Raw genomic sequence first — 69,726 nt, 5'->3', positions numbered from 1 at the left:
GAGGGAGAAGATAGCATTGGGGAAGTAGGACACTAATCCATCCAGGGGGCGAGAATTGTTTATGTCTCCAAAGAAATGGGAGTGTGAGTGCAAACTCCACCACGGCGTGCCAAACCTCAAGGGCAACATAGCCACATGGAGCAACTCATGAACAGAGAGGGCTACAGGGCCAGCCCAATAAGAGCCCAACCGACCCCTCCCTAGAAATCAGTGCTACAGGGACAGCACTAACCCCACAGGTTGGGGAGAGGGACTGGCCTGCCATGCCCACAGGAGCAAAACAAGAGTGAAAAAGAGCGAGGAACTGGACCCCATACTGGCACACCAAGCCCTGAGGACGATGTCCTTGCATGGAGCTGCTAAGGCACAGTGAGGACGGTAGGGCCGACAGCCCCTTGAACCATGATGTCCCCTCACGGGAGCATACTGCAACAGAGGACAACACAGGGGACACACAGCAAGGAGTGAGTCCGTCTGACCCCCTCCCCCTCCACACTCACACAGTGGGGCAATCCAAGAAGGGAGCATAACAGACCAGCAATGGGAGGAAAGCAAAATGACAAATCCCCTAAAGATCTCCCCAAATAGACTTCAGGCTAGGAGCAGCAGTTCCCGGAACCCCCCAGGACCAGTGGAGAGACAGTCATAAAGGTCAGCAGACAGACCTGAAGTTATCTATGCTTTTTCATTTTGGGGGGGCTAGTTTTTTCCTCTTTTTATTCAATCTTTTGTCCCTGTTATTGTTGTTTTGCCTACCTATATAAGATAGGCCTGGGAAGCAAGCCAGAGGAGACAGCAACAGACCTACGGTTCTGGAGGGACTTGGGGGGAGGAAGCGGCAGGGGGAAAGGAGAGGTGAGCAAACAATACCATAGATGGAGAACAACTAGGAAATTAAAATCAACAATGAGGAGGATGTAGAGATCCTGGGGATGTTGGAGCAACAGCAATCTAGCTGAGAGGAATTACTGAGAGGCAGAAGAAAAAAAAAAGAGGCAGAAGAAGGGCGAGCATGATGGTGGAGCAGGAGGAAGGTAAAAGGAAACAGCAAAGATTTAGGAAACAAAGCTATGGATAGAGGTATAAATAGGTGTATATATATATATAAATATTAATTCATAAAAATAGATGTGTTGGCCTATATACATATATTTATATGGCAATATATTGAAGAAGTGGACGAACTTTGGGCCTCTGCTCAAGCCCTCCCTCAATGCAAGAACACTTTGTTCTAACAACCTGGCATTCTGTGATGCTCACCCTCCCAACACAATCACTGAACACAAAATGGGTGCATAAGCAAAGGTGGTGAACAAAGCAAATGGTGCCCAGCTATCAAAAGATATAGCGTTTGAGGTCTTAAAGGCTTGAAATTAAACAAGTGTCCATCTAGCAGAGAAACAAGAAGCCCACATGGATGAAGCACAGCAGCCTGTGTGATCACGAGATATTGACGGGACCAGGTAACAGGCATCAGAAGACCCTAAGCAAAACAAAAACCCCCAAACATTGTTGAGCATGAGGGGGGTCAGAGCAGAGTCCCCAAACCCATCTATAGAGAGTGGGACATCCCCTCACAGAAGGATCACAAGGAAGGGATGAGTCAACCAGGGCACAGTACAGCACCGATAAAGCAAACATTATTCCTCTGGTTCTTTGAGGCTTCCTCACTCCCAGCTATCATGACCCCAGCTCTGTCTTACAAATTCAGCTAGACTGGAGCATGTACACTGGTACAGATAAATGGTCAGGACACACAGATCCACGACCGATAAACTCCTCAGGAACAGAAATGGGAGTAGCAATACCAGGAGGCTAGGCGGAAGGTGGGGTGAGGGGAGGAGGAAGGGGGAACCAATCCCAGTGATTGATGTATAACACCCCCTCACACCTGGACGAATAACAGACATGTGGGTGAAGGGAAACAGGGTAGGGTATAAGATATGAAAATAATAATTTATAATTTTCCAAGGGGTCACAAGGGTGGAAGGAAGGGGGAGGGAGGGAAAAAAGAGGAGCTGACACCAAGGGCTCAAATAGAAAGTAAATGTTCAGAAAATGATGATGGCAACATATAAATATGCTTGATGCAATTGAGGTATGGATTGTTATAAGAGCTGTAAGAGCCCACAATGAAAGGATCTTAAAAACACACACACAACATAGAAGAGTCCACGCTTGCTGCTCTCACCGTCCACCCCTTCCTATTTAGTTTCCACTCACGCTGTCCTATGGAGGTGAAGTCCTCCATGACCTTCCGTTTGTACGTCCCAAAGGCTTCAACTTTCAAATAGACTATTATGTGAATGGACCTTTCTGCACCATGGTATAATCCTGGCACTCTCTCTTACACTCTTCATTAATCTCCCCTGGAAGCTCTCTCCTTCGGTTTCTCCTTAATGTACGCATCTCATTCTTCTAGCTCATTAGCTTTTTGTTACTTTACTTCCTTCCTGAGATCTTTAAAAAATTTTTTTAAATCCAACTGACCCTTATAGATTGAAGTCCTCACAGTTGTGTCCTATCCTCCACGACTTTTCCCATCACGTACCATATATGTACTACTTGCGAGAGTTGAACAACTCTCATGGTCTGGGCTGCCCCTAATGTGCGCAGAAAGATGGGGCTGTCTGCTTCCTGGAAAGATTCAGCGTCTCCACAGCCCTCTATAGAAATGCTGAGTCGGAACTAACTCAAAGCAGTGGCTGTTTTCTGTCATGTGTGGAGAATTAGTCCAGATTGCCGGCTTCAGCCCAGCTCACCCGCTTCCTCTGGCCCATAGCTAACTGAACGTACTGACCCTCCGTCTCGTAACACTGACCGTCTCTCTCCCATCCGGCCGTGAGCTCCTTGGGGGAGAACCCTTTCAATTGTCGTGAGGGCTCCTTCTTCACCAGCGTTCCTGACACACAGGCTCCTGGCCTGGCCCCGCTGGGTTGCGTCCCAGGCCAAGATGCTGGCAGCAGAGGCCCCCTGCCACTTCAGGTTGCTGTTCTGATCTCTCAAGGACCCCAGTGCTGTCACTGCCTCTTTCTAGCAGGGAACTGCAAGTGCCTTCATCCCTTTGAACTGGGCATCAGGGCTGGCCATAGCCCTGTTCCTCCCACGCAGTCTTCCCTTGAGACCTTCTCTGGGTTCTAAGCCCCCAGGGGGTTCTTACCTTGAAGAAGAAAGATGACCAGCGTGAGGCTGGCCAGACGCTTCCCCTGGTCCATGTCAGTCCTGTAGCAAGCAGTGCTCTGGCGGGCACAGCAGCTAGCTGGCTCCACCCAGCACCCCGCACCCTGTGGGGACCCTGCTCCAAGACACCAGAGCCTCCTCCTTCCGCCCTGAGCCGGGGAGGCAGGGCCTGGGCCAGGCTGCAGGTGCAAATGTCTCTTGCTTTTTCGTGAAGGCTGCTCTGGGTGCTCCTGGAGTGGAGGTTGGGGGGCGGTGGGAGGGGCGGGGAGAAAATACTACCCTGGCAAAGATTCTGCTTTGGCAGAGCCACCTTGGGTGCCAGGTGGGAGATGATCCTGGGCGCCTTACTTCATGGGCACTGCCTTTAGATGAGACTCTGCTTGGAAAGCCACCCCAGCTCTGGTCTGCATTCGGTCCTTTCCCGCTATTCTTGCAGGATGAGCTTCCCAAAGTGGAGCTCCCTGGGGAGAGCAAGGGGACAGAGTTTTGAGAAGGCCACTAGCATGGCCCCAGGGGCTCCTGCATCCCCGAGTCAGTCAGTCCTTCAGTCAAAAGTACTCGTGGGGGGTGGTGTTTTGTGCCAGGCAGAAGCTAGGCGATAGGATACAGCCAGAGCAAGACAGGCACTGTCGCTGCCCTCAGGTGAACTAGAGTTAGGCTTGTCTTCTGGGCAGGTTCCATCCTGAATGGGAGGCTGTTAGAGTGAACTCCCGCTCACGGAGCCCCTAGGATGTGTTGGGCATGATGTACACATTTCGTTTGACTCCTCTGAGAAGGTTGAGGGATGTAGCCTCTGAGAAGCTCTGTGGCAGGACCGACCTCACCAAAAAAGAAAGAGATAGGGAAATAGAAACCCCACCAATCCGGGTGCTGTCAACGACCCCTGGTGTGTCAGAGAGAATCGTGCTTCATGGGGTTTCCCAGGGCTGAGGTTTGGGAAGCAGGTCACCAAGCCTTTCTTCCGAGGCACCTCTGGGTGGATTGGAAATGCCAGCCTTTGGGTTGGCAGCCGAGCAACACCTCCAGTCTCTGCGGGTAAGTAGTGAGACAGGACACAGATCTCTGGCTGGAGGACTCTGCCACCCGATCTCCCCGTGGGATGAAGAAGATGCTTTGTCTGGGGTCCCAGACTGTTCACTGAGGGGCCTGGAGGAAAGGTCCGTCTGGGAGGAGCCTCGCGGTATGGCTGCTGCAATGGGGCCTACAGCTTCTCTCAAGCGGCTCTTGAGAGATGGAACAGCTTAGTAACCGGAACTTGGCTTTTCGTCAGTTCTTGTTTGTCATCAGCAACTTAGGTAAGGAGATCGGAAACTGCTTTCCATTTTCTAGAAACCAGGCAAACTCTGTCCTACTCTCTGCTCCGCTTTCCATCCCACCTTCAAACTCGCTCCTCAGAGCAAGAGCCATGTACACTTGTTTCCTTCCTACCCCCCACCCATCTGCCCAACCTCTACCCCCTAGCCTGGCAAAAGGCAGAGAAATGTGTTTGCCTCCTAGTTCCTCCCCCACCCTTGACTTTTTCCGGTGCTGTGAGGCACTGGGGGAGGGTGGCTCTCACCCTTGCTGGGGACTCTGAGCTGGTCTACTAGGTGGATTGGGCTCAGACATGGAGCACAGCAGGTTTCTGATTGGCCTGATACTGGCTGCCCTTCTCCCTCAAGGTAAGGTTGCTGGAGGTGGGTGGGCATCTTGAGAAGAAACTTGAGGAGGACATTACCGCTGAGAGCGTCTCCTGTGAGGTCCACTTGCACACCCATCACGAAGCTAGCATTCTTCAGGCCTTGGGGTGAAGAGGAGAGCAAGGTTGGGGCCTAACATACACAGCAGCTGGGCCACACACATCTGATCAGCTCTAGCCGGGGCTGCTTCTTGGCCTTGAATGGCCTTAGAAGCCTTAGGTCAAGACTTGTAGGAAATGGCGGCGTCTGTGTGTGCCTGAGCTTAAGGCTGGTCATGGGAGCAGAGTTCCATGCAGGATACCTTCTAGGACATGTAGTCTCTGGGATCATTTGGCCACTATTACACCACCACCCAGAGCAGCGCCTTCAGAGAAAAACGAACGGGTGGTTGAGGAGGAGGAAGGGTATTTCTGGGAGGTTACTACATGTAGAGGCTGTTTGCCTGGGGGCAATTTTGGTTTTAAAAATGAAAGTTCCACATCTGAAGAACCCCCTCATCCCAGGCACAGGTGATCGATCGGTCACCCTAATAGTCAGATGCACCAGGACCCTGGCATCTGCCCCTGGAGCCATGAGACATCTGGTGTACACGTATCTCCTTGATTTTGAGTCTCAAGAAGCTGCTATTGGAAAGTTTCTCTAAGAGGCTACTCTTATATCTTAGTTGGTAACAGAAGATGAAGCTCGGGGAGAAGGTAAATTCTACTTTTCCCATGCATTGATGACACGGTTCCAGGGGGCTCGGGGGATGGTTGGCCGCAGACTGTCAGAGCAAGTCAATGGATCCAGACAGATGCTGTGCTTACTTCCAACACCTCCGCTTCACTAACTTGACTTGCGGGGTGACATCCAGAGACTGGAACGCCAAGAATGGATTTGATATAAATTTTCCCATTATTCCAGCTGAGGTGGAATACTTAAAAATAGTTATGTGGAATTTTCCCTGAGTTCCCTCTTGTCTATTGGATTTGTAATCCATGTCAGATTCTCCCCCACTTCCAACCATCGCAGGCCCTGGCAAAGGTTTTAGTGGTGAGCCCATGCCCTTGGTAATTGTTGTTGGGGCTGGGGAAGGGGTGAGGAGAGCCAGTGAGAAGGTGAAATTGGAGTATTGCAGGTGGTTGGAAAATAGGACCAGAAGTTTTCGGAGAGGAAAAAAACGGGAACATCACCAACTGAGGAATGCTCTCTTGCCTTTCCCTATCTCTTGGGTGCTTCAGCCGTCTACAATTCCCCCAGTTGGTGGTCTAGGAGGGCTGTCCAATCAATATCTACCCTTTGCATGTCTGTCTGTATTTTAAAAATTGTTTTATTAGGACTCATACAACTCTTATCACAATCCATGCATCCATCTATTGTGTAAAGCACATTTGTACATTCATTGCCTTCATCATTCTCAAAACATTTGCTCTCCACCCAAGCCCCTGGCCTGACTGTATTTTTGTGGGCTTGCTTCTCCAGTTCCTGGGGAGCATTCCAGGAAGGCTCCTTCTCCTGGGACATTTCCTTTCCTAGAAACTCTATGCTGATGTGTGTAAAGTACGAGCCTCAGCAGAACAAGGGGCTGGTACAGGACAAAGAACTGGCACCTGTGGTCCTACTCCCCGCCTCCTCCCTTTCCTTAGCATGTCCCGTCAAGATACCGGTGGAGGAACATGAGGACAGAGTGATTTTGAACTGCAACTACATCAACTGGATAGAGGGAACAAAAGGAAAATTCTTCTCGGACCATAAAAGTTTGGACTTGGGACAGCGCATCCTGGACCCACAGGGACGGTATCAGTGTGGTGGCGCCGGTGATGAAGCCAACCAAAATATCACTGTGCAAGTATACTACCGAAGTATGTGCTTCCACAGCCTTTGAGGTGGACTGGATAGGACCGTGGGCTATGAGAACTTTCTGGCTGGCGGGGGTTCTTGTGGACCAATCTCTTCTCTGAACAAGCTGGGACCACTCTCTTGCAATGCGATCAGCCCAGATTTTGGTGGACCCAGAATGGGAGGGGAAGCTTAGATAAGGGAGAAAGATCTGTAGGGGGTCTGGTACTTGGCTGAGAGAATGGTTTGGCCCATCTCTTTGTTTGCAGTCCCACCACGTCGAGACCACTTCTTGGCTTTCCTCAAGGATTCCTTGGGATGGAATGTAGATCTAGCCAGGGCACCAGCAGCCCTCTCTTCCAGGATCTGTCTGAAGTATAGGTCTTGGCATGGGAGCTCCTGGAGCTTCTCTCCGGTGAAGTTGTCTCCTGGATCCTGAAGGCCCTCTCTACTCTTCTCTTTTCCTGCCAGTGTGTCAGAACTGCGTGGAGCTGGACTCAGCGTCCCTGGCTGGCATTCTCATCACCGACATCATTGCGACTCTACTCCTTGCTTTGGGGGTCTACTGCTTTGCTGGACACGAGACTGGAAGGCCTTCCCAGGGTAAGTGGAAGGATGTGTGTGTGTGTGTGTGTGTGTGTGTGTGTGTGATATGGCAATGGTCTCAAGCATCTACTAGGGAAGGAAGCTGGCGGTGAGGGTCAGTCTCGCCAGAGAGTTACTTACTTCCGTATCCTCTAAGGATTCTGACACTGGTCGTTGAGAGAACTTGTGCTTGCAAACTCCAGAGGTTCTTCAGTGCTGTGGCCAACTGCACTACCCACTAGCAGGATCTCTGGGGTCTCACTCACCTGTTCTAGACCAGTGGTTCTCAACCTTCCTAATGCCACGACCCTTTAATACAGTTCCTCCCGTTGTGGTGACCCCCCCCCCCCCATAAAATTACTTTCGTTGCTACTTCATCACTGTAATTTTGCTACTGTTATAAATTGGGCACCCCCTGTGAAAGGGTCGTTCAACCCCAAAGGGGTTGCGGCCCACAGGTTGAGAACCGCTGCCCTAGACCCTTGATGACTCCCTTTCTCTGGCTCTTCTAGCTGCTGACACACAAGTTCTGTTGAGGAACGACCAAGTCTATCAGGTAAGCCCCAAAGAAGAGACAAAACTGGGAAGAAGATGATGGAGGGAGGATGGAGAGATAGATACTAGGTGTTAGTCTATTTGTGGAGGTTCGTGGTGGGGAATTCATCATGGGAGTCGGGAAAGAGCAGTGACGAGCTCTCCCCTCGGGCGCCTGCTGGCATCATTCCTGCGAGAGTTCTGAGCCTGCCTCACTGTCTCCTTTCCCATCGTCTAGCCCCTCAGAAATCGGGATGATGCTCAGTACAGTCATCTTGGAGGAAACTGGCCCCGGAACAAGTGAACCCGTCTCTGGGGCTTGTAAGAGCATCACTTACCAACGGTACCTCCTCTCCTTGCTCAGTCAATAAAAATGTCTGCTTTCACTCGAAAAGGTTCCTGGGATTTTCAAAGCTCTTGGGCAAGAAATGGGAGTTGGCTTACCTTGGGTTCTGCCTGTCCTATCCACCCACCTGTGTCTATCCATCTTTCCTTTCTCCCCCTTTGCTGCCTTGCATGAACAAAATGTAGTGGGCAGACGCGGACTCTTCTGACCCAGTGGGTTCCCTGGACGGAGGACCCAGGTTGTGCCGCCTCACATGCCTCCCACTGTTTTGGAACTCAGTCCTTCCAGGGTGTCAGCAGTCTCACCACCGCTGAGGGCCAGGAATGGGGGTTTCCATGACATCATGAGCGGGGGTGGCAGAGACATTAAGTGGACTTGGGATTCACCTCTTGTCAAGACTTGAAGGTGCGTGGGACAAAGTCTCGCTGCTGCTGAGGGGCTGGCCTTGAATTTGTGATCCCTGTTGAGAGCCGATCACGAGCTAGGAGGAGTCTCTGTGAAGCCCCTTCTGCGCCCCTGGCAGAACTGGCTACCGTCGAACGAGGCCAACTCATCTGACACAGGGCTTTCAGTGGCTAATTTTAGAAACAGAAAGTAGACCACCAAGTCTTTTTTTTTTTTTAAGTCTTTTTTCTTCTGCGAGGCCTCTAAGTAGACCCAAACCTCTAACCTTCAGTTAGCAGTCAAGGACATGAACCGTTTATTCCACTCAGGGACTCCTTTCCCTGGATTGAAGGTACTACCCTACCCTGTCTTTCCCCGGGATCTGCTCCTACCCTGACTGCCTGCTTCACAATAAACTTGGACAGAAATGCGTCATCCATTAAAATGCATTATCCCCTCCATTCGGTGAGAAAGTGGGAGCTTGAGGTAGGGTGGGGACTTCCAAACCAAACTCAATGTCATGAGTTAATTCCGACTCATATCGAACTGCCCCTGTGGGTTTCTGAGACCGTTAGCTTCTTAGGGGAGTAGAAAGCTTGCATCAGAAATGCATCATCCATTGAAATGTATTACCTCCCTCCACTCAGTGGGAAAGTGGGGGTTTGAGGTTGAGGGGGGGACTTCCAAACCCAATTCTCTGCAACTGAGTCCATTCCAAACTTTTAGTGACCATCCAGGACAGGGCAAAACTGCCCCTATGGGTTTCTGAGACCGTTTCCTCTTTACAGGAGTGGACGTCCTCTTCTCGCTCTAAGGGAGGTTTGAAAGAAACTGCTGCCCTGTGGTTCGCAGTCCCATAGGTGACCACCACGCCACCTGGGTTAGACAGGTACCGGCTCCCGGGAACTCTCAATCTGAAACAATGGGAGTCCTGGGGACTTTCAAGAAACTGCCACTCTAAGTTTCCGCTCAGCAGGCACCTCTGGTACAGGGAATTTAGAGAACCTTCGCTTTAGAGAAAGAACTGAAGCCTTAACTGTCTTGTGTTCTTTATGCTCTCATTCCTGGCTTCCTGTAGCTGGGCATCCCTTCTGTTCTCCGGACACAGAAGTCAGGTAAAGGACTCCAGGACAGTTTAAAGACAGTGTCTGGGAACCTCCCAAAGGAGAAGAGCATGAACCATCACGTGACCAGAGACCTGGGCCCTTCTGCCCACCATCTCCTCAAGATCCCAAACCCTGATTTTGTTAGAGACAGAATGAACTTCCAATTTGCACATGCGTCATCCCACGATGATAGTTTATTTCTACCTGTGATCAACCTACCTGTGTAGCCCTTGTAAGCCTGGATCCAATTCTCACCTTGGCTTCCATTACTGTGGGCATCCTTGCCCGGGCCTGTATTCTACCGGTGCATGCATGTGCAGGGTGCAGGGTGCAGGGACATGCGCCGTGTACCGGGTAGTCCTCTGAGAGCCGCATTTCCCCACGGACTCTCAGCCCTGGCTACTCACTGGGATCTCCTGGGAGCTTTAAGGATGCTCATGCAAGGTGCCACCTCCAGAATTCCCTCTTTCATTTGGTCTGGGGGTAGAGACTGGCCATTTTAAACTGCCTAAGAGCAGTCTAGGTGAAGCCAAGGGTGAGAACTGCTCCCGCCATTTCCACCGGAGCCCTTCCTGAACCTTGTATTCTTTCTGCTCTTTTGCTTTATTTTTGAGAAGCAGCTTTATTGATGTTTAATTGATATAAATGGCATCTGTTTTGCCCTCCACCGGAGCCCTTCCTGAACCTTGTATTCTTTCTGCTCTTTTGCTTTATTTTTGAGAAGCAGCTTTATTGATGTTTAATTGATATAAATGGCATCTGTTTTGCCCTCCACCGGAGCCCTTCCTGAACCTTGTATTCTTTCTGCTCTTTTGTTGTGTGTGTGTTTTAAAAACAACCTTATTGACATTTGACAGATATGAATGGCATATATATATATATATATATATATATATATATATATATATATATATATATATATATAGTGATTTGACAAGGTTGGACCTATGTACACACTTGTGAAGTATCCCCCCAATCAAGAGGATAAACATATCTAACATCTCTCCCTCCCGCCCGCCCCTCGTCCTCACCCCACCACTTTACAGGCCGCCGCTGAATTTTACAGACATGACAGAACAGACTCGGTATTATTTTTGGGGAGGGGAGAGGTCTGGGCTCTTTCACTCAGCATAATTACCCTGCGGTTCAACCGTCTTGTGGCAGTGCCAACAGTTCTGTTCTTTTTTATTGTCCCATGATGCTCCATTGTGCGGGCAAACCACATTTGCTATCCCTTCACTTGTTGATAGCCTTCCGCGGTGGCCTCCTGCCGGGGCCATTATGAGTAAGGCTGCTATGTACGCTCATCCCCTGCTCACCATGTGGGCATGCGCTTTCATTTCTCCTGGATGGGTACTCGGAAACTGGGCACATGATAGGCATACATTTAACTTTTAGAGCTTCAGCTATTTAGAGCCTTACAGGCTCTTTGCACCCCCATATTGTGGAGGGGGGAAACAAAGTTCATGGTGGCATCTGATCGCTGCTAACTTCACAAGGGGGGAGGAAAATCAACATCACTAGCCAACCCCGGCCACTTCTTATGGGGCTGAGGTCAGACATGCCCCATCCTGTCCTCCCACTTTCCTGTCAATTCTGACATCAGCACGCCTTCCTTTTCAGCTGGGCTCTACAAGGCATGCATGGCAATGGCCCCACACAGCTCACGGTTACAGGGTTTACTAGGGAAGTCGACAGGTTACCATTTAGGATCAGAGATGCTCAGGATGTAGTTCTCTGGTCAGACAGCCTCTTCTCAGGCATGCTTACAGGCAGGCCTCTCTCTGGTCTTTGAACTCTCTACCCTGCGTGGGCAATGTTACAGAGCTCCCAAAGGGTACATACTCTGCTAATAAATGCCCCAAGGGCATTCCACTCCAGCATAAGCCTCAGCCTGAAGGTGCTCTATTTTAGCTCTGTGAGGCAACAAACTGAGTTCCCCAACTCTGTAACCGGACCTTCGCCCAAGGCATGTGGCTTCATTCATTCCATGGTCCAGGAAGTCCACTGCTCAGCTTTTGCACCACTCCTGTGGTATCACAACTTTCTGTCCCTGAGTTGGGAGGTGAACTGGCAGGGATCTTGGGGTCCAAAGGACAAACTTCCCTCCTGGCTTTTGATGATAATGAAGCCTCTCATTAAACACCCAGCAGGGTGGCAGAACTGACCAATCCCTCACCAGATCCCCAAGGCTTTCCAATCACAATCAACCATGCGACAGTCATTCACACTGGATGATGTCATCCTAGCAACATCGTCCCAAACCCATCAGGAAAAGGTCATTTGGTGGGCGTTACAAAGACTACAGCTAGAAGAGTCGTATTAGATAATCCCCTGTGTGGCACACATGATTTTTAAAGTTAGCTTCTAAGTTGCTTAAAAAAACCCACCCAAACCTGCTGAGCGTTTGAGCATGGTTTTATTCAATTTATAGATCAATTTAGAGAGAATGGTCATCTTAACAATATTGAGGTTTTAAAATTTTTTTTGATTTTTAATTGTTCATGATGGCATTTACAATAGATTTTGTGTAGGGGGCTTGTAGCCTGCATATTTGCTAAGCTCCCTTACTTATTCTAGTGGCTTTTTGGGGTAGATTTAATTGTGTATTCTACATAGACGATCGTATTGCCTGCCAGTAAAGATAATTTAGCTTTCCCCTTCCAGTCTGGATGTGTTTTCCTTCTTTCTAAAAAAACAATTTTATTGGGAGCTCGTACAACTCTTACCACAATCCATCAATCCATCCATTGTTCAAGCACATTTGTACATTTGTTGTCATCACCATTCTCAAAACATTGCTTTCTTCTCTCTCTCTCTCTCTCTCTCTCTCTCTCTCTCTCTCTCTCTCTCTCTCTCTCTCTCTCTCTCCATTATCACATGAAGGAGAGCTGGAAAAGCAAATTGGCCGATTATCGGTCTTAGGATGAAGGCGTTTAGTTGTGCATCGTTAAGTACAACGTCGGTTGTAGGTTTGCCTTGAGTGCCTATAACAAGCCGAGGAGCCATCCTTCTCCTTCAGCTGGCGGAGAATTTCTAGAAAACGTAGCTAGTACCTATTGTCAAGTATTTCTTTTGCATCATTCAGAAGGATGAACAAGGAAATAGATGAAGTCCATCTCATGGTAAGGAATCTAAGAGAGTTCTAAGCAGCGTTCTGGGGCACCCCAGTGTGGTAACTCTTTGTCCACTCTGAGAAGGAATGTGAAGACTCCCAGGGGTGGTGGAATGATGGTTATATTTTTTATAGACTTCTGAAAGTCAGCCAGGTGAGAAGTGGAGGCCAGGAAGGGCAGGACAGGCAGGAAGAAAACCAGCAAAGCCAAAGATGTGGCGAGAACCCGCCTGGAGGGGGAGAGCAGATGTCAAGAGGTTCAGTTAGACTAGGGGAAGACGTTTACGGTGGAGCGTGTCAGCAATGAGTCCGCAGAGACGGCAGGGGCCCACGGAGGAGGACCCGGGTGCAAGGCTACGGAGTGTGGCTTTGCTCTGTGGGAGCCCCGTGTGCAGGTTATGATGTGGGCATTCTTAACCCTGGCAGGAATGAGGAGAATGGGAACGAGGAGGGCAGGGCCAAGCCTGGAGCTCGCAGCCCCAGTCAGAAGACATCTCAGCAAAGTAATGTTGCCAGGGTCACATCTAGGACAGTCCCAGCTGAAACGAAGTCAACAAGAAGAGCTGTTTGAGGGGAAACGGCGAACAGGCCTTGGGGACCAACCTGATTTGCAACACGAGGTTCCAGGAGGTACTGCCAAGTGGCTGGCCTGGTCATGCCACTGAGGTGGGGGAGGTGAAGATTGCTTGAGGGAGTGGAGGCGGGGGTGGAACAGCAGTTTTGAACTTCTTGAATTCGTGATGTCTGTGGGCTTCCCCATGGGTACACTCAAAATATGTGTAAAGCTGAAGAGGGTAGCTGGTCATATGTGGGACTAGTGACATGGGAGCCCAAAGGATGTATGAGGAATAGCATGAAGAGAGACTAGGCCTCGAGAAACACTCGTGTGTAAGGGGCAGGTAGAAGAGGTAGAGGTAGCGTGAGGCGGAACCATGGTCAAGGCTGGACTAAAATGAAGTCCCGGAAGCCAAGTGAATATCAGACTTTCACATGTGTCTGCAAGGCGTGCTCTGTACGGATCATGATGAGCCTCTTGGAATTCGTCAGAGGTCACAATAACCTCAGTGGGCCTTTCTGGAGTGTTGGGTGAGGGAGCAGAAATGAGGGAGCTGAGGTATTTCTTATCACCTTCTCTTAAGGGAGATGTGACTGAGAGGGCTGGAGAATGAAAGAAAAGCCTCCGGCAGGACAGTAGGGACATGCAGGCTCAAGGGAGAGCGCTTCCCATAGGAAGGCTATGAGGTGGGAGGAAAAGAGCCAGCTCAAAAGGATAGTGAGGTAGTTAGTTTATTGTGCCAACCTGGCCGTAAAACACGTGGGGTTAATTGAAGGGCAGAGGGATAAATGGCTCAGTGAGCCTTGCCTTTAGAGTTCTCAGGTCTCTTGCTTTCTGATAGTTGGACCAGGGTGCAGCTGCCTTAGCCATTTCCCTTCTTTAGCTAGCAAGGCTCACTTCCTACAAGACATCCCTGAGGAGAAGCCACATGGACCTACCCCGATGCAGCCCTGGGCGCTGGAGCTGCCGTGTGGAGACTCCTGCCAGCGCTGAAATGCTTACACGTTCACTGACTCAGCTTTCCTCCTGCAGTCAGCTTCATTGCATCTGTCTGGAGGAGGACTTTGTGGATTGGTGTTGGACATATGGGTTAATGTTGGACTTGTGGGCTTGGGCAGCACTGGGTTGGGACGTTTTCTTGATGTGCACTTACCCTTTATATAAATATCTCTCTTATACACGAGTTTCTATGGTTTTATTTCTGTAAAGTAACCAGACTAACACAGATAAGTTGAGTCCTCTGGGGAGAGAGAAGTGATACCAAACACTTGAGCAGAGGAAAGGAGAGGGGATTTAGAGTTAACTCACTGCCATCGAGTCGATGTCGACTCATAGCGACCCTCTAGGACAGGGTAGAACTGCCCCTGGGAGGTTTCTGAGATCATCACTCTTAACAGGAGTAGAAAGCCCCATCTTTCTCCTGCAGAGAGCGGTGGCTTCAAACTGCTGACCTTGCCATAGTGCCACACATAACCATGACACCACCAGGACTCTGGGAGTCTCGATTCAGGTGTCAGAGAACTATTTCATCCCTGACACCAGGAGGGCAGATGAGGAGGCAGCAGGAGGAGGGTAGGTGGCAGATGGGCTGCAGGCCTCAAGGGTGACCTCCTCTTTCTCTGCGAAGCTGGGGTTGACACCTTCTGCTCAGAGGGAGTGGAGGTAGGGATTGGGTAAGGGTGCGAGGGTTGTCTTGAAGGTACGGCGGAGCTGCTTAGGGGAAAGGAGAGGGAGTTTGGAAAAGATGGCCAAGCTGTCTACTTTGAAGTGGCCAGGTACAGCCCAAACCACAACGTTTCTAGGATGCAGCGGGGGGACCAACGAGGCCTGACTGTGAGTCCTGAAGGAAGGAAGGAAGGTCCGTCAGTCACCGGGAGTCAGTTCTCTTGCCTCGTCAGGGTCAGGGGGAGGCTGGGTCCTCAGGAGCTACCAGCCATATCGTCATAGAGGTTGTGCGTGTGTGGTGCACCGGGAGGACCCCCGTGTAGTGCAGACAGTAAGCGTGCTTGGCTGCTCACTGGAAAGTTGAAGGGTGGAATGCATAGGCATCTCAGAAAGTAATAAACAGAATGCAGAGGATCTGCTTCTGCCAAGTCAGATATTAGAGACCCCACGGAGCCTGAGTCTCTTCAACCTTTCTTTTTGGACCCACAGAAGTCAGCCTCTCCTCCTCTTCCAACTCCCTCCAGCCCCGGCCCCCAGGCCCTGAACACCTGTGACACGGTTTGTAACTGCCTAACCACATCACTGGCCCTGCTGCTGCTGCTTAGCGGCGGGCACAGCCCGGCCGCTCACATGGCTGCAGGCGCACCAGACAGAAACGGTTTAGTTGTAGCCCCTAACTCAGCAGCCCTCTTTGGGACACAGAGGTGGCGACATGTTTCCCTACAGACTGCAGCATTGGAAGCCCTGTGAGCAGGGAAGCCCTCTGAGAGACAGGGACACTGTGAGTCCGGATAAACTCAGGGGCAGCGCCCTTAAGCATCCAGCACAGGAGACCTTGAAGGTTCAGGCCATGGTGGCATTCCTGCCTGCCATGCAATAGACCCATGCTGGCTTCCCGATCCGTGCCTCTCATGTGCAGTGGGGCTTCCGTTTTGCTACCATGTTAAACAGGGAACCGACAGCATTCTTTCTGATCGTGGTTAACACAGAGTAGCCGCCCAGAGCACTGGATTCTGCCAGCGGCAGCGAAATCCACGGCTAATTGTACAACGTAACTCCTCCCAGGCTCAGCGTCTCTCCGTGAAACGAGACTGACAGCATGCCAGGTTGGCGTAAGGATGAAATGACAGATGTGAAGAGCCAAGCACGATTTCTGGCGCAAAGTCATGGCTAGCTCAGTCATGGCTAGCTAGTATTGCTTTGATCACACTGAGCCTCGCCTCCTCTGGGCACCACTGCCGACCCTAACTCAGCCCTCCCCACTGGGGCCAGGATATGGATTTTAGACATAAAGACAAGTGTGCCCCCCACACATCTCCAAGCCACCGTCCACACCCAGAAGCAAATAAGCCAAAGGAACGGGGACGGAAACAGATGGATGACCAGTGAGGGACAGGCACCCTCCTGGGGACTGGCAGAGAGTTGTGGACACAGTCCAAAGCCAAGTGCGGAGAGTGTGGGGCTTGCTCATGACGGCTTGCTCATGATGAAGAGTCATTCAGGTCGTGGTCATATACATAAATAGTTAGGTGGTCTGTGCGGAGAGAGGAGAGCCTTCTGGGACTGAGATGGAACCTCACAGCTCTGGCGCCCCTTCATCATGAGCTGAGGTGCACTGTGGGAGTTTGCGACCGAGGTCTCCCCCATCAGCTCCCCGCCTGGGCTCCTGCCGCCCCACCTCGCGCACACGCTCATGAGAGCGTAGACCACATCCTGTGTGCAGAACCGCAGCCTGCCTCTGATTTAGGCTGCTGTCTCCTGGGTGAAGAGAGCAATACTTGCAGAAGCGCACCTCCTTCCTCGGTTTCCCCTCCTCCCCCCAGCTCAAGCTTATCACTCTTCCCGGCAGCTCGTGGAAGCCCGTGTCCCATCCCGCACCCCATTCCCCTCCACTTCCACTTCTGTGGGCTCCCCTACCTGTCAGGGTTTTCTGAGCCGACCACTCCCGTCAGCCACTCCCTGCTGCCTCTGATGTTTCTCTTTGAGAAGTGAGTCAAACATTTGTTCTCAGGTGCCCTCTCCAAAGGAGAGCTTTAGATCTTACACCCTGAGATCTTCAGATCTTGCACATTGCCCCCTGCCCCCACCTCCATAGGCTCAGACGCAAGAATTTACCTAAAGGTGCAGGGGAGGGTGGTAGGAAGAGCTGAGGTGGCTTAGGAAGGAAGGCAGTCTCTGAAGATCTCCCCAAAGAGATAGACAACAGCTCTTTCAGACATAAACACTTTATTACTATGTTTTTTTTCCCAGCAGACAAGGAGCTAGATAGAGCGTTCCTGGGGTGGATACAAGGGACTGTCCAGGTCCCTGGAGGGGAGGCAGAGGGGAGAAAACCCAGGGCTGGCTTTGGGCCAGACTCTGTGAATGGGGCCATCCATCTCCAGAGAGTCCCACAGTGGACCTGGAAAATAAATAGAAAGGCAGATGGAACAGTTAGGGATGGAACAAGTGTTACAGGGGAAAGGAGGGGACTGGAGGGCGAAGGAACAGACGTAGGACTGGGGTGGGAAGGAGTGAGAAGAGGGATGCTCTTGGCAGGAGGGTCTTCCAGGTGCAAGGACAACATCATAGGTCTGGACACCAACAGAGACGGCCGGCAGGAGAGCGAGGCGGGGAAAAGTTTGTAGGGTGTGAGTTCACCACAAGGCAGATGAACAATTATCTTGTGGGGTTCTGAGATCTGTCCAGGGAACAGGGCGCCCAGAGAGGAGCCAGACCTGGGTGGTGAGAGGCAAGGGGCCATCAGGAGTCCTTAGACGTTTCTCTGGTTCAGGCCGGCGTACACATCTCGCTGGCCTTTCCGGATGGGCTGGGGTGAAAGAGAACGCGGTCAGAGAGGCAGGAGGAAGTCGATCTTGTGCTGGAAGGGTCTCTAAAGGAGTACCTTCAGTGGAATGGAGAGTTGTCCCCCTCCCAGGAGCCTCAGCTCTCCCAGCTCAAACTCGGGACTCCAAAGACCCGCCTTGCAGGGCTTTTGTCAGGGGAAGTGAATTCATGCAGGAGAGGTGAACACCCCACGCGTGGCGAGTGCCAATCACTATTTGTTGAAGTTATCCAGGAGTGATATTCATGATGCTTAGCAGCCGCGAGCGCAATCCAGTGGCCCTCTGCCGTACCAAGCACTAATCCTTCAGGCTTTGAATCCAGAGGCAGCCCAGTGGGATCTGGAGGAGGGGCTGTGTTGGCTGGAGGGGTGTGTGAGTGTGTGTACGCGCGTATGTGTCGTGCGTGTGCTTGTGTTTGTATATGGGATGTGTGGCAAGCTTGGGACTAATTACTAATGACATTTTGAGATTTTAATCACTGGTGCAAGTGTTCTGGTGCTTGGCGATAGACTCATCAGTCCCGAGTTTAGAATTATATATTAGAGTTTATCTGTATGGCATTCTCTAAGGCTACACCTACCCAACTAGTGATTAAGTCAGTGAAAGAGGAGCGTACCTGCCCCTCCGCCACTGTACTCTCCTTTCCCATAGGCGTAGAAGCTGTGTAGCCTGCAGAATGGCCTCCCCTACCATGAGGAGGCACAGGCGAGCACATGGTGGCTGTTAGGGAAGCCCTGTGTGAAGGGTTTTGAAGACTTGGGCAGGAAAGATGAATGGTCCTATCTGTTCCCTTCTCCCCTGGGAGGATCTCCCTATACCAGCTTGTTGGCCCCTCAGTACCTCATAGTCCGGGTTGGGGACAGGCGGTGGCCTCTCCTTGTTTGGTCCTGTGGAGAAGGGGAAAAGGACTTGTTTTCGAGAAGGAACACCCATTACAGGGGAATAATAAGTGTCCTAAAATGGAAAAAAATGTAAAATTGATGGCGAGGAGGATGTAGCTTTTCTTGTTGTGTTTGATCAATTGAATTGTATCTGAGAGGAATTACTGAGAGGTGAACAATGGATAGACATGATAGTGGGGCAGGAGGAAAGAAAAAAGAAAAGGAAGAAAGAAGAAAAAATATAAATATATATGCAAATATATAAATATACATGTACTTGTTTATGTCTATATGTTTATATGCAAATGCAACAGGGAAGCAGATAGACTCCAACCTCTACTTAAATCTTACCCCAGTACAAGAACGATTTTTTTCTAATAATGTAGCATTGTTTGATATTCACCTTCCTGACACGATCGCTGAAGACAAAATGGGTGCGTAAGCAAATGTGGTGAAGAGAGCGGATGGTGCCTGGTTACAGTGTCTGGGGTCTTAAAGGCTTGCAGTTAAACAAGTGGCCATTTGCGATCATGAGGTGTCAAGAGGAAGAGGTATTAGAAATTCAACCCACCTGTAAGATCATTGGACAGTCCTTCTCAGAAAGGCCACACGGAAGGGATGATAAATGCAGGGTGCCGTATAGCACCGATGAGCCACATACTATCCTTCGTTCTTTAATATTCCCTCCCCTTACTATTATGGCTTTTATTTTTTTACCTCATTAATCATGTTATATTTGTGTATGTTCATTTGTAGATTTAAGATCGTTGGGTACATGAAAGCCAAGCTAGATAACCCTTCAGCAATAGGAACAGGGGTAACGGTCCCTTAGGGTATGGGAAGAGGGGAGGGGGTGGGACTAGGGAGCTGACAGCATTGATGACTGCATCACCCCACTCGATGGAATAACAACAGAACTGTATGTGAATGGATATATTGGATTGTGTAAGACATGGTAAAAAACAAAATCCAAACAAAAAACCTATTATAGGGGAAAAAAAAAACAAGGGTTCCTGAGGGGTAGGGTGGGGGAGGGAAGGGACAAAGGGGAGCTGATATCAGGAGTTTAAGAGGAAAGGATGTTTTGAATCTGATTGAGGTAGCAATTGTACAATACCGCTCGATGTGGCTGAATGATGGGATGTTACGCAATAAAGCGATTACAAACAAGAAGAAGCCTCTTCTTACAGCCATGGCTGCCATGGGAGACCCGGCTCAAGGGTGGCAAGCCCTTCACTCGCTCCTTTGCTTCACCCTTTTTCCCGCCCCAGTCCCCCTTCCCTCTTTCTCACTTCATCCCAACTTCTAGAGACCCCATACTCTTCTCTCATCCTCTTGTGACCTTCAGATCAAGGTCAGCTCCTCGATTCTGTCCACCAGGGAAGGGAATGGAAAAGGCAATGTCTCAAGGGGGTGGAATCAGAGGACTGGAACACTGACAAGCATTGGAGAAAGCTCAGTGCTAATTGATTTCTTGACGAAGCTCCACGGTGATGGGCTTCTGCGGCACAGTGGTGGGTTGAGAAGGAGAGATGTGACCGGGGACACAACCCCCTAACCAGCATGTTCTGTAGAAGCCCCTCTGGCCACGTTGGATGCCGCCCTTAGTGAGAGTGTCCTCAGACCCAGCTCCAAATTCTTACCCTTGGGCCTGCCGCCAGCGCCCGCTGTTCCTCGCACCACAGGCTTGGCCTTGGCTTTTCTATTCTTGCTCCAGTAGTAAACAACCACCAGCAGGCCCAGCGTGAAACAGATATCAGCTACGATGATGGCGGCCACCACCATGAGGTTCACCTCCATGCAGTTCTCACACACTGTGGCAGGGTTAGGGAGAGACCAGGAGACAGTGTTGAGCCAGGAAAACCCGCGAGAGAACCAGGCATGAAGGAGGGCCAGTGACCCGGGCGATGCTCATTCTCAACACTCGCTTGCTCGCCGGGCCAGAGCCGTCGGCTCGATGTTTGTAACATGAACGATGGGCCAGCTGTGGTGGCTTTGGGGTGAGCCGCTGGTTGGAGCCCGCCAGTTCTGCGTTCAAGTCTGAGCTGGACTACGCACTGACTAGGCGTGAAGCCCCGTTCCCTCAGCTATAAAATGGGGATGCCTTGCTGTGCACGGCTGCTGAGAGAATTACAGGAGACGATGCCTGGCGAGGGCTTGCCACAGTGCCTGCCGTTTAATAAGCCCTCAATAAACGTTCATTTTCATGCACGCAAGCTGCCCTGGTGGTGCAGCGTGTCGGCGCTTGGCTGCTAAACTAAAGACGGAATCCGTGAAAAGTCGCATGAGTCAGAAGTGACTAGACAGGCGTGAGGGTTGTTTGTTTTGTGTCTCAGTATTGTACCACGATTGCTCCTTAGCAGATGGAATCTCACTGCAGCGGCTTTGCATCGCCTGCTCCCCTGCCTCCTCTGGGTACAGCAGCAGGCAGACTCACATGGCTGTCCTGTAATTCTGGGCGTGAACCAAAGTCAGTCAGTCACCCAGTCCTGTTTCTTGGGAGGCTGCTGCTTGAAGTCTGACGCTGACTTGGGTTACCCAGACAGCCTCACGCTGGCGTCTGATCTGTATTTCACAAGCACTGATACTGCATGGGGCTAGAGAAGCCCAGGATTGAGCGTAGGAGGAAGCATGAGGATGCGGGGGAACTGTGGGGTGGGTTAGAGGAGATAATTGGGAATACCCTTTCACAAGCTCCTCCCCAGTCTAGTCATCCTTGCCCCAGAGCCCCCATTACCTCTTGCTCTCAGGTAGAGATAATGCTTCCTGTCTGGTTGGTTTTTGTAGCAGCTGTAATAGCCACTGTCCTTGCCTTCTGAGAAATCCTTCAGCTCCAGGTTTTTATTTTCGCCTTGCATAAGCACACCGTTTTTCTCCCACTTTAGGACAGAGTCGTCTTCAGGGCAGGTCAGCACTACTGTGGTCCCTGAGATGGAGACTTTAAATTCTGGGGAGCAGGTGAGAAGAGGAGATGGGGCATCAGAGGGAGGAAGCAGGGAGATTTTAGAGAAAGCAAACTTGTGACGAAAGAACCCACCACATGCAGGAAATGATGTGTCCCAGTCCAGGTCATTGCGTAGAGTGGAAAAGAGGGGGTATGTGAGAGAAGGGGCACTAGAGCACCTTTTAAAGGTGTCGCTACCTATAACCCCCTCCCAGGGGGACAGACAACAGAAAAGTGGGTGAAGGGAGACATCAGTCAGTGTAAGCCATGAAAAAATAACAATAATTTATAAATTATCACGAGTTCATGAGGGAGAGAAGGTGGGGGAGGGAGGGAAAATGAGGAGCTGATACCAAGAGATCAAGTAGAAAGAAAACATTTTGAGAATGATGATGGCAACAAATTACAAATGTGCTTGACACAATGGATGCATGTATGGATTGTGATAAAAGCGGTCAGAGCCCCCAATAAAATGATTTTTTTTAAAAAGGTGCCATCAGGGTTTAAAATGGTGGGGGCAGGGAGTGAAATATAAAAGTCCTTATGTGGAAGCTTATCAAAATAGAGGTTAGGAGTGGAATGTTGGGAGGCTTCATCTCTCTGAATCTGTCTCTCCGTCTCCACTGCTGATACTTATTCTCAAGAGAGTTCACATGAGAGATTGATAGACTCACTCCTTAAAAGTGCAGCTGAAAATGAAAGGAGACATAACTGGTAGGAGAATCACCTTAGTTTAAGTTCACATTCTGCAGGTCAACATTTGTTGGTGGAAATGGATACTGCCTCAAGAGTGTCCCAACCTTCAGTCAGCCTCAACCCTCAGAGGTAAGGCCTCACCCATGAGCACGTGCAGAGACATAACTCGACAGCCAATGGACCATGCAGACCGCAGCCCAATGCGTAACCACTACACACCCGGGCTCGAGAGCTAACCGTTAAAGAGTTGTCAATCAAGAACTGTCATTGTCTGACTTGCAAACAAGTTGTTGAAGCATTTACGTTTAGAAATACTAGATTCATGGGAAATCACAAACACAGCAATCCCCAAACAAGTAAATATCCTGCTTGGCATATTTGTTTGAAAAAGAAATGTGAGGAAAATTGCGAGCTTATCTCTCATTGGCACCAAGGTCCATTCCGGAGCTTACGGATGCCATCCCCCCACCAGGGCCTGCACACCTCTGCACGCAAACAGGTGTGCTTACAACGACCCGTCATACACCCAGAAATACGAAGTCAAAATGGTTAAGGACATAAGCTGGAGAACTTGATACATCTGCACTTATTTCTGCGATGGAACTATTTATTTTCTAAGTCTCAGTTTCATTTTCTGTCATTAACAGAAGCAATTCAAGTACACGGTGTGGGCCCTACATAGACCGGAACAATGCCCGGTCAGGGTTGATGCTTAGTGTCTGTAGTCTAGGCTTTCAAAGGGTCCCTGGTGGTACCGGGTCACAGGACTCATTCATTGTGCTGCGATTGCAAGGCCAGAAGTTCATGTTCACCAGCTGCTCGGCGGGAGAAAGATGAGGCGTCCTACTCCCATAAAGATCTACAGTCTCGATAACCCCTCAGGAACAGTAGTGGGAGTAGTGGTATCGTGAGTGCAGGGGGATGGCTGGGGATAAAGGGGGGACCTATCACAAGGTTGGAGATGTAGCCTCCCCCCCAAGGGGACAATTAACAGAAATGTGGGTGATGGGAGACAATGGATGAAATAATAATAATGTATTATTGATCAAGGATTCACCAGGGCAGAGGGGGAGGGAGAGGGGGGAAAAAGAGTTGCTGATACCAAGGGCTCATGTAGAAAATGTTTTGGAAATGATGATGGCAAAACATGTACAAATGTGCTTGATACGATTGATGTATGGATTGTGATAAGGGCTGTAAGAGCCCCCAGTAAAATGAATTAAAAAACAAAAAACAAAAAATTGTGAGCATATACAAAAAGGAAAAAAGATTTATAGTCAAAGAAACACTCCAGGGAAGTCCCACCCTGCCTTACAGGGAACTATGCATCAGAATTGACTTGATGGCAGTGAGTCTGGTGTAGTCTCTCCCTCTCTCCCTGTCTCTCTCTCTATATATACATATATATGCAGGCCTCAAAAGGTTTGTGTAAAATATCCGTCACCTTCTCATGCTGCTTCCCCCACAAACTTTGGGAGACCTCCTTGTGTTAGTTAATATTCTAACGGTCTTTAATAAATTATACAACAAAGACTTTTTTTCTTGGTGTCTTAGGGTTTAGGCCTATTCCTGAGTCTATCTGGGGCACTGAATAAGAAAATTATATTGGATAGACCATACCACGTCAGCTCTGGTTTCTTAGATACGGCGTTCCCACTCCATCTTAGCTGTTAAGTTATACTAACTTATGAATTTGTCATCCTGCTTTTAAATGTGAGAAGGATTCATATCCACAAATTAACATGAGACCAAAAGGGTAAGAAATATTTTAAAAAGAATTAGGTATTAAGGTGACTTCCAAGGGAAGCTGTTTATGGACTCATGGTGGTCTGTAAAAGATTGCAAAGTTTGGAAACCCAAAGGAGAAGGCTTGCTCTGTCCTATAGTGTTACTAGGAGGTAGACTTGATTAGCTGGCAGTGGGTCTTTCTTTTGGGCATGGGAGGCTGTGACGTATACCCAGAGTCGTTGGACCCAGCAAAGCCAGAGCACCGCTGGAGCAGAGTGGGAAAGAGACGAGGAGACGGAAAAGGCACACATATGGGAAGGTGCGAGGGCAATTGAGAGTGCCCCAAAGGTAAGACTTCATAGTGATTTTCATCAATATTTCGAACATCTAGATTTTTACACTTCACATTATGCAGTAAGCATTTCAGCACGTATTTTATATGTGGAAGTCAATAAATAATTCATGGTAAATGTTTCAGAGGTTGACTCCAAGCTTCTTCTTTTTTTTTAAAATTAGGGGCTCATACAACTCTTATCACAATCCATACATATACATACATCAATTATATAATGCACATCTGTACATTCTTTGCCCTAATCATTTTCTTTCTTTTTTTTCATTTTCTTTTTTTTTTACATTTTATTAGGGGCTCATACAACTCTTATCACAAGACTCCAAGCTTCTTTATAAAAAACATTTTTTTTAAAACTTCTCTTTTAAGAGATTTTGTGCACAGGTAACATTTGAATCTCTATTTGTTGTACCAAACTCACTACCAGTCAGTTGAGGATGGCCCTCAGCCACTCTGCAGGACAGAGTGGAACTTCTCCTGTGGGTTTCTGAGGCTGTAAGTCTTTATGAGAGCAGAGAGTCTCATCTTTCAGAGTGGCTCGTGGGCTCGAATGGCTGACCTATGGGTGTCAGTCAAGCACAGCCCACTACCTCACCAGCTCTCTTTATTTATTATATCCTAACCTTTATTTCCAGCCCCTTTTGAATGATAACAAATTGGAACTGCTTGCTAGCTGTCTCCTAGGAAAAGTGCAATGACGCTTGGGGAAAATGCAGGATCATGTCAAATATAGCTTCAGATGCAAGGACACCACGTGGAGTGTCACTCGACCTAAATGTTCAGTCTGGCACAAAGTACCTTAAAGAAAGCAGCGTGCACGTCCTCTGCCTCAGGCTAGCGAAGAGCGCATGAGAATATCCTGAGTTTTTATGGGCGAGCCGAGTGAAGAGTGCTGCATGGTATATGTTCTCTTTCTCAAGGACTGGAGCCGAGAGGGGAAGACTGGCGTCCTTTTCTGGAACCAGCAAGCCCCACACACCCAGAAACAAGTCCAACATTTGAGGTACCATTCTCCCTACTATCTTCGTAACCACTCTGCGAACTAGACACTATTAAGTAAAAATGTCCAAGATATCCAGCCAGTAAAGAATTAAGCCCAAGTGCAAACAGTTCAGAGTTAGATCCCTAACCTCACGCTATTCAGTCTGCTCTCGTCTGCCCTAAAAGATCAGCTCATTCTACAAAACGTATCACTGGATTCACTTCCCCTAGGGATCCCAGCCAGCTACCCTCTGTAGAGTGGACCAGTCTGCTCTTTATACTTTAATCGACTGTGTGTTCCCCTGTATTGTGAAATTTTTGTTTCTCATATAAGACCACCAGCTTCTGGAGGGGAGAGAATTAGGCAGTGTATCCATGTGTTCATTGATGTGTTCATTCAAAAATCTTCATTGAGCACCTAGTGTGTGCCCGGCACTGAGCCTGGTGCTAAGATGCTCTCTCTCCTTCACAGCACGATCCTTTACACAAAAACGTGTGGTGGCTTCAGGCTGTGCCCGGATGTCTACTCTCCTCTCATCGTGTGCTCAGGGATACATGTCAGACCTACCACAGTCACGTTTAGCTATAATCAGACACGTCAGCCGGCAACAAATGCAGCCGCATCTCATGGAGACCCCCCTGAAAGACAGTGGTGATTTCCCTCTCATAGCTCTTGTTTTGAATCACTCCGATTGTGTTCTCCGACCATTTCGCTCCACATTGCAAAAGAGACAGTATCAAGTGAAAAGCCTCTTACCACTTTCTTTGTCCTCTGAAAAGGAAATGACAAGAAACCGTTAGCAACCGACTTATCATCTACTAGGATCAGACCCTATCCTTTAGAAAACAACAGGTCTCCAGGCCCCCCAGTGCTGGACATGAAAAGCCCGTTGGGCTCTGGAGTCTATATTGAGTTGGCGTCCATTTACAAAAATCGACTGCCACAGGCATGGCAATAGAACGCAGACTGGTCCAGTGGTTGCCTTTGAACATGGAGTTGATTCAATCAGGCCGAGGGCGCTGATGGAATAGTGAGGCTTTCAATACTGAGTCACCCCTGACACTGTTCCGATGACCCAGCCCACCGCACCCACATGGCATGCGCACACACTTGCACACACACGGAGAGCAGCCAGGCATGTGATGTGGGCTGCGCCCCAGTGCTGCCCCAGAGGTGGCTCGTCACGCGTGCCCCAAGACACCCATTCCAGTCACACACCCTCTCTCCACACAATCTCACGTCACACACAAAATGCAAACGAACAAAAGCTGTTGGCCTTTTTTTTAAACTTAGTTGTCTCCCCATGGGTCCTCTTTGAAAAGTTAAGGCTCGCTATTTCTTACAACATCTCTGGTGAATTCCTTTTCCTGACTGAAAATCTCCCCCACCTTATGAGGACAAGACAAAGGAGAAGATGGTAGGATCCCATTACCCATTTCTGCGGGCACTCTGCGGGAGACCTAGAGAAAGCCCCCCTTCAGACACACAAAGAACACTGCTTTCATAACAAGGATGCAAAGAGAATCTCACCTGACTGTCCCCAAGCACCACCTAGAAAAGATATAAGAAGAAAAAAAGAGTTAATAAATGTTGTGAGTGCTGGCCACTTCAAACAGAAGATGAGTCATGTCTCCGACTGACCCTGGTGACTCGCTCCCATCCTGCCCATGGCTGGGTCACAGTCCTTCCCACCCCCAGAGAAATGACATTCCAGGGCCTCGGCTAATTCTGAATGGAAACCCAGCAAGGAAACATTTAGCATTAAATGCAACCACGCAATGGCTTTGGACAAACAAGAGTTTAAAAAGTTGGGTCTTTTTTTTTTTGGCAAGTAGAGAAATGGCAAAATAATTTTATAATCAAGCTTTCGTTTCAAAAATCGATCTCTGAGCATGGAGGAAAAAGATGCTCTGGTTTGGGCTCAATGTGGGGATTCTTGTTCCATCTCTGGCTCCTGCTTGGCTCTTGGTTCATTTGTTCCATTTGTGTTTTCTGCTTGGGGCAGAAGTGGAAAGAGTTGATGCCCCAATTACTCATCAGCTAGAGTCCAGGCCTAGCAAAACTCGACCACACGCTCATGAAGCTCTGAAAAGTCTCCTTTTAAGGGAGGCAGCAATAAGTCAGATTTGTTATCACGACCTGTTTGCGTGGTGCAGATGGAACCTATAGATGGCTTTCCATTGCCCTGTAGCTCCCTCGGACCCATCGCTTCTATGCTGGGGAAGAGAGCAGACAAGGCTCATTCCCACGATGCCAAATTTCTAGGGGACAGTCGGAGGCTCACATCTTTGATAAAGACCAAACCAAACTCACCACCGTCGGTGGATACCGACTCACAGTGACTGCACGGGCAGGGTAGAACTGCCTCCATGCCTTTCTGAGATGGCAACACTTTTTTTTTTTAATTTAAATCAATCATTTTATTGAGGGGGGGTGTCTTACAAATCTAATACCAACACATCATTCAACTTTATTATGCACACTTGTACATAGGTTGCCATCAATATTTCCAAAACATTTTCTTTCTACTTGAGCATTTGGTATCAGCTCCTCTTTTTCCCGCTCCCTCCTTTCCCCTCCCACCCTCATGAATCCTTGATCAATTCTATGTGATTGTTGTGTCTTACACTGTCTGTTGTCTCCCTTCACCCATTTCTGTTATTTGCCCCCTTGGGGGGTGGGCAATATATCCAACCTTGTGATGGGTTTCCCCTTTCTCCCCCTCCCCTCCTCACCCAATATCCCCTTACCCTCATTGATTTTGCTACTCCCACTACTGTTCCTGAGGGTTTTATCTGTCCTGAATTCCATGTGTCGAGAGCTCTTATCTGTACCAATGTGTACACACTGGTCTAGCCAGATTTGTAAGGTAGAACTGGGTCGTGGTAGTCGGTGAGGGGTGGGTGGGGGTGGGATAGGGTGGGGTGGGGAGAAAGCACTCAGGAACTAGAGGAATGGTGTGCGTTTTGCCTGTGCTATGCCGCACCTGGTTTGAACCATCCCTTCCTTGTAACCCTTCCATGGGGGTTGTCCAATTGTCTACAGATGGACTTTGGGTCTCCACTCCAACCCCCCTCTTTCACATAGGCATAATTGTTTGTTTTGGATCTTTTGATACCTGATATCTGATCCCGTCAACATCTCATGATCACACAGGCCGGTGTGCTTCTTCCATGTGGATTTTGTTGCTTCTGAGCTAGATGGCTGCTTGTTTAACTTCAAGCCTTTAAGACCCAGGTACTATATCTTTTGATAGCCGGGCACCATCCGCTCTTTTCACTACATTTGTTTATGCACCCATTTTGCCTTCCGCGATCATGTAGGAAAGGTGAATATCAAAGAGTGCCAGGTTATTAGAACAAAGTGGTCTTGTGTTTAGGGAGGCCTTGAGTAGAGGCCTCTGCTATCTTAATACTTAACGCATAAATATATGTACATTGGTCTCTATCACTTTCATTATAAATTAATATATTTACCACATATACTTGTGTATAATCTGAGTTTTTCAGCACATTAAAAATAATTTTATTGGGGACTCATACAACTGTTATCACATCCATACATACATCCATTGTGTCAAGGACATTTGTACATTTGTTGCCATCATTGTTTTTAAATCATTTTCTTTCTAATGGAGCCCGTGGTATCAGCTCCTCAATTTCCTCCTCCCACCCCCTTCCTCTCTCCCTCACAAACCCTTGATAATTTATAAATTATTATTTTTTCATGTCTTGCACTGTCCGATGTTTCCCTTTACCCCCTTGTCTGTTGTCCATCCCCCTGGGAGGGGGTTATAGATAGGTTATTGTGATTGGTTCCCCCTTTCTCCCCACATCTTCCCCTTCCCCTCCTGGTATGGCTACTCTCAATATTGGTCCTGAGGAGTTTATCTGTCCTGTATTCCCTGTGTTTCCTGCTCTTATCTATACCCATGTACATGCTCTGGTTCTAGCCAGATTTGTAAGGTAGAATTGGGGTCATGATAGTGGGAGGAGGAAGCATTAAAGAACTAGAAGAAAGCTCTATGTTTCATCAGTGATATACTGCACCCTGACTGGCCTGTCCTCTCCCACGACCCTTCTGTAAGGGACTGTCCAATTGTTTACAGATTGACTTTGAGTCTCCACTCTGCATTCTCCCCCCTCATTCACATTTTGATTTTTTGCTCTGGGTCTTTGATGCCTGATACCTGATCCCATCAACACCTCCTGATCACACAGGCTGGTGTGCTTCTTCCATGTGGGCTTTGTTGTTTCTCAGCTAGATGGCCGCTTGTTTATCTTCAAGCATTTAAGACCCCAGACATTTTCAACACATTTTCTATGCAGCTTTTGTGGTAAAATTAGGTGCCTTGGCAGATATTCGGGGTGGCTTATACTCGAATTTATACAGTATATATATACATGCCTATAGCAATACCTCAATAAATGCCCTTTGCCTCTTACTACTTTCCTCTATTTCCTTTCACCTTCCTCCTGTCCCGCTGTCACGCTCACCCTCCATTTGGCTCTCAGTAGTTCTTCTTGGATGCCCTGCACATGCTCAAACCCTACCAGCCATTACACTCACTCCTTGCCATCAATCTCAGGTCTCTGGTGTTCCCTTATCCCTGAGTTTGCTGGCTCCCCCTCCCTGCCCCCTCCTTTTCCATGTCCCCCCTGGGACTCCCGGTCTTGTTTTCTCCTCGGGATGGTTTGTCCTGCCTATCTTATACAGACAGACAGAGGGCAAAAGAAAACAACAACAACAACAACAACAAAATGATGGGTATCTCCAGGTTTGTCTGTGCCCCTTTTGAGTGTTTTCCAGTCGGGTCTGATGAAGTGCCAAGCCCTGACTCCTGGAGACCGCAGCCCTCCACAGGAGTAGAAGGTCTGGCTGTTATCCCGAGGAGCGCTGGTGGTTTCGAACTGCTGACTTTGCAGTTAGTAGCCCAACTCGAAATCATATTAATATGCCACCAGGGATCATGTTTTCGATAGCCCCTCTTTTTAAAAGAAAATGAGTAGTTTGTATTGTAGGCCTCTAAGACATGGCCTGACCACTCCCTTCACTGTGCGCCTAGCTGCTCAACAGGTGTTCCTTAGACCAGCGGCAGAGCGTTCCTGGGGAGCTTGCTGGAAATGCAACAGCTCACTCGTCAGAGCCGCTGGGGCAGAAGCGGCACTGAACAAGCTCCCAGGTGATTGGTGTGTGCAGTCAAGGTTGGGACTCTCTAGTCTAAACAGGCTTCTGAAGCTGAAGCAGGAAGTGGAGACATCATGGCGGTGGCTCTGCGATAAGAGCCCCAGCGCCTATTGTATTTTCCTGGTTCTTGGAAGCAAACCCACCAAGAGCTGCTTTGCCCCAGTGGCCGTTTTTACGTACTCAGGTCTTGTAGACAGACAGACAGACAGACAGACAGACAGACAGACAGACAGACAGACAGACCTGGCTCTCCAGACCAGCGTCAGCATGTTCCAGCTGTAGGGTTTTGCACCAACAATCCAACATTTTTGAATATCAGTTTCTTTGTCTATACTATAGGGGGCATAATGCCTATTTTTCAAGGTGGAGGTAATGGTTAACGTAGCTAACACATGCAAAGTATTTTTCTTTAGGCATGGTGGGTTTAAAAATTTTTTTGTATTATTGCTCCCAATGAGAGATATACATGAGCTTTATTATTTATCAACTTATGTTTCACTTTGCTGGTCAATAGCTCTTGCTCAATTGTAAAAGACGAAACACTAAGAGAGGTTTTATTGGGTCAGAGGTCCTCAATTTGCCATACGCTATACACAGTTAGGGCTCAACTACTTCTCCTGCACCTTGTCTCCCCTGAACCAGGAGCAGGGGTCAGCTCTTTTGCTCTCTTGTGTTAGTCCCTAGGGGTTTGGTAAGCTCACTGATGAAGCGAGCTTGCTTGGAAGGCAGAGAGGCCCCTTCTGTTTCAATAGACACGATCATACCAACTTCTTTTCTTTGGCTGAGCCCCACACTACCTGTCGGGCACCTGGCGAACAGAAATGGTCCTTACAGTTTCTGGTGAGTGAGGCTCTTGGATGCACTGGGCAGCCCAGGTGAGGTGGTGAGCCCGCCGCTGGTCTGGAGAAACACCACTCCTCTCTGTCCCAGCTACTCACCTGACAAGAGGCCAAGCCCCAGGATGACCCAGGCAGCGCCAGACTGCATCCTGCTCTCGCGGAACCTAAGATGGCGGTGGTGCGTAGGTTTATTACTTCTGAAAAACAAACCAGAGGGCTTCTTCAAATCATCTACCGGAGGTGGAACTCCTGGGACCACCGCCCCCAAAGCCAGGATGAAAAGGGAGGCCATATGTGACGGAGACTCACCATTTTCCGCAGCAGGCACCCAAGGCTGGGAGGGGAGACAGGCTTCTGAACCCCACACAGGAAGTGTAGAGGGGCCTCTAGGCCTGCAGGGCTCCACGTCACTGGGAAATGTTCAAAGACGAGGCAGCCACCTGGGTTAGTTGAGGAGAGAATTGGGCCCTACATCTTCCCAGAAGCATGAAAGAAGAATCAGACAAAACCCGAAGGTGTTTGTGGAGAACACCTGCGACCCCACTGTCCAGGCTTTGCAGAATGTATGTCCAAACCGGGGTTTGTATCAAATACCACCCCCAACCTGCCCGAAATGAGCTGTGCCAGGCAGAGAAAGCAGCATGAAGCTTGCTTCCTGGTGGAGCCGGCACAGATCAGCGGGGTACAGCAGGGTGTGTGTGTGTGTGTGTGTGTGTGTGTGTGTGTGTGTGAGAGAGAGAGAGAGAGAGAGAGACAGGGGTGAAGGTTTACAGAGCCCATCATTTTTCCATTCAACAATCCATACACATTTGTTTCATCTCATGGATTGTAATCCCCACCATGTAGCACCATTTATCCTACTTCCTCCTGTGTTTTCTGTTTCCGTCCCTCCTTTCTCCTTCTGAACTTTGTCCTTGGGTAAATGCTGCCCCTTTGCTCTTAAATGATTGATTATTCTAAGGTGTGCATATTTCCCAAATGCACCGGTTCCTTTCATAGACCTGTCCATTGTTTGGCTGGAAATTGAGTGATGGGGTGAGTTCCTTCCAAGACCTAAACGTATCTGTCTCGGGCTGACCCAGTAAGCCTAATCTTTTTTTGCAATGACTTTGAATTCTGTTCCATATTTTTCTTTTTTTGTTCCATATTTTTCTTGCACATTTTTCAGGACCTTCCAACATGAGGATGCAATTATCTTACTAACAAAAGCAACGACTTGAAAATACGCTTTGGTTCAAAACTCCCAAATGTTGTTTTACTTATAATATTTATAAGGGTATTAAACAAACTTACTATACGCAGTATCAGAAAGAGTACAGTAATAATCTCAAAACCTACGGGTGTGAGTACTAAGCCTTTCTATCTTTTCAGTCATACATTAATCAGCTGCTCATATCTGCCAGTTACTGTCCTCAGGGCCTCACCGACTTACTTAATTTAGAACTCAGAACAAGTCCACAAGGTCAGTATTATTTTAAGCCCCATTTTATACTGGAGCAAAGTGAGGCTCAGACAGGCTAGAGAGCCTGTCTTACGTTATCAAACTTAGATTCTAGAAAGCATTCTGACGAAACTCTGTGATTTAGTAAATATTTATTTAACGTATTGGGTGCGGGCGGTAGAGTCCCAGCAAGACAGACTTACAGACTTCATAGAGAAATAAGGGACATGTGGTTATTAAATAGCTCGTTCTATGAGAATCATGATAAGAAAGAGGAAATGCAACTGATAAGAGGGTGATCAAAGGAGGGGCTAGCCACAAGCTGTCCTCAGCTAGTTGTACAGCCACGACTTGACTTTGTGTTGCTGTGAAGCCGGAAGATGCGATGTTGGTGTGTCAACAGGGTCACTCAAGGCCGACTGGTTCCAGTAGAGCTTCCTGATTAGCTGACGAAGAAGACGCCCCTGGGGATCTACAACTAGGCCTTGAAACCCTCAAGGTGCTGGCTTTAGGCTAAGAAGCTTCGAGGCTGGCCTCCGAAGGGACTACTATCTTCCTGCATGCATTTGCAGCAAGGTAAATGCATGCGTAGAAACATCCTCCGCCAAACTGATTCTTGAATGTATTTCCATCAAGGGTCCCACCTCTCTTCACCTTGTGAGTTTATCTATGGAGACTATCATGACTGGAATTATTGCAGGATTAAGTGTGTAATAGTGTATTTACTTATGTTGTATTTATTTTAATTATTTTTTGTAATAAAAATCATTTTATTTGGGCTCATTTATTTGTAATTAAAAATAATTTTATTGGGGGCTGGTACAATTCTTATCACAATCCATAAATACATCCATTGTGTCGAGCTCATATGTACATTTGTTGCCATCATCATTCTCAAAACATTTGCCTTCCATTTGAGCCCTTAATATCAGCTGCTCATTTTCCCCCTCCCTCCCTACTCCCTCCTACCTCATGAACCCTTCATAATTCATATTTTGTCATATGTTACACTGTCCAATGTCTCCCTCTGCCCTCTTTTCTGCTGTCCATCCCCCAGGGAGGAGGCCATATGTAGATTCCTGTAATCAGTTCCCCCTTTCTACCCCACATTTCCTCCACCCTCCAGGGATCGCCACTCTCACCACTGGTTCTGGAGGAGTCATTTGCCCTGGATTCCCTGTGTTTCCAGTTGCTTTCTGTACGTATGTACATCCTCTGGTCTAGCCAGATTTGTAAGGTAGAATTGGGATCATGATAGTGGGGAGGAAGAAGCATTTAAGAACTAGAGCAAAGTTATATGTTTCTTCGTTGCTACCCTGCACCCTGAGTGGCTCATCTCCTCCCCACAACCCTTCAGTAAGAGGGTGTCCAGTTGGCTACCATTGGGCTTTGAGTCTCCACTCTGCACTCACCCACATTTTCAATGATATGATTTTTTGGTTCCTTGATGCTTGATACCTGGTCCCTTCGACAACTCGTGGTCACACAGGCTGGTGTGTTTCTTCCATGTGGGCTTTATTGCTTCTGAACTAGATGGCCACTTGTTTATCTTTGAGCCTCCAAGACCCCAGATGCTATATCTGTTGATAGCCGGGAACTATCAGCTTTCTTCACCACATTTGCTTATGCAAACGTTTGTCTTCATTGATCGTATGAGGAAGGTGGGCACCCACTGATATGATTTTTAGTTCTTTGATGTCTGATAACTGGTCCCTTCTACACCTCGTGGTCAGACAGTCTGGTGTGCTTCTTCCATGTGGGCTTTTATTCTCAGCTACATGGCTGCTTGTTTATCTTCAAGCCTTTAAGACCCAAGACGCCACATCCTTTGATAGCTGGGCACCATCAGCCCTCCTCACCACATTTGCTTATGCACACATTTTTCTTCAGCAATCGTGTCGGGAAGGTGTGCATCCTGGAATGCCAATTTAATAGAACAACCTGTTCTTGCATTGAGTAAGTGCTTGAGTGGAGGCCCAATGTCCATCTGCTGCCTTAGTACTAAACCTATATGCACATAGATCTGTTTCCCCACACTCTTATACAAATATATTTATATATGTACATACCAGTCTTTTGACCCCTGTAAATACTCCTTGTCACCTAGTTCTTTCCTCTGTTTCCTTACATTTTCCTCTTGTCCCACTATCATGCTCAGCCTTCATTTGGGTATTTGTAATTTTTTTATAGGGAACTGGATGAAAGTTTACAGAGCAGATCAACGTTTCAACAATCAACAATCCATACTTTTGTTTCATCTCATTGATTGCAATCCCCACAATATGATATCATTTGTCCCACTTATTATTCTCTGTGTTTGCTGTTCCCATTCTTCCTTCTTGTCTTTGTCTTTGGGCAAACGCTGCCCTTTCATTTCAAATGATTGCTCATTCTACGTGTGTGTACCTCCCTAATGTTGCTTTCCCTTTTGTAGACATGTTTATTGGTTGGCTGAAAGTTGCACCATGGGATTGAGCTCGTTTTCCACCATGAAGGGTCATTAAGGGTGTGTTAGACTGGGCTGACTCCAGAAACGAATCCAGTGACACTCATATACATGTGTAAGAGAAAGCTTTATATTAAGAAGAAATTATCTCTCAAACAAACATCCCAGCCAAGTCTGGATCCAATCCATACATACAATGCTAGTCTACAAGTCTCTCTTCAGACTCATGCAGCCACATGCAATGAGGCAGAATACAGGAACACCACTGGTTGGTGGGTGCAAAGTCTTGTGGATCCAATGGTGGTGGTGGCATCACAGGGCTCTGGCAGCTCCCAGCATGGCTCTTCAACAGGAAGGTGAAGGCAGAGTGGGAAGGGAGGTTCCCACGACCCTCCTTATGAGAAGGTCACGCCCACAAGGAGGCCTCATCAGGCTGTGACCTGATTGACAGGCTAGACTCCACCCCTGTACTTTATTTATCAAGTTCACATGAAATTATCATAAAGGGTCATACATAATCTTGGGAATTCCACCAGTCTCTAGCTTTAAAAGGTGAGCTTTAAACCAATCATTTTGGGTTTGGTTCCACATTTTTCTCCCTTGGTATAAAAGATATTCTTATGGGATCCTTTCCAGAGCAGTTGGTCGTGACACAGACACCATCTGGTTCTGGCGGTTTCAGGGTTGCAGAGTGAGGTTTGTGTGCCCTGTTAGTTCACTGGACTAATTGTTTTCACATGTCTTCCTACTTTCATCATTCTTCTTTCTTCCAGATGGGCCGAGACCAATCATTTCACCTTAGATGGTTACTCACAAGGCTTTAAGATGCCACACTGCTCACCAACGTAGAGTCTAGAATATTGTCTTTATGAACTTGGTGTTCCCTGAGACTAAGGTCCTGATCCCCCAGGATCATTCTCTCAAGGTGTCTGATTATGTCTAAGAAGTTTTTGTAACTTTGCACCACAGTCATGGATGTATTTGCAGCAAAGGTAGATACACATATACAAATATCCCCTGTCTGTGTAGTAGTTTTTAAGATAGGGAAGTGAGAAACTTCCTACTTTGTTCTTTTTCAGTTGTGTTTTGCTTTTTTGGACTCTCTCCTTTCCATATAAAGTTGGGGTTAGTTTTTTCATCCCTTTAAACAATAATGTTGGACTCTGGATAAGCTGTAGATTGTCTTGGGTAGTGTTGACATTTACACACACACACACACACACACAGAAAGTATTTCTATCCATGAGTCTGGTTTATTCGTCCACTCATGTAGCTCTCTTTTGATTTCTTGTAGTAGTATTTTATAGTTTTCTTTTTATAAGTCTTTTGTTCTCTGCTTAGATTTATCCCTGGAATTTAATATTTGGATGGGTTATAAATGACATTGTTTTCTTGATTGCCTTCTCAAAGCTCTTTTTGTCAGTCAGAAGAAACCCAAAAGATTTTTGTCTGTTGATTGTGCACTTGCCACTTTCCCAAATCTTTCAGTTTGTTCCAATAATTTTCTTGTCAAGTATTTGGTATTTTCTCTGTATAGACTCAAATCATGTGCAAACAGAGAGAGTTTTATTTCTTCATTGCCAACTTGAATGTCCTTAATTTTCTTTACTCGCCCAGTGGCTCTGGCTAAGACCTCCATCACAATACTGAATAACAAGAATGAAAATAAACAATACAAAAATCCCTCATTGCCACCGAGTCCATTCTGATCACAATGACCCTATAAGGTAGAGTTGAACTGTGCCTACAGGGTTTCCTCGAGTATAACTCTTTATGGGAGTTGAAAGCGTCATCTTTCTCCTAAGTAGTGACTGGTGGCTTGAATTGCTGACCTTAGGGTTAGCAGCCCAATGCATAAACCCACTATGCTACCAGGGCTCCTTCAACTCAAAACTCAAACTTTATGCTATTGAGTGGATTCTGACACATAGTGACCCTTACAGGACAATGTGGGTTTCTGAGACTAAATCTTTATGGGAGTAGAAAATCTTATCTTTCTCCCTTGGAGTGGTGGGTGGTTTCAAACTGTTGACCTTGGGGCTAGAAGCCCAATTTGAAACCCGATGTGCCACCGGGGCTCCTCAATGTGAAGGACAGAACTCCCTAATACCCACAGCGGGGATGTCTATTCATCCTTCAAACCAAGAGAACAATCTGAGAACCAGATAGATTGCTCCAGAAGGCCACCTCCCCCAAGCCTAGCCTTCAAAACAGGTTATCTCGACCTGTTGCTTAGAGAATCAGATTCTAAAAAAATAATTTACTGGTATATAATTAACATATATAATTCCATTATATCAAGAAGTCCAACCATCACCACAATCAATTTTAGAACATTTTCTTCCTTCTTGCACTCATTGTTATTAGCTCCCCGTTTCCCCCAACCTCCCTTGACATACCATCCGGGAACCAAGGAATCTAGCACTGTCTCTATAGATTTACCTATCCTGTATATTCTTCATATACAGAAAAATATGAAACAGCAACAAAACCCCAACAACAATAACAAAAGAAACCAGAGAAAAACTTCAATTGGAAAGAAATAAAAAATATTAAAAATTAGAACAAATTTAGAATGGGTCAAAGGGCGATCAAATGGTAAGATGTTAAGTTTTACTAGTTACTTCTTCAATAATCCACTTTCCAGTGCGCTCCGCATGATAGCGAGGCTGCTCGCATCCCTGGTCGATGGTCAGAGAGCATGGATTCACCAGAGGCTTACTCCACATGTACTTCCCCTTTATTCCTTTTTAAATTTTTTAAATGAAAACAACTTTAAAATGGGTCAAAAGGGAGATCAAATGATGTGCTAAATTTTAACCTAACTCTATGTGCCACAATCTATATTACAACGCTCTTGGTCTGAGAAGGAGGCTATTCACTCTCAACTATGGTCAGAGGGAATTAATTCACCGGAGTCTTAATGCATGTGAGGACCCTGCAGGTGGATTCTGGGCGTCCACTGTCACCCGTGGCTTTCTGCAAACCAGGTGTTCACAATCTGAGCTCTGATACCACTCCCTCATTTGGATTTTATTATTTACAGTCTTTGAATCACATAGGTTGCATGCTTTTTCCATGTGAACTTTAGTTTGGGGCTAGAAACCCATTTATATATCTATGGTTTCTATATGTCTTTGGTTCATTTTAGAGGTGTCATTATAGTTTATGTTCGAGAGCATTAAAAATCATCACCCTAGGGCATAAGGTTAATTCTTCAATACAATGGGATACCTTTTGAGATACATATATAATAGATATATTTGCCAATATAATGATTTTTTACATGTATAATTCAGCGACATCGATTGCATTTTTGTTGTTGTGCAAAGGTAATTACTATCTTTTCCCAAATTATTTTACCCTCATTAACCATTAACTATAGTCAACCATTTCAAGAGGTATCCTTACTTGTTCAATCTGTGTGCTGAGCAAATCATCAGGAAGCTGGATTATATGAAGGAGACTGTGGTATCAGGGTTGGAGGAAGGCTTATTAACAAACTGTGATCTGCAGATGACACAACTGTGCTTGTCGAAAGTGAGGGGGAATTGAAGCACTCGCTGGTGAAGATCAAGGAATGTAGCCTTCAGTATGGATGACAACTTAATGTAAAGAAGACCCAAATCCTCACAACTAGACCAATAGGCAATATCATGATAAATGGAGAAAGGTTGAAGTTGTCAAGGATTTTGTCTTGCTTGGATCCAAATCAATGCTCGTGGAAGCAGCAGTCAAGAGATTAAAAGACATATTGCACTAGGTCAATCTGCTGCACAAGACCTCTTTAGAGCATTGAAGAGCAAGGATGTTACTTTGAGGACTAAGGTGGCCCTGACCCACGCCATGGTATTCTCTAATGCTTCATACGCATGTGGAAGTTGGACGTGAATAAGGAAGACTGAAAAAGCATCAATGCACTTGAACGTGGTGCTGGAGAGGAACACCGAAAGCACCATGGACTGCTGAAAGGTCAAAGTGATCTGTGTTGGAAGAAGTAAGGCCAGAGTGCTCCTTGGAGGCAAGGATGACAAAGCTTTGTCTTAACACACTTTGGATATTGTGTTAGTCTGGGTAGACTAGAGAAACAAATTCATAGAGACTCAAACGTGAATAAGAAAGAGGTTTATATTCAAGAGCAATTGAATATTGAGAAAATGTTCTAGCCCAGATCAAGTCCATAAGTCCAATATTAGCCTATATATCCAATACCCAGTCATAAAATCCTCTTCAGACTCACGAAATAGATGCAATGATGCTGAATGCAGGAGGATCTCAGGCCAGTGGGTTCAAAGTCTGAGGAGACAATCATATTCTTTGACATGAAGAATCTTCGTTCCAGTTGGAACCTCGTGAAGTCTGCATCCATAAGCAAAGTCAAATCAGGACAGGCCATCCATAAAGTCAGCAGCAATATGCACCAGTTCACAGGCTCAAATAGCGTCTCTTCATCTGGTTGGGTTCTGGTCAACTCAAAGTGGGCTGCCTCGCTTAGACTCACCAGGGTGTCCATTGGTCACCTCACCTTTAGACCATGGGCTCATCACAAATTCTCAACAAGCCTAGCCCCCTTGTGCTAGGTCATGAACTTCATTTCAGACCAGTCAACCTATTCTCATCTTCTCCTCTAGTTCCTGTGAACCAGGTCCATGGGTGTCAGTGGCAGACTCAACCATCTGTTTATTTTATTTATTTATTTTAGAAATCCTTTTACTGGGGGCTCATACAACTCTTATAACAACCCATACATGCGTCCATGGTGTCGAGCACAGTTCTACATTTGTTGCCATCGTTCTCAAAATGTTTGCTTTCTACTTGAGCCCGTGGTATCAGCTCCTTATTTTTCCCTCCCTCCCCCAACCCCTCCCTCACGAACCCTTGATAATTTATAAATTATTTTTTCATGTCTTACACTGTTCGATGTCTCCCTTCACCCACTTTTCTGTTGTCCATCCCCCAGGGAGTGGGTTATATGTAGATCCTTGTAATCAATTCCCCCTTTCTACCCCACCTTCTCTTCACCCTCCCGGTATTGCCACTCTCACCACTGGTCCTGAAGGGTTTATCTGCCCAGGATTCCCTGTGTTTCCAGTTCCTATCTGTACCAGTATATATCCTCTGGTCTAGCCAGATTTGTAAGGTAGAATTGGGATCATGATGGGTGGGGGAGGCATTTAAGAACTAGAGGAATGGTGTATGTTTCATCGTTGTTACACTGCAACCTGACTGGCTCGTCTCCTCTCTGTGACCCTTCTGTAAGGGGATGTCCGGTTGCCTACAGATGGGCTTTGGGTCCCCACTTTGCACTCCCCCTCATTCACAATGATCTGATTTTTTGTTCTTTGATGTCTGATACCTGATCCCTTTGACACCTTGTGATCACACAGGCTGGTGTGCTTCTTCCATGTGGGTTTTGTTGCTTCTCAGCTAGTTTGGCTGCTAGGTCGCTTGTTTACCTTCAAGACTTTAAGACCCCAGACACTATATCTTTTGATATCTGGGCACCATCAGCTTTCTTCACATTTGCTTATGTACCCACTTTGTCTTTAGCGATCTCGTCGGGAAGGTGAGCTTCATGGAATGCCAGTTTAATAGAACAATGTGTTCTTGCATTGAGGGAGTACTTCAGTGGAGGCCCAACGTCCACCTGCTACCTTAATACTAAACCTATAAATATATGCACATAGATCTATTTCCCCACCATCATATATAAATATATTCACATATACACATGCCTGTATTTAGACCTCTATAAATGCCCTTTGCCTCCTAGTTCTTTCCTCTATTTCCTTTTACTTTCCTCTTGTTCCATTATCATGCTCAACATTCATTTGGATTTCAGTAATTCCTCTTGGTTACATTGCCCTTGGTCAAGCCCTACCAGGTGTCCTACACCCTCCTCACCACTGATTTTGGATCACTTGTTGTTCCCTTGTGCATGGGTTTGTTAACACCACTTCCTTTCCCCCACCCACCCCTCTCCCATGTCCCCCGGTACCTTCGGTTCTGTTGTTTTCTCTTCCAGATTGTTTTTCCAACCTGTCTTATCTACATAGACCTGCAGAGATAATGATATGCACAAAACAAGACAGAGCAAAACAAAGCAACAAAAGAAAAGAAAACAACAACAACAACAAACCAATGACAGAAAGAAGAAAAGTTTGTAAACAGTTCAAGGTCTGTTTCTGACCTTTAGGAATGTTTTCTGGTCATCTAATGTGCCCTGCCCTGGCCCCAAAGTCTATTTTTGGTATTCTCTCAGGACTTCCTTGCTCTGCTCCCCTTGCTATTCTGTTGCATGCTTAGTGCTTTGCCTCGGTCAGCTCGGGCACAATTCCCACACTGTGTCTGCAGTGTTGTCCCCTCTAGGGCTGTGGGTCAGTGAGGGATATCATGTCTCATAATGGGGCAGGCCCTATCGTCCTCTCTGTACATTGGCTGCTCTGAGTGAGGATATCATCTTTAAGGCTTGGTGGGCCAGGATGTGCTCCACTCTCTTCCTCCCCCTTCATTTGCCCCTGTGTGCTCAGACATGCCCCTCTCCCTGAGCTGTAGCTTCAGTGCTGTCCTCTGAAGTAAATTTTTCTGGGGGAAGGGGCACCTGTCCATGTAGTTGGGATTGTGGCTGGCCCCTCAGGCCTCTCTACTGGTTCCATGCTTCATGCCGGCATGTTTCATTCACATATTGGAGTACCGGGTTGAAGTCTGGTCCCTCTTTCCCTGCAGAGATATAAACAATACCCTCCACTTGGGTGGGTTAGTGCCCTGTTCCTCCGCTACCCATTTCTTCCCCCGCTCCTTTTTTTCAACTGTCTCTTTATTGCTACATTTCTCCCACTTCCACTCAGCAAGGCTGACTTGGCCACTGCCACTGCTGTGTGTCCCATCTGCTAGCAGCAGAAACCTGCATTAAATCCAAGACATGAGACCATTTCTTGGGGAGATCAACTGACAACCTGGTGGCAGGTTGATTACATAGGAGACCACTTCCATCATGGAGGGGGCAGCATTTTGTCCTTACTGGAAGAGACACCTGCTCTGGATATGGATTTGTCTTCCCTGCACATGATGCTTCTGCCAAAACTACTATTCGTGGACTTACAGAAGGCCTCATCCTCCGGCATGGCATCCCACATAGCATTGCTTCAGATCAAGGAACTCACTTCACAGCAAATGCAGTGCGGCAATGGGCCCATTCCCATGGAATCCACTGGTCGTATCATGTTCCTCATCATCCTGAAGCTGCCGGCTTGGTAGAACGATGGAATGGGCTCCTAAAGACACAATTACTGTGCCAGCTAGGTGGCAACAACTTGCGGGGCTGGGGCAATGTTCTCCAGGAGGCTGTATACACTCTAAACCAGTGGCCAATATATGGTTCTGTGTCTCCAACAGCCAGAATTCATGGGTCCAGGAACCAAGGGGTGGAAGCTGGAGTGGCACCACTCACTATTACTCCTAGTGATCCCCTTGCAGCATTTTTGCTTCCTGTCCCAGTAACCCTGTGTTCCTCAGGCCTGGAGGTCCTGGTCCCAAAGAAAGGAACTCTCCCACCTGGAAACACAGCACGGATTCCACTGAACTGGCAGCTGAGAATGCCCCCTGGGCACTTTGAGTTTCTCATGCTTTTGGATCAACAGGTCAGGAAGGGTGTCTCTGTACTGAGTGGTGTGATTGATCCTGATTACCAAGGAGAAATTGGACTGGTACTACATAATGGAGGTAAAGAAGAATGTGTATGGAATCCAGGAGATTCCATAGGCCGACTCTTAGTGTTACCATGCCCTGTGATTAAAGTAAATGGTAAGTTGCAGCAACCCAATCCTGACAGGACTTATAATGACACAGACCCCTCAGGAATGCAGGTTTGGGTCACCCCACCAGGCAAAAAACCACAGCCAGCTGAGGTGCTTTCTGAGGGCAAAGGTAATACAGAATGGGTAGTAGAAGAAGGTAGGTCTACCTATCAGTTATGACCACGTGATCAATTGCAAAAGTGAGGTTTGTGATTGTCAGTTTATTTTCTTTATAAGCACTTATTGAATATATTTTTTCTGTTCTTGCATGATGTACCAGATACAATTGATTAGATTCAGTGTGTTTTCATTTATATGTATAACAGATGTTTGATGTTAGGTGTTAGTGTGATTTCATTAATGTCTGGAAATTATATATGGCTAAAGAATTATGTACAGGTGCCAAATTGTCAGGGGTGGACTGTGATAGGTTGGTTTATTGTACCAAGCTGACCAATAAGAACATGTGGGATTAATAAGGTTGCAGTTTGATTGGAGGGCAAAGAGATAAATGGCTCGGCAAGTCCCACCTCTCTCTCTCTTGTTTTCTGGTGATCGGACCAGGTGCAGCTGCTAGTTCTCTGCCTCAACTCCTGAGCCACACTACCTGTGGGACTGCCAACCTATGGATCGTGTCGCTAGAGCTTGAGGTTCCTTTGAGAACTGCTTCATGATGCTGCTGGTGTGTACATCGTTTGAGCTTGGGACTGTCAGACCTTGTCGTCTTCTTAACTTCTGATGACCAGTCCTGCTGTTTGATGCCTGTGGTCAGACTGTGTGCATTGCTCTGTGAAAGACTCAGCTGTCTGCTTCCTTGACCTTGGACCCAGCGGCCCTCGTGAGTGGAAGAACTTCCAGTATATTAACTGTTCCACGGCACTGAGTTGAACTGGGCCCTCTGTACTGCTGTGTGGACTAATTAGCTTCTATATTCCTTTGTGTTGTATTATCTATCCATATATAAATATAAAATCATAAGTGTCCTGGTTTTGTTTCTTTCGAGAACCCTGTCTAACACAGAGATATTGTCAGGAGAGACCAGTCCCTGGAGAAGGATTTTGTGTTTGGTAAAGAAGAAGGGCAACGAAGGAGGGGAATGAGATGGATCGATGCAGTGACTGCATCAGTGAGCTCAGGCTTAGGGACCATGGTGAAGGTGGCGCAGGCCTGTGCGGTGTTTCGTTCTGTTGTGCGTAGGGTCGCTATAGGCAGGAGCGGATTCGATGGCACCTCGCCACAACAAAAGAAATTATCACCGCAATGTTGTAAGCTCACCTACAGAGGGGCTCATGGGGCAAGGAACTAAGGCAGGTCTCCAGACAGCACCCAACAAGAACTGAGGTTGTGTGTCCCACACATGAAACTGAAGATTGCCAAGGACTATGGCAATGAGCTTCTGAAACTTCTGATACGACTTCAGTCCTTACCAACACCTTGCTTCTGCTTTTGGATAGACCTTGGGGCAGAGGCATTTACTGAGCTGCATCTGAACTCCCAACCCACAGAAGGGAGATGGTAAATGTTTGTTGCTTTATACTATTCAATTTTGGGATCATCTATTACACCACAACAGATAACTAATGAAACCAAGCTCCTTCTCCTCCTCCAAAAATACCATGGTGTGGGTCAGGCATACTTTGGCTTCAAAGTGACATCTTAACTGTTTTACACTTTAAAGAGATCATTTGTGGTCCATTTGTCTGATTGTCGTACCTTGTTTGGGTTCCAGACTGCTGCTTCTGGAGGCATCGGTCGTGGTTCCAATTGAGATGACATCCTTGACGGCTTCCATCCTGTCTTCATTTCTCCTGGACTATTCTGAAATGAGGATCAGTCAACACCCATCATTTCCCCCCACGAATCAAGACAACGGTCTAAGGAAAGACAGAAGAACTGAAGAAAAATAAGTTCTTTAGCACAGCTACTCAAGAAGACCTAATTTAAGAGTCAGATGACTAATTATCCGTTTTGAATGCAGACTATTGGAATGTGTAGTTAATTCTAAACGATGTAGTTATTTCCCTTAACAATGAACAGTTGCTCATAAAATTCTGAACAGAATAATCTTCCTTCAAATTACATGATTGTTCCTGGAAAATCCAAGCCACGATGAAACTAGGCCAAAAAATTGTGTAAGATGGAAATAGGGTGACACCCAGTTCAGGAGCCATGAAACAGGTTTGTCAGCTCTGTAAATGTTCTAGAGGCCGTCTGAAAGTCGTGTGAGATGTAGGACAGGTTTTTGTCTGGCTGACCGGTTTGGGGTATTGTTGGAGGCCAGCATTTCCAGTTCTGGAGCACGAAATGCTTCCAACTTCTCACGCAAACAGCTTCACACATTTATAAAACAACTTATAGAAAACAGTACCATCCAAATTGAGGATCTATTCTAGAACCTTCCATCCTGAGATTCCCCAAATTAGATTCCAGACCTATCCCACAACGGACAGCAGGAGGCAGCAACGGACCGAGAAATCAGGACCCAAGCACTTGGCAGAGGCCTCTCTCCCGGTTGGCCTCTCAGCAAGCACAGCAAACCTCCGGAGCCCAGGATCCAACTGTGCTTGCTCATTGCCACGTAGTCAGTGCTGACTCAGATCGAGCCTCTGTGCGTTTCCGAGAGTGCTAATTTAGCCTAAGCCTTGAAAACTAATCCTTGTCATCCAAGACTCATCCCCAAGCTTTTCCTTAGGTCACTTTATCTGCTTTCTGATGGAACCCCCTAACTGTGCCACATTCTGCCCCACCCCATCGTTGCTCCGTCCTTTCTTTCTCTCCTAACTGAACTTACTGTCATTGTCGATTCTAACTCATTGTGACCCTCTCCTGGAGGGTGCTGGTGGCTGTAAATGTTTACAGGGGTGGGAGGGGTAGAAAAGAGAAGCTGTATCTGTCTCCCAAAGCAGCTTGGGGGTTTAAACTGCTGACCACGTGGTTATCAGCCTAATGTACCCTTACGCTATACATCGTACATAAAACAATGGATGAACTGAAGTTAGATACAAATCAAACCTAACCATTCAGACTTCCATGCAGATTCTACTTAAAGACACATTTAGGACCCACACTCACTGTACCCCTCCCTCACAAGGTCTCCAAAGAGATTGAGCTCCAGACGCCTAGCACAGTTGTGGTGGTTGAGTTCGCTCCAACTCTTGGCCACCAGACCTATTATTGGGAGAACACTGCCTGCACCTGTGCCGCCTCCATGACCTTTGGTCTGTTTCAACTGTGGTTGTGGCTGTTGTGTCAGTCCACCTCCTTGAGGGCTTCGCTCCTCTTTGATGATGTTCCTTTTCTGGGGTCTGGTCTTTCCTGATGATGGGCCCAAGTCAAGTAAGCAAGCTGAAGTCTCACCATCCTTGCTTCTAAGGAGCATTCTGCTTGTATTTCTTGTAAGGTTGACTTGTTCAGTCTTCTGGTAGCCCATGGTGCAGTCAGTAGTTTGGTCAACACCACAACTCCAATGTATTAGCTCTTTGCCTTCTTTTTTTGTTTTTTGTTATACATCTTTCGCTGGCCTATGAGGCGACCGACAGGCTATGGCTTAAGTCTTAGAACCTTTCGCTGGTTCCCTCCTTACCTGTCTCACTTTCCTGGCATCCTCATTCGGATTGTCTTACATCAGGTTCCAAATAAACTGCTACTCCTCACATCCTTTCTTTAGGTTTCTCCCCCTCTTCCCTTCTCTTTGGGGGATTTATTTTACCCTCCCTCTCATGCTCTTCTCTGCCCCCCCCCCACCCGCTCCCCATATACACTGACTCTTGTATTTGGTTTGTAGCTGTCTTCTCCAACCCAACACCTTAATTCAAGTATGGGTTATCCTTACAACTCTGACTTCACAAGGCCACGGTTTCTTCAACTTCAATGGCCTGGACTGAGGTCCCTCCACGTTACATGTTTCCAAGGACCCCACTTCAGACCTTGTCACCACCTGTTGTTTCTTCACCTCTGAAGTTGTAAATTTTCTATTTTCAGGCTCTTACCCTTTAATTTTTCTTTCTAATACCCATAAAAGATTGTACTGGATAGCCCACTGCCATTGAGTTGATTCTGACTCATGGTGACCCTGTAGGACAGAACAGAACAGCTCCTGTGGGTTTCTGAGACTGTAACTCTTTACATCAGAACCCTTCATTTTTCACCCATGGAGTGGTTGGCGGTTTTGAACTGCTGACCTCATGGTTAGCAGTCCCCAAAGTAACCCACTCCACTACCAGGCCTCCCTCTCCCCTGAATAGAGGTATCATAATTGTTTGACCAGCTCTCAACTGGTGGTCATTAGGTTGTATTATTCTAAAACACAGTACAAAAAGCATCCATGTGCGTGTGTCTTTGAGCAAACACAGGAGTGGGATAAGCCCAAAGAAGAGGGGTTGCTGGACCGAAGAATACATACAGCTAAAAATGTGATGGGTGTTTTAACTTTTTCATAACCCAATTTAAAAAAAATCATTTTATTGGAGACTCTTACAGCTCTGTAACATTCCATACATCAATTGTATCAAGCGTATTTGTACATATGTTGCCATCATTGTTTCCAAAACATTTTCTACTTGAGCCTTAGGTATAAGCTTCTTTTTTTTCCCCTCCCTCCCTGACCCTCGAACCTTGGGATGGGTTTTCTCTCACTTCCCCCTCCCCGACCATCCCCCTACCCTCATGCTACAGCTACTCCCACTTCTGTTCCTGAGGGTTTTATCAGTCCTGAATTCCATGTGTCGAGAGCTCTTATCTGTACCAATGTGTGTTCTCCGGTCTATCCGGATTTGTAAGGTAGAACTGGCTCAGGGTAGTGGGGAGGGGAAGGGAGGGGGGGAGGGAGAGGGGGCGGGGAGAAAGCATTCAGGAACTAGAAGAATGATGTGTGATTCATCGGTGCTAGACTGCACCCTGGTCGGAGCATCCCTTCTTTATAATCCTTCTGTGGAGGGACTATCCAATTGTCTACAGATGGGCTCTGGGTCTCCACTCCAACCCCCTCGTTCACCACACGACACAGTTGTTTGTGTTTGGACCTTTTGGTGAGTATCAAAGGGTGCCAGCTTATCAGAACAAAGTGTTCTTGTGTTAAGGGTTGTCTTGAGCAGAGGTCATGACCCAATTTTGTGCTTTGCATTTATTTTTAATCATTTTATTGGGGGCTCATACAATTCTTATCACAATCCATACATTGTGTCAAGCACATTTGTACATTTGCTGCCATCATCATTCTCAAAACATTTTCTTTCTACTTGAGCCCTTGGTATCAGCTCCTTTCCCCCCATTCCTCCCTACTCCCCCTCCCTCATAAACTCTTGATAATTTATAAATTATTTTGTCATATCTTACACTGTCCAATGACTCCCTTCACCCACTTTTCTGTTGTTCATCCCCCAGGGAGGAGGTTATATGTAGATCCTTGTAATCAGTTCCCCCTTTTTACCCCACCTTCCCTCTACCCTCCAGGTATTATCCCTCTCAGCACTGGTCCTGAAAGGATCATCTGTCCTGGATTCCCTGTGTTTCCAGTTCCCATCTGTACCAGTGTTCATCCCCTGGTCTCACCAGATTTGTAGGGTAGAATTGGGATCATGCTAGTGGGGGGAGGAAGCATTTAGGAACTAGAGGAAAGTTGTATGTTTCATCGTTGATACCCTGCATCCTGACTGGCTCGCCTCCTCCCCACAACCCTTCTGTAAGGGGAAGTCCAGTTGGCTACAGATGGGCTTTAGGTCTCTACTCTGGACTCACCCTAATTTACAATTACATGATTAAAAAAATTCTTTGATGCCTGATACCTGATCCTTTGATACCTCGTGGTCACACAGGCTGGTGTGCTTCTTCCATGTGGGCTTTGTTGCTTCTGAGCTAGATGGCTGCTTGTTCACCTGCAAGTCTTTAAGACTCCAGATGCTGTATCTTTTGATAGCCGGGCACCATCAGCTTTCTTCACCACATTTGTTTATGTACACATTTGTCTTCAGTGATCATGTCAGGAAGGTGTGCATCATGCACCGCCAATTTAATAGAACAAAGTGTTCTTGCATTGAGGAAGTACTTGAGTGGAGGTCCAATGGCCATCTGCTGCCTTATGTTTTCAACACTAGAAGGTATGCTCTGAAATCAAGGAGAAAATCATTGTTAGGTAGTAATGGATTTTGATATAGTTATGTGGCACACACACATCACAAATGAATTCTGTTGGAAGGATTGGTGCAGTGAGGCCCATTTCTTCAAATTTATGCAGTTATACAAGTCCCTGACAGGCAGAAACACTACAGCTTCCCAAGAGACTGAAAAGCTAAAAATGTTGGTGAGTGATATCTATGTCTTATGGGTCATGAAAGGCCTTTCTTAGAAGTTCCACAAATAAGCCAGTAAATGCTATTATTTCATCACTGCTGTGCCAAGGCTGCCAGGGCCCTGCTGGTGTTGGGGCTATGTACTGGACTGCAATCCACGAGGCCGGGCATTCTTCTGCTGTCAACGGTTCCAGTCCCGGACACTCCCAGGCGCAGCTCTACCCTGGGCTGTAGGGTTGGTATCAGTTGGCACGGACTGGATGGCAATGAGTTTGGTTTTGGGTTTTGTTAAGACTGGGCATGTTTCTTTTTTAAATCTCTCTTAAAAGACTAATTTGTATTTTTAGACTTCATTGGCATTTTTATTATGTTAGATAAGACTACAAGGCGTCTAATGAAAACCACCAGTCTTCTGCATTGCCTCACTTTGGCCATCTGGAGCTAATTTTTGAAGTGAGTTAGAGATTCAATGTCTTTTTTCCCCCCATACGGCAAATCACATTTTCCAGCTTCCTGTTTTGAATAATTTCTCCTTTCCCCCACTGACATGTCATTTTCTATCATATACCAAAATTTATATATGCAAAGGACTAATTCATTTGGCTTTGGTTCTGGGATGTGGTTTCATCAGTTAGTCTGACTAACTCTGATCCATATCCCATCATCATAAAGAGTGTAGCTTTAACAGTGTAGCCCTCAGCAGTCAGCCTTGAAGCTAGTAGCCCAGCAGTTCACCATCTGCACCACCAGGGCTCTTTGGAGGTCTCAGTAGAACCGGAAGAATCATTGGAATTGTCTCATTGGTATATTGGAGGAAAAATAAGATTCAATCAAATCAAGGGAGGGATTCTGGCTAGAAAGTTTAAACATAAACGTAACTCTTCAGAACAAAGACTCGGAATATGGAAATAGAAGGGACTTCTAGAAGCTGATGCCATTGGGTGCCATCCAGTCCATTCCGACTCCGTGTGGCCCTGTGTCCCCCAGGGTGAGGCACTGCCAAGTCCTGGGCCAGCCTCACAGTTCTGCTGCTTTTGAGCCTCTCCCATGCAACCACTGTGCCAATCTGTCTGTGGGATGTCTTTCCCCTTTCCTCGGATAAAGAGTAATCATACATCAAAAATACCCTAGGTGGGACAATATTTCCAAATCAGAAACAGAGCAGGATGTTCACCGCCCGACTTTAATTCAGCGTTGTATTGGAGGCTTCATCCAGTGCAGGATAATAAGAAAAACAATTCAGAAGCCTAGGACAAAAGTAGGCAGTAAAGAGTAGTTATTGTTCGCAGTGACGTGACTTTTCACACTACCAGGATGAAAGAATACACACAAATAATTGCAGATAGTAGAACAATTGAACAAGGAAGCTGAAAATAAAACCATAGAGCACAATTAACATTTCTATATACCAACAACAATCAACTGAAGGCAAACTGAAAAGAAGGTATTATTTACTATATTAGAGGATGCCCAGTACCTAAAGATAAAGCTAATATATCCTACATACATACAGCTGCAGTCAAGAGAGCAAATGACAATTTGCACTGGGTAAATCTGCTACACAAGACCTCTCTAGAGTGTTGGCAAACAAGGATGTTACTTTGGGGACTAAGGTGTACCTGACCCAAGTCATGGTATTGTCAACGGTCTGATATGCATGTGAAAATTGGACACTGAATAAGGAAAACTGAAGCAGAATCAATGCATCTGAGCTGTGGTGCTGGAGGAGACTATTGGAAGTACCATGGACTGCCCAAAAGAACAGACAGAGCTGTCACGAAGCAAGCACAGCCAGTGTTCCTTAGAAGCACAGGTGACGAAACTTTCTCTTACGTACTTTGGACATGTTGCCAGGAGAGACCAGTCCTGGGAGAAGGACATCATGTTTGGTAACATAGAGGAGTAGCAGGAAAGAGGAAGTTCCCTCAATGACATGGACTGACACAAGGGCTGCAACAATGGGCTCAGGTGTAGGAACAGCTGTGAGGAGGGTACAGGAGCAGGCAGTGCTTTGTTCTGTCATGCATAGACTCACTATGGGTTGGCACCTCACAACAACAACATGACCTAGATAGGGAAATGATAAATGTTTATTTAGAAACATTTTAAAGTTTTATAGCTCCTGTAAGATTTATAGCTCAGAAACCCTAGAGAGCAGTTCCACACTGTCCTAGCGGGTCGCTATGGGTTGGAACCCAGCTGACGGCCGTGTTTGGTTTTGGGGTTTATTGAGCTGTTCTATCTTTTCTTGTTCAGTCTGTTTATGTGGTAAATTATATCTGTAGATTTTCTAATATTAGACCATGGTTCTCTAAATGGAATAAAAACCACATTGTACTAATTTGTTATCTTTTAAAACTTTATTTAATTTTTTTAACACAAAAGACCCACCACCATGGAGTCAGTTCATCTCATAGTGGCTCCATGTAAGGTCTGTGAGACTGGATCTTTACTGAAGCAGACAGCCGCATCTTTAAAAAATTAATAAATGATTTCATTGGGGCCTCTTACAGCTCTTATAACAATCCGTACTTCATTTGCATCAAACACATTTGTACATATGTTGCCATCATCCTTTTCAAAACACGTTCTTTCTGCTTGAGCCCTTGGTATTAGTTCCTCTTTTTTCCCTCCCTCCCGGCCCTCCCACTGATAAATTATACATTATTTTTCTTTTCATATCTTACACCGTCTGCTGTCTCCCTTCACCCACATTTCTGTACCCCCTTTGGGAGCAGTTAATATGTGGATCATTGTAGTCAATTCCCTGTTTCTTCCCCTTCCCCCACACCACCTTTCCCCAACCCTCATGGTATCACTACTCCCATTACTGTTCCTGAGGGGTTGCTCTGTCCTGGATTCATGTGTCGAGAGCTCTTATCTGTACCAGTGTACATGCTCTGGTCAAGCCAGATTTTTAAGGCAGAACTGGGGTCATGATAGTTTGTGTGTGTGGTGGGGGTAGGGGTGGGGGTGGGGGGAGAGAGAGGAAGCATTAAAGAACTAGAGGAATGTTGTATGTTTCATTGGTGCTATGCTGCATCCTGGCTGATTTGTTTTTCCTTGTGACCCTTCTGTGAGGGGTTGTCCAATTGTCTACAGATGGCTTTGAATCTCCTCTCTGAACCTCATTATTTGTACACACACACACACACACACACACACACACACACACACATATATATAGTCTTCTGATGCCTGATACCTGATCCCGTCTACAACTCATGATCACACAGGCTGGTTTGCTTCTTTCATGTGGGCTTGTTGCTTTTGTTAGATGGCTGCTTGTTTAACTTCAAGACTCCAGGCCTATAAGACCCCAGATGCTATATTTTTTAATAGCCGGGCACTATCAGCTTTCTTCACTACATTTGCTTATGCATCCTTTTTGTCTTCAGCAATTGTGTGGGGAAGGTGAGCAACACGGAGTGCCAGGTTATTAGAACAAAGTGTTCTTGCATTGAGGGAGTACTTGAGTTGAAACCCAATGCCTGCCTGCTACTTTAATACATAACATTTAGATATATGTACCTAAACCTAGATCTCTATCATTATATATTAATATAGTTACATATGCGCATGCCTATATTTATACTTCTATAAATGTCTTTTGCTTCCTCGTTTTTTCCCCTCTAGTTCTTTTCACTCTCCTTCTGTCCCACTATCATGTCTGACCTTTATTTGACTCTCAGTATTTTCTCTTGGCTACAATGTACTTGATCAAGTCCCACCAGGCATTCTACGCCCTCTTTACCATTGATTTTAGATCTCTTATTGTTCCCTTGTCCCTGGGTTTGTTGGCTCCCCCTCCCTTCCTCTCATATCCTCCTCTCCCATGTCTCCTTGGAGCTGTCAGCTCCATTATTTTCTCCTCAGGATTAGTTATCCTGCCTATCTTATATGGACAGACATGAGAAGAAGAAGAAAGAAGAGGAGGAGGAGGAAAAGGAGGAGAGGAGGAGGAGGCCTATAAATAGTTCCAGATCTGTCTGCTGATCTTTCTGGTTGTTTTCCATTCAGATCTGGTGAAGTGGCACGCCCTGCCCACCGATTCTGAAGTCTATTTCTGGAACTTCTCAGGGACTTCATTGTGTTCCCTTCGTGTTTTGCTCTGGTTGTGTGTGTGTGTGTGTGTGTGTGTGTGTGTGTGTGTGTGGTGTGTCAGACCGGGCATAATACCCTCACTGTGTTCCAGTGCTGTCCGCCTTAGCACTGTGGGTCAGTGAGGGGTCATCGTGTCTCGTGAAGGGGCCAACCCCTTGGTCCTTTCTGTGCATTGGACAGCCTCATCTTTAAGATGGGTGGTTGGCCTTGAGATTAGCAGTCTCATGCCAAATTGAGAGTGCCACCAGGGCATCTTAAGGAAAAGGTCCCACTGAGATTCGAACAAACCTAGCACCTTCTATTTACCACACAGGTTCTTTAGGCAAGAAGCCACTGAGTCCCTGGCATTAAAAAAACAAAAACAGCAATGATGAAACATACGACTTTCCTCTAGTTCTTAAATGCTTCTTCCCCCCAACTATCATGACCCCAATTCTACCTTACAAATCCAGCTGGATTAGAGGATGTACACTGGTACAGATAGGAACTGGAAACACAGGGAATCCAAGAGAGATGGATCCCTCAGGACCAATGGTGAGAGTGGTGATCCCGGGAGGGTGGAGGGAAGGAGGGGTAGGAAGGGGAAACCGATTACAAGGATCTACCTATAACCTCCTACCTTGAAGATGGACAACAGAAAAGTGGGTGAAGGGAGATATCAGATAGTATAATAAATGACAAAATAATAATGACTTGTAAATTATCCAGGATTCATGAGGGAGGGAGAAATGGAGAGGGAGGGGAAAAAAATGAGGAGCTGATGCCAGGGGCTCGAGCAGATGTTTTGAGAATGATGATGGCAACAAAGGTGCAAATGTGCCTGACACAATGGATGTATGTATGGATTGTGATAAATGTTGAATGAGCCCCCAATAAAATGATAAAAAAGTAAAACAAAAACAATTGGATTCCTTTTACGAATATTTTTTCTTTTTTTTTACATTTTATTAGGGGCTCATACAACTCTTATCACAATCCACACATATACATACATCAATTGTATAACGCACATCCGTACTATTTTGATAGTATTTTTGAGTACAATAGGCTTGAATTTCCATTTCCAATAGGTGGCGCTGTGGGTGTGTTTCAAACCTACCAGCGAGCAGCAGAGGAGGCGTCAGGCTGCCTGCTCTGGTGAAGGCCGAGACTCAGAAACCTTACCTGGGTTGCTACGAGCTACCATGAGTCAGAAGCAACTTGATGGCAGTGGGTTAGCATGCTTTTTTCAACTTCAACATGACATATTTATTTATTTATCTAATTATTTATTTATAACACTTTTAAGAAGTCTTTTGCAGCTCTTGTGCCCAATGCAATACTGACCATATATACTTGAGTATAAGCTGACCCGAATATCTACCAAGGCATCTAATTTCACCACAAAAACTGCATTAAAAATGTGCTGAAAAAACTCGGCTTAAACTTGAGTATATACATACGGTAGTTTGATTTCTTTTTTCCAACATCAGTTATATTGGCACCAAATTCACATAGCCTACAATTCAATAGTCCAGTCACATCACGAAGAATTGCACAATCACCACCACAATCCGTTTTAGAACATTTTCTTCAGTTTTCCATTTTGCTCATTCTTGTACTCATTGTTATTAGCTCTCCATTGGCTGCCAGCTCCCCCCTGCCACACCTCTTGGCATGGAGTTTTGATTTGACTTTTATATCAGGGTTATGGGGGCCTTGGTAGAAACATGACAAAGATCAGCCACAATTTAGGATTGATAGAAGATCACGAGCATTATATAGAGTCCACAGAGTCATCGCTGCAGTCTGGAAAGTATGGCTCTATGAAGAACAGCTGCCATCAGGCCTTGGTTTGGAGAATTTAAAGGGACTGTAAAAGTGATCGACAGAATACGGCGCTCAGAGGATGTCTCCACAAAGACGATGCTGTACAGACCCTATGAAATACCAGTTCAGTTAGTCCCTGCTCCCTTTTCAGGGAGTGTATCCTCTTCATCAATAGTGCTAACTGCTCGTGTTAGGTGCTTCCAAGTCAGTGCTGATATTTATCTTTATATAGCTGCTGCACATGATCTCTTGAAAGCGTTGGAAAGCAAGGATGTTATTTTGAGGACGAAGGTGAGTCTGACGCAAGCCAAGATGCTTTCAGCCATCCCACTTGCATGTGAAGTTGGACATTAAATAAAGAAGACTGAAGAAGAATCAATACATTCGAATTCTGGTGCTGGCAAAGGATATTGACAGTACCATGAGCTGCCGAAAGAAACATCAACCTGTCTTGGCAGAAGTCCAGCCAGAATGTTCCGTAGGGACAAGGATGATGAGACTTTGCCTTGTGTATTGTAGACATCTCGTCAGGAGAGACCAGTCCCTGGAAAGGACATCATGCTCAGTAAAACAGAAGGCCGGCCAAAAAGAGGACGACCCTCAAGGAGGTGGATGGACACACTGGCCGTAACAATGGGCTCAAGCAAAGAACAATTGTGAGGATGGCGAAGGATTGGGCAGTGTTTCGTTCTGCTCTGCATAAACCTTTAAATACACCATGTAACCAGCTAACTCAAAGATCACAGAACAGAATGATTCACAGACCAAGTTAGGATCCTTGAACCACTTGGTTTAATAAATCCATAAACAATTAGCATGAACCAAACAGTAGTTTAGCTTACCCAGTGAGGAACATCTCTCTGGAGACTTTTAAGATCTATCCATAAGGGACCAAACTGACCACAGCAACTGGGCAGCGTAGATGGGAATCTTGGGGCAGAGTGGGTTTGTGTTAAGTAGGAGAATCAATTCGGAGGAGGAAGTGAGAGCGGTGTAGAACTTGAAGGCTGCAATCCCTGCCACTGAGTGTACTTGTGAAAATGGTTTAATTGGCTTAAGTTTGCTGCGCATTGTCTCAAAACACAACACATTCTTGCTATTATTAATTGTGATTTTGGTGAGTTACAAAGTAATTTGGTTTCTCACTCAATAATTCATACACAGTTTATTTTGTGACATTGATTGAAATCCTAGGCAAAGTCTCTAACTCTCACCAAATGACCTGTCCCTGCTGTGTATAAAATGAGAAGCAGGAGGAGGGATCTTATTACTAGCAAGAGCTCGGAGTGGACACAAATTACTGCCCAATGTAAAAACTCTTCCCACTTGTGCTGTCTTAATTAAGTGTGCTCTATTTTAACTAATATGTAAATTCAGGTTGAAGCTGAAGAAAATTAAAACAAGTCCGCAGGAGTGAAAATACGACCTTGAGTCTAGCCCATCTGAATTTCAAGAACAGATTTGCTGCATGAAACTCAGTGTCAGAAGACCTGATGAGCTCTGGGATGACAGCAAGAACATCCTTCAAGAAGAAAGCCAAAGCTCTTTGAAGAGACAGGAAAGGAGAAGAAGATCAAGGTGGACGTCAGAAGAGACTCCGAAATTTCCTCTTAACTGTAGAGTCGCTAAGCAAATTAAGAAATGACGATGCCAAAGAGCTTAATAGAAATCTTAAAGGGCTACTAAAGAAGACAAAGTAAAATATTATAACGAAATGATCAAAGGCCTAGAGTTAGAAAACCAAACAGAAAGAAAGAAAAGAGAACATGTTCAGCTTACCTTAAACTGACAGAACTAAACACAAATTCAAGCTCTGAGTTGCAACATTGAAAGATTCTACGGGAAAAAACCTGAATGATGCAGGAAGCAGCCAAAGAAGATGGAAAGGCCCTACAGACGCACGGTGCCCAAAAGAACCAGCTGACAGTCTCCCGCGTCAGGAGGTGATGAGAATCAGTGGTGCTGGAGGAAGGCCAAGCCTGCATTGAAAACATCAGCCAAGCACGAGGGCCCAGGGACTGAGAGATACCCACCGAAATGTTTCAACAACATGAGGACGCACTGGAAGCACTCACTTGTCTATTCTAGGAAATTTGGGAGACAGGTATTTGGCCAACGGACTGGAAGAGATCCATATTTGTACCCATTCCAAATAAAGGTGGTCCAACAGAATGCTCAAATTATAGAACAACATCATTGATATCCTATGCAAGTAAAATTTTGCTGAAAGGCATCCAACAGTGGTTACAGCAGTACATTAATCTCCAGAGGTTCAGGTCAAATTCAGAAGAGGATGTGGAACAAGGGATTTCACTGCTGATGCCAGATGGATCTTGGCTGAAAGCAGAGAATACCAGAAAGGTGTTTCCTTGTGTTTTATTGACTGTGCCCAGGCATTTGGCTGTGAGGATCATAACCAGCTACAGATAGCCCAAGAAGAATGGGAATTCAGGGACACTTCATGGTGGTCATGAGGAACTTGTACATGGATCAAGAAGCAGTTGTGTGAACAGAACAAGGACATACTTTATGGCTTAAAATCAGGGATATATTCTCTCACCATACTTATTTGGTCTGTCTGCTGAGCAAGCCATCAGAGAATCTGGATTCTGTGAAGACGAATGTGGAATCAGGGTTAGAGGAAGGCTTGGTGACTACCTGTGGTATGCAGGTGGCACGGCCTTGTTTGCGGAGAGCGAGGAGGACTCCAAACACTTGCTGATGATCAAAGATTGCGGCCTTCAGCATGGATTACAACTTAATATAAAGAAGACCGACATCTTCACAACTGGAGCAGTAAGTAACAGCATGGTAAATCAAGAACAGATTGAAGTTCTTAAGGATTTCATCTTACTTGGATCCACAATCAATGCTCCTGGAAGCAGCTGTCAAGAGAGCGAATGATCTGTTGCTTCGGGCAAATCTGCTGCACGAGATCTCTTTAGAATTAAAAAGGTGGGAGGTTACTTTGAAGACTAAGGTGCTCCTGATCCAAGCCTGTGATATTTCCAATGGCCTCATATGCATGTGAAAGTCGGACAAGTTAAATAAGAAAGACCAAAGAACAGCTACATTTGAATGGGGTGCTGGAGAATAATATTGTCTTGGAGAAGTAAGGCCAGAGTGTTCCTTAGAAGCAAAGATGGTGAAGCTTCATTGTACGTACTTGGTACATGTTGTCAGGAGAGACCAGTCTCTGGAGACCAGTCCCTTTCATGTTTGGGAATGTGGAGGGGCAGACAAATAGAGGAAGGCCCTTAACAAGATGGGTTGGCACAGTGGCTGCAACAATAGACCAAGCAAAGGAACAATTGCGAGGATGTCACCGGAGCAGGCAGTGTTTCAGTTTGTTGTGCATACTGTCGCTATGGGCCAGAACCCACTGGATGGCAGCTCACAACATTTTAACCATCTGGGTTCTAATGCCCATCTCACTATGGCTTCACAGAGCTCACAGACAAAATGTATGATTAAAGGGTTTATTAAGCAAAGTGAACAAGTTATAATGTCAGTGTGACAAAGTACTGTCAGGTTTGTTAACAAATGCCCAGAGGACCAACCACTCTGGCTGTGAGCTTCAACTTGAAGGCCTTCCACTCAAGCTCTGTGGGTCAGGAAACCTAGTTCCCTGAGTTAAGTGCCCGGAGACACCTCACTCCCGTAAGCCTCAGCCCCCAGTAGGCACTCCATTCCTTTTCCGTGGGTCAGCAAGTCCAACTTCCCCAATTAAGTGCCCAGAGGCACCCTACTCCACAAGCCAGCCTCCTGCACAATAGCACTCAGCTTGACTTGCTCCGTGGGTTGGGAAGTCCACCACCCCACCCCACATTCTGGTTCTGCGGCTGCTCCTCTAATGGTCTAGCTGTCTTCTGGATCCAAGAGGTTACCTGGGCAAGAATCTCCCGTCCAGAGGACGCACTGGCTCTTTCTAATAATCAGATCCCTCTGTTTGAGTCTTATTTTACACACAGCAGGGAAAGGGTGTTTGCTGCGGGTGAGAGGATTTGGCTAGAGGAATCACATTGAATAATTCACTGTCTCCTGTGCCACTTCCTCCTTGAGCTTGACATTTCCTGTCATCATTAAAATATATATATATTTTTTCTTCCTGCCTTTTGAGCTTTATCCTTGGGCAAATGCTGCCCTTTGGGTCTTGAATGGTGGTTGATAGTTCTGATGCCCTTGGGCTAATCACAAGGTCAGTTGCTCAGCTACTCACTTGGAAAAAGATGGAGCTATTTTCTCCCATAAAGGTTCACAGCTGCAGAAAATCTCAGGGACAGTTCTACTCTATCTAAAGGATCAGCATAGGTCAGAATCAACAGTAAGTTTTATATATGCAGGCTGTGTTAGTCTGGGTAAACTAGGGAAACAAATCCACAGAAACTCATATGTATAAGGGAGAGTTTTAGATAAAGGGTAAGTGTACATTAAGAAAGCATCCCAACCCAGTGCTGCCCAAGCCCACAAGTCCAACATTAGCCCATATATCTGACACCAATCCACAAAGTCCTCCTCCATCTCACAAAACACACGCAATGACGCCGACTGCAGGAGGAAAGCCGAGTGAACCTGTAATCATCTCAGCGCTGGCAGGGGTCTCCACACGGCTGCTCCAGCACCCAGGGCTGCATCAGGGTATGTCCATGCGGCTTGTCTTTGGGGATGTCTTGCAGGAAGTGAGCCTTGCCAGCTGAAGCAGGGAACTGGCTAAGGCAGGTGCACCCTGGTCCGACGATCACAAAGCAAGAGACCTGAGAACTAGAAAGGCGAGGCTTTTATCTCTCCAAGCTGAGACATTTATCTCTCCGCCCTTCAATTAATCCCACATGTGTTTACCGGTCAGGTTGGCACAATAAAGCTTAACTATCTCACAGGCCTGTGATTTTCCTTTACATGGAGCTAGGGGAGGGAGGGTAGTGAATTTGGTTTATCTTTAAGGGTGTTTAAAGCCCATAGTATCCAGGGTACCACTAGATCTGTAAACCTGGTCATTTCTTAGGATTTTGAATTTTGTTCCACATTTTTCTCCTATTCTACCCAGGACTTCCTACTGTGATCTCTTTGGGAGTGATCAGTATCGGTCACTGGGCACTCTCTATAGCTCTGGCTCTGGATTGCGGTGGCCAGGATTCCCATACCAGTAGTCCTTTGGACTAATTATTTCCTTATGCTCGTAATTTTCTTTCCTCATCTTTATTCTGGACAGTATCCCCTCATAAGTTTCTCTATTTTTAGAGAAAAAAAACTGAGTTGTGAATTGGGTGAAGGTTTACAGAGCAGATCAGTTTTCTAGTCAACAATTTATATACATTGTTTCATGCCATCGACTGAACTGCACACCACACACTGTCCCCTATCTCATTTCCTTCCTGTGTTTGTTTCCATTTTTATGTCTTTCTTAAGCTTTCTGAACTTTGTCCTTTGAGAGCAAAATGCTAACCTTCTGGTCGTGTCACTGCTCCCCTTACAGACATGTCAGTTTGGAACTTTATTTGGCAGAAAGTAGAGACATGGGGGTGAGTTCATTTCCAGACCTCAACAGTGACCGAAAGCCATAGTCTAGCAGGCTCTCCCATTTTCTACTCAAACAGTAATCCTGTTTTTTTAAAAAAATATTTTTAGTTTCGTTCCACATTGTCTCCCACTCTATTCAGGACCTTCCAATGTGATCATTTCAGAGCAGTTGACAGGGGTAACTGGGAACCATCTAGTCCTGTGGTCTCAGGGTTGCACATAACCTCTTATGCTTTTAAGACTCTCTCATTATTATTAATGAAAATATGACATTGCCTTTGTGGATTATGTTATGCTAATTGACCTTGGAGTCTCTTGGTGTCTTAGATTATGGTACTGAGCTCCCAGGCCTGGCAAGTGACTTATTACCTGAACGTATTTGGTTATGGCTAAGAAGTTTTTAGGAGCCCTGGTGACATAATGGGTTACACGTTGGTCTACTAATCACAGAGTCAGCAGTTCAAACCCACCAGGCACTCTGAGGGAGAGAGACTGTTTGTCAAAAGGTTACAGCCTTAAAAATCCCAAAGGTAAGTTCTAGAATGCACAACTCTTTTCAATATTTTCAGTATGGAAATTGAATTGTATGGTATGGTATGGAAATTATGTCAACAAACTGTCTGAAAAATGAGGGGGGCGGTGGGTAGTTCTACTCTGCCCTATAGGGCCTCTATGAATCAGAATTGAACTGATGGCAGTGAGAAAAATGAAATTTTCATAACTTTGCCCCTTGTTTATTCCACTTTATCCATGGATACATTTTCAGCACATGTAACTATATTTAAAGAAACATCTTCTGTCAAACCTGTGTATATTGGAGAGTATACTTCCATTTGGTTTCTCACCCCTGTTAGTTTGAATACCTATATCTACTTGTAGATTCACGTGATTACTGTTAGTGCAAGATTGGGTATGTAGTGGTGTTGATGTCTTCCGTTGTTTTGGTCAACCTGTGCTGGCCTCCTTCCTACTGCCTTTACCTCCATTCAAGTTGATATGTGTCTACTCTCTAGTTAGCGATTTATTCTTTCTCCCCCTCTTGTCCCCAAAGAATGATTCTGTGTGTAACCCTTTTCTTGACTTTTTAAAATAGTGGTGTCACACAATATTTGCCCTTTTGTAATTGACTAATTTCAGTCTAATTCTCTAGGGTCATTCATGCTTTGAGCGATTCCACAGATTCCTCATTATTGTGGGCATGTGCCATAGTTGGCTTATTCATTCATCCACTGATAGACACATATGTTTTCCCATCTTTTTTCAATTGTGATTAATGCTGCAGTGAACACGGATGGGTATGCACCTGTATTTATGTCATGGTTCATATTTCTCTAGGGTATGTACAAAAAGAGCTTCAAAAATTTTGTGGAAAATGGAATTATGGTTAATGGAATTTCCCCATCATAATCTGGAGGCCCCATCATACCTAGCTGTGGGGTTTCTGGATCATGGTATTCCTATTTACAACAATGTAAGGCAGGAAATGCAATGAAGAATGGATTTACAGTGATACCTCAGTTGTTGAATGGCTCTGAGCTTGAACTTTCCACTGCTTGAACAGCAAAGTTTGGAAAAAAATCTGCTTGGTGTTAGATCGTTGAACTGAAAATCTGCCTTGAAAAACCCTATCTGGCTGAGAGTGAGTCACCTGTTCCATCTCACAGCGGCCACAAAGGTGTGACACGTCAGTCTAAGCGCTGCTCTTGCTCAGGCAGCATACAGAGCGTGTGTTTGTGCATTACAACAGTGGTCCCTGTGCTTTTCATTTTGCAGCTTTATTTGCATAAAATCGCGTAACCATGGCTCCAAAGGAAGTGAGGGACACCAGCAGTGAAGCTGAGAGGACACCTGTGAGACCCACGATGGAGTGAAAGACGGGAATCATGGCGAAATTCGGGCCAGGTCACTGATTGTCTGATTTGGTGTCTGATTACAACATGGCTAGGTTGATATTATCAACATTTGGGGGGGGGAGTATGATTAAAGTGACTAATGTATCAAAAGGTGTGAAATCATTAATCACTAAACAAAGAACTAGACCCATGGAAGAGGTTGAAAGGTCACTGTTAATTTGGACAAGTCGGAAACAAGTTGTTGGTGACAGCTTCGTGTCCGAGACAGCGATGTGCAAGAAAGGCTAAAGCCTCCATGGTGACTTCATCAGACGTGTTGTGGGTGCAAGAGCCGAGCCGGCTGAAGTGCTCAGAGCCAGCCACGGCCGGTCTGAGGAATTTAAAACAGAACAACAACGCACCAGGCATCCTCAGGGTGGGGAGGCACAGGGAGGGGCAAGCATCCTTGTTTGGCCTCAGAAGCAATTTTTAGGTTTTCCATGATTTTTTACGGGAAAAATACATCCAGTTCTCGAACTTTTCAGCGTTTCAACACAAACTTGGAATGAATTGAGTTTTACAACTGAGATATCACTGTCTCTGAATTATCGTGCTGGCAAAGGGTATTTAAAGGACCATGGGGGGCAGGGAGCATGGAGCTGATTGTGATGATGTATATAGAACTCTTTTAAAAATGGTTTAATCATGGAAGTATATGATATTGGAATTTCATATCAAGAAAATTATATATTGTATATACTCGAGTATAAGCTGACCCGAATATCAGCCGAGGTACCTCATTTTAACACAAAAATTGCATTAAACATGTGCTGAAAAACTCAGCTTACAAACGAGTATATACAGTCTATATAAAAGCCAAAGTTGACCAGTGGTTACCATGTGTGAAGGAAGAAGTGTTTTTGTAGAAGGCATTGAGTTTAGGCCAATAGTGATGGAATAATTTAGAAAAGAAGATCAATAATGATTGCACAGAGTATAATCAATGGCGTGGAATTATACATGTAGAAGGGTGTGTGAGTCTGGGTACTTTAGAGAAACAAATCAACAGAAACTTATGTCTAAGAGAGAGTTTTATATAAAGGTTAAGTGCACATCTAGAAAACATCCCATCCCAGTGCTGCCCAAACCCACAAGTCCAACATTAACCCATTAACCCCATATGTCCAACACCAATCCACAAAGCCCTCCTCCATCTCACAAAACAATGACACCGACTGCAGGAGGAAAGCCGAGTCAGTAAATGTGTAAGCATCTCAGTGCTGGCAGGGGTGTCCACACAGCTGCTCCAGCACCCAGGGCTGCATCGGAGCAGGTCTATGTGGCTTCTCCTGGGGGATGTCTTGCAGGAAGTGGACCTTGCCAGCTGAAGCAGGGAACTGGCTAAGGCAGCTGCACCCTGGTCCGACCATCAGAGAGCAAGAGACCTGAGAACTAGAAAGGCGAGGCTCACCGAGTCATTTTTCTCTCCGCCCTTCAATTAACCCCACATGTGTTTATCAGCCAGGTTGGCACAATAAACTAACTACCTCAAAGGGGTTGAATTAGAGAATGTTTTGTTATGTAAAAAAATTACATTCATACTAATCGAGTACAAGGAAGGAGAAAATGTTCTGAAATTGTGGTGGTAGCCATTGTACAGCTCTTCTTGATACGATTGAACCACTGAATTGTGTGACATGTGGAAGAAGTGCAATAAAACTGGTAAACAAAGAACGCGAAGAAAGAATCATGCACTGCCAACAGAGCAAAGACATCTACAGCCAGAATGCTCATTAGCAGAGAGGATGGCAAGACTTCCTCTCGTGTACATTGGACATGCGATCTGGAGAGACCAGCCCTGGAAAGAGAGCATGGTTGGCAAAGTGAAAACTCAAAACCGAACTCACTGCCATTGAGTCCCTACGACCCCACTGCCACCGAGGACTCACGGGGACCCCCTGTGGGTTCCCAAGACAGTCACTGTTTACAGGAGTAGAAAGCCCAGTTTTTCTTCTGAGGAGCTGCTGGTGGTTTCGAACTGCCGACCGTGTGGATCACAGCCCAACATGTAATCACTCCACCACCAGGGTGCCTTTTGGTAAAGTAAAGGCAGCCAAAAAAAGGAAGAAGACACAGCGGCTGCCACAATGGCCGCAAATATAAGAGCAGTTGTGCGGGTGGTGCAGGCCTGGGTGGCGCCGGGTTCTGCTGTACGTGGGTCACTATGAGTCAGAACCGATTTGCTGTCAGCAATAACAACCACCGCCACATGAAGCATTGCGCCATTGCCCCCCGACGGTGGGTATGTTACCATGCTAGCTGGGCAGCAGTTAGGCACTTATGACTGTCTCTGGGTGGGTGGGTAGGCATGGGTCTCTAGTCACTCACAGCAGCTGAGGCCTGCTGGCCAGGTATTGGTCATCATCTACCATAGAATCATGTTTTGTGTGCTTGCTTTTAAACTCAGTGGGAAGCAAGGAAAAAGAGAAAGAAAAGGCTAACATGCTTCAGTCAGGGTATAAACTTGTAGAACAGTGGTTCTCAGCCTTCCTAATGCCACAACTCTTTAATTCAGTGCCTTATGTTGTGGTGACCCCCAACCATAAAATTATTTTTGTCGCTACTTCATAACTGTAATTTTGCTACTCTTTTTAAAAGAAATCATTTTATCGGGGGAATTTTGCTACTCTTATGAATCATAATGTAAATAGCTGAGCTGCAGGATGTATTTTCATTGTTACAGATTGAACATAATTAAAGAAAAGTGATTAATCACCAAACAATATGTAATTATATATTGTGAAATATTATTTCTAATGAAAAATAAATGAAATTTTGTCTTGAAGCATGGTGTAGCATGGGTAACAGTCTTCATGCTGGGTACTTGTATGTGGGCATATCTGCATGTGGGCGGACCTGTCTGGAGATGGATAGAGGAGCGGTGTCTTGGTTCCTAAGACCATCGGATATATGTGTTTTCCGATGGTCTTAGGTGACCCCTGTGAAAGGGCCATTTGACTCCCAAAGGGGTCAAGACCCACAGGTTGAGAACCACTATTGTAGAAGCACCACCTGACTGACTCCTGTGCTATGCAATGTTTGTATGTCCTATCTTCCTCTTGAATCAGAGTGTGGACGAACAAGGGGGCTTAGTAGACTGGCGGTGACTAGAAACCCAAGGATTCTGACTCTGTTGTAGACGTGCAAAGGCAAGGATTCCTGAGCAAAGTTATAGCTTTTCTGTTACCTTGAGTGGCAGCGTGTTTTATCTGTATATCTGTGTTAGGCAGGATTCTCTAGAGAAACAAAACCAGGACACTTATTATATATACGTAAAAGGATAGGTTTGTACAGCATGTAGGAATATGACAGCTAATTAGTCCACACAGCAGTACAGAGGGCTCAGTTCAACTCATTTCCATGGAACAGTTAATATACTGGAAGTCCTTCAACTCAGGAGGGCTGCCTGGTCCAAGGTCAATGAAGCAGACAGCCAAGTCTTCCCTCGGGCCATGAAGGCACCCACAGGCAGCAAACAGCAGGGCAGGTCACCAACAGCAGCTCAGGAGCCGAGCAAAGCAGGCCCGATTGAACTCAAACAATGCAAGACGACAGGATCTACCAACCTTGAGCTCAAGCGATGCACACACCAGCAGCATGGCAACGCAGGTCTCCAAGGAACCTCCAGCTAGCTACAGGATCCACGGGTTGGCTTGTCCCACAGGGAGTGTAGCTCACAAGTTGAGGCAGAGAACTAGCTAAAGCAGCCTCACACTGGTCCCATCACCAGAAAGCAAGAGGGGTGGGGCTTGCTGAGCCATTTATCTCTTGGCCCTCCAATCAAACTGTGGTCTGATTAATCCCCTATGTTCCTATTGGCCAGGTTGCCATAATAAACCTACCTATCACAATAACTTTGGCAGAGGATCTAGAAGGAGCGTCACAAAGGGGCAATTTATTTAAGATTTTATGAATATTGAGTGCTTCATAAAATATTCCATTGCCTTCGGCATACTTATGTCTGTTTGACTTGTTCATTTCTTCCTCTATCAGCATACATCTCTACTTGTCAAAGTCTAGCTAGAATACTTGTTTCTACATTTAATTTAATCTATTCTCTTTGTTTCTTTATCTTATTTTCTATAACAGACTTGAATATCCTTAAAAATTTGGGAAGCACATATTACATACAAGGATTTAAGAACCAAGTTGAAAGATTCCTATTGGCCAAAGAGGGGATATTTTGGCAATCAATAAAGATAAGAACAACAATCATTTGAAATACATAAAATATTTTTAAAACCATGAGTTTGCCACACACTAAAAGCAAAAAAACACACAAGCAAACCCCAAATCACTGCCTGATTACTGTTAGAGGGTGCCAATGATTCAGCTCATTTTGTTAAAAACTGGTCTTTCTTGTATGAAGTATCCCATTGAAAAACCAGTTGTAGATGAAGAAATCTTCTCCTCTTGTAAGTCTTCTAGCTAGCAAATTAAATAGGAACGAAGGAAATAGAACGTCATCATTTTGCAGCCCTCACTGTGTGACTAAGGGGCCCTGCTGGTGTGTAGGCTAAGTTCTAGTAAGCTAGCTCAGTTATGGGGTAAGCTAACTGAAAAGATTCATGGTTCAAACCAACCAGCTACTCCATAGGAGAAAGATGAGGCTGTCTCTGCACAATGTTTTCCAGGTCCATCCATGTCATGAAGTGGTTTGTAGTTTCATCAGGTTTTTAAAGGGTGCATCGTATTCCATTGTGTGTATGTACTAAAGCTAGTCTTCTATTGATGGTGTTCTTAACATCTGCATGCACTACTGGATATGCAAAGCCCAGTCCAGAGTGAATGGGTATTCTTGTGAGGATCCATTTGCAGCCACCTGGTGCCGCTGGTACCGTTGGTCTGATAGAATTGACTTTCCAGGTTTGTGACAGGCCCTTCCCTTGGAGAATCTGTCACATTGCCATCTGTCACCTGTCTTTCCTGTTGGCAGACAGAGCAGTCCTTATCGATGTTTTGTGCCTCAGAGGATATCAGAAGGATGCGTCTGCAGTCAGTCCGTGTGTGGGTTGCGGCAGCACCACCTGTCCACTCGTCATGTGGGTCCAGTTGGCCACCTTAAGGGAGTGTACCACCATGTTCACTTGTTGATTCCAATTACTTTCCGATCTAGCCAGGGGGGGTTGTTTGGATGGGCATTGACAGATCCTATGCTGACACGCCTTTTAAATTCCCATAATGCTTTCCCCATAGGTCCTTACCCCATGCAGATGCTTCTTTAACAGTCCAGTGTTCCATTGCTAATTTTTCCTTACTAAGTAGCTAGGTCACTGGCCACACCGCCGCTGAATCAGTCAAAATCCCAATACATGGGCTCTCACCATTGTCCAATTCTTCCATCACAGCTAGGACAACAGTTCAGCCCACTGAGCTGATCTGGTCTTGTCTTCTTCCATTAAGATCTTTCTATCTGCTGGTCTTAACACAGCAGCTCCCACATCAATTGTTCGTCAAGGGCCCTGAAATTACCATCTATAAGCCAAGTAGCCTTCTGCTGGGCAGCAGAAAGTTGTTCACAGGGCACTGCCCATGTGCCAATAGGCTCTGGCAGCTTCTTAGGTGGTTTCAAGGTAGGGCCTTTGGGAAAGGATATAGTGGGCTCCGCCCTGCAAGCCTGCCCCCGCTCCCCCCGCCCCCCAGGAGCTTCTTCCTGCACGAGCAGTTTTACAGCCAGGCTTTCCTTGCATCCACTATTCTACTCCAAAAGAATGAAATGACTACAGCTTTGTAGAACATTTTGAGAAATTGGCAAGATAATAACGATAAAATAAAATCATAACCTTGTAACCCATAATTATTTTAATCGTGCATTTATATTCATTTAGTCATCTACTTACAAATATACACTTATGTTCTTTAATTTTACAGAATTACAACTATAATAGCCATTGTTTTAGTCAGCTCGTTCTACCATCAAAGCTTGTATTTGCGGGCTTGGCCTTTTCAGAGAAAATGTGGCTGTACTCAGAGCAATATGGTTCAAAGATGCAATGAAGATGTAACTGAGAAAGATGAGCTAGTCATCCTATTTGGCATCGCAGAAACCAGTGGAGGACTTTGCCGTAACGTCTCTGTAGTGATGAGGACAAACACTACTTTATTTTTATTTTTTTATGTACAAGAGAGCTTTATATCAAGAAGTAATTATATATCAGGAAAACATCCCAGCCCAGTGCAGATCCAGTCCATAAGTCCGATAGTAGTCCATAAGTCCCTCTTCAGTCTCACATAGCTACAAGTAATGATCCAGAATGCAGGAAGATCACAGAGCGGTGGGTGAAAAGTCTTGGGGATCCAATGGCAGTGGAAGCATTCATTCCTAGGGCTCTTGCAGGTCTCCATGTGGCACCAACAGGAAGGTGAAGGCAGAGAGAGAGTGAAAGGAAGTTCCCAGGATCCTCCTTATGAGAAGGCTATGGCCACAAGGAGGCACCATTAGGCTACAACCTGATTGACAGGCTAGACTCCACCCCCACACTTCAAGTTGATATGAAATTATGTAGTAACCACCACACCCCTATTATACTTTTTTCTATTTTTTGCTCCCTATTCCTCACAAATGACATCTTTTTTTTTCATAGAAAAACTCCATTGTCTTTTCATGTGATTTTCCCATGCACTTAAAAGCAATCATTTTATTGGGGGCACTGACAGCTCTTATAACAATTCATACATCAATTGTATCAATCACATTTGTGCATATGTTCCATCATCATTTTCAAAGCATTTTTCCCACTTGAGCACTTGGTATCAGCTCCTCTTCCTCCCGCCTCATGACCCCTTGATAAAAGATAAATTATTATTATTTTCCTATCTTACAACACTGCTGTCTCCCTTCCCCCATGGTTTCTGTTGTTCATCCCCCTGGGAGTGGTGGGGTGGTGGTTATGTTTCGATCATTGAGATCAGTTCCCCCTTCCTCATACCCTTCTGGTATGGCTACTCTGATTCCCGTTCCTGGATTCCATGTGTCGTGAGCTCTTATCTCTTATCTGTCCCTGTGTACATGCTCCGGTCTGGCCCACAATG

The 69,726-nt window shown here is 46.1% G+C and overlaps 2 protein-coding genes across 3 annotated transcripts; one reads left to right on the top strand and one right to left on the bottom strand.

The window, feature by feature from the left end:
* Positions 1 to 4,786: 4,786 nt before the first annotated feature.
* Positions 4,787 to 8,100, top strand: CD3D (CD3 delta subunit of T-cell receptor complex). 2 transcript variants are annotated; one of them, XM_075548782.1, is made up of 5 exons: positions 4,787 to 4,841; positions 6,485 to 6,700; positions 7,149 to 7,280; positions 7,775 to 7,818; positions 8,035 to 8,100. In XM_075548782.1, exons 1-5 carry the CDS (start codon positions 4,787 to 4,789, stop codon positions 8,098 to 8,100), a joined length of 513 nt encoding a protein of 170 aa, XP_075404897.1. The 2 variants fall into 2 exon arrangements, with proteins under 2 accessions (XP_075404897.1, XP_075404898.1); XM_075548783.1 differs by lacking the exon at positions 7,149 to 7,280.
* Positions 8,101 to 17,720: 9,620 nt separating this feature from the next.
* Positions 17,721 to 31,550, bottom strand: CD3E (CD3 epsilon subunit of T-cell receptor complex). Its single transcript, XM_075548781.1, has 5 exons — positions 31,502 to 31,550; positions 21,412 to 21,639; positions 20,300 to 20,488; positions 18,634 to 18,680; positions 17,721 to 17,777 (listed from the first exon to the last, which is right to left on the bottom strand). The coding sequence occupies exons 1-5, from the start codon at positions 31,548 to 31,550 to the stop codon at positions 17,721 to 17,723; spliced, it is 570 nt and encodes a 189-aa protein (XP_075404896.1).
* Positions 31,551 to 69,726: the final 38,176 nt, after the last annotated feature.

Source organism: Tenrec ecaudatus, chromosome 4 (genome assembly GCF_050624435.1).
Source record: "Tenrec ecaudatus isolate mTenEca1 chromosome 4, mTenEca1.hap1, whole genome shotgun sequence".
In the NCBI taxonomy this organism is placed as follows: domain Eukaryota; kingdom Metazoa; phylum Chordata; class Mammalia; order Afrosoricida; family Tenrecidae; genus Tenrec; species Tenrec ecaudatus.
The sequence above is the reverse complement of the archived record's forward strand: the minus strand, read 5'-3'. Positions and strand labels throughout refer to the sequence as shown.

Coding starts and splice junctions, on each gene's coding strand:
- CD3D (XM_075548782.1), top strand. CDS start 4,787: ATGGAGCACAGCAGGTTTCTGATTGGCCTGATACTGGCTGCCCTTCTC. Junction 4,842..6,484: donor GGCTGCCCTTCTCCCTCAAG/GTAAGGTTGCTG, acceptor CCCTTTCCTTAG/CATGTCCCGTCAAGATACCG. Junction 6,701..7,148: donor TGTGCAAGTATACTACCGAA/GTATGTGCTTCC, acceptor TTTTCCTGCCAG/TGTGTCAGAACTGCGTGGAG.
- CD3E (XM_075548781.1), bottom strand. CDS start 31,550: ATGCAGTCTGGCGCTGCCTGGGTCATCCTGGGGCTTGGCCTCTTGTCA. Junction 21,640..31,501: donor GGGGCTTGGCCTCTTGTCAG/GTGAGTAGCTGG, acceptor CCCCATCTCCTC/TTCTCACCTGCTCCCCAGAA. Junction 18,681..20,299: donor GGGTAAGAATTTGGAGCTGG/GTCTGAGGACAC, acceptor CCTTCTCCACAG/GACCAAACAAGGAGAGGCCA.